This window comes from Pocillopora verrucosa, chromosome 12 (genome assembly GCF_036669915.1).
Source record: "Pocillopora verrucosa isolate sample1 chromosome 12, ASM3666991v2, whole genome shotgun sequence".
Classification (NCBI taxonomy): Eukaryota; Metazoa; Cnidaria; class Anthozoa; order Scleractinia; family Pocilloporidae; genus Pocillopora; species Pocillopora verrucosa.
In genome coordinates, this window is record NC_089323.1 from 5,190,117 (window position 1) to 5,245,116 (window position 55,000).

Consider the following 55,000-nt stretch of genomic DNA (forward strand, 5'->3'; position numbering starts at 1 on the left):
AATGGAGCTGCACCAAAGAAAGCAGAAGAAAAACTTTGGAGAAGATACAAGGTCCGAAGGCCAAATCGCAGCGTATTTTTAAGCCACGTATATTGAATTTGGTAGCATATAATGTCACTATAGCTAGAAGAACTTTTAGTCAGAAATAATGGCACTTGGTTAGAGAACAACGCTCTTGTGAGAGCCAGTAAATCTCTATTCTTTTTATGCTTTTATTCTGGATTCATTGCAAATATATCTGTAACGAAAATATTCTTTGTTTCCTTTGTTAGAGGAGTTTTCGCTCAAGACTCATAAATAAAACCAAAGTAGATAGAGCGCGCGGGAAAAAGTGGGTTATTAGTCGCGATCCCTTTTTTGTCTAACATCAAGCGCGGAAAAACGCGAGTGACTTGATCGGGATTGGTTTTAAAGCCGCAACCGATTGGTTGAGAGGTTGGCACGAGTTTTCCGGGCCAATCACAGCTCCGGGAAAGCAGAACCTATGCAATCATTGATTACTTTTTGAGCCCGGTGGCAGGTTTCCAATCTACTGCAAACCCCGCTCCGTTACGTCCCAGGTTCATACTGCTAATCAACACCCGACAATCTTGTTCACGAAAGTATTCCTCGACAGTGTTCAAAAACCCTCCTCCATCATAACCTCTGACTACACAAAGCTTCTCAAACAAAACAGCAGCACTAAGTGCACTTCTCCTATGTATTAGAGGCGAAACAGTTATCCAGGTATCAGAAGCTGGGCTATAGCGTTCACACGGTTAAATTGCATACCACCATCATATCCACCAATGCTGACTGCGACTTTTCGACTGCCACACTGCTAGTCTTCGTCGGGTCAAGAGATCGACAATTTACTTGTGGCTATTTATAGCAAGGGGTAACTAAGATTACCACTGTTACAACAAGTTTAAAGGCCAGCAGTTTATCTGCAAAGCAGGCTTCAGTCCCCTCGCGTCCGTATACATATATTGAAATTTCGCGCGAAAAGAACAGTAATGTTATGCAGTTTGTCGTGTTGTGATCGTTTCTTTGCTGCATCTCGTGTACTCCTTCTATCCAAACCGTCAGGTACGTTTTGTGATCCTAATTATTGTTGTCGGTAGTTGGCTGTAGTGTAATTTAAGTTAGTCATGTTTCAGAAACCACTGGTTACGAATGAATTGTATGGTTCGATAAACTGTTTAAAAATTTGCCGGTGCGTTTGCTACAACCACGAAGAAAGAATAATGATAATATTGCTTTAAGCATACAATGGTCTGTTTTGTCCTAAAATGAGAGTCGGATATGAAATGGTAAAATCAAACTGAGAACCTCGGACACTTGGGAGACACTTGTTATCAGATTATGTCAAAGCTGTGTTCTATTATATGATGTTTGTATCGTGGCTCTTCAACTAGTGTTGTCAAACTTAAAACTATAACTGAAATATTGTCAAATCCTCAGAGGCAGCGAAAATTCCTTAACTATATAGAATAAACTGAAGTGTTTCAAAAGGATTACCAGGCCAGGAAGCAAAAATCCGTATCTATGTGCACCCATGTGTTATTCTCTATTCGAAATAGAAAAATGAGTATATGTTGTGAGCATACATTGGCTATTGTTTTTGTTTGTTTGTTTGTTTGTTTGTTTTTAATGTGTTTTACATGGTGTTAGAGTAGGACCCAGAACGGCATTTAGACTTAAAAAACAAACCGACAGGAAATTTAAAAGCAATTCCGAATAGCCCATGTAGATAAACTTGAATGCTGCACCTTGCAGCATTCAAGAACTCTTCCAAGATGTTTCTGAGATGCATTCTCATAACACCCGATATTCTCTCTGACAACTTTCATAAACAGAGTTCTAGACTATCAATTCGACTACTTTCTTTCTCCAGAATTGGAACAAAATTTTTGGATTGAGGTGCCCTTAAAATTAAGAAAAGACAATAAAAAGAACACTCTTTGACATTCTCATTTTAGAAGACTCTTCTGTTGACACTCAACAAATCATTCAAAAGGTCAAGCTTATTATATAAGGTGGCTATAGTGTATATAGCCGCCAACATGTTATATCCTTAGCTAGTCCTTAGGATAAACTTGTAGCTTCTCATCCCTCCACGATATTGTAAATCTATTTATTCCGTAAAAGTAAATTTGTCCTATTAACAATATTATTAGATTATACGAATTTGCTAACGCTTATGTCATAGTTTTACGCCCAACATGCGACTCACCTAGAATAGCACTCAAGCTAACTGAGTGCGCATGAAAACCTCCAAATACAAATCCAAGTGATAAAATGTATGTATGTATGTTGGATATGGCTGTACAAAAAGCTAATTCCACGGTTAGTTTTTATGATTCCTTTCAAAACTACAAACTCAGACATTGACGTAAGAATGCTCAGCGAGCCGTGAATAATTTTATCGATTACAGCAAATGTTTGTTGCAATCAACCATAACTATATCTTTCGTAACGTTGACTTTTAAGTTACTTTCCAATAACATGAGCGTCTTTCACGGTGTTTAAAACGATTTAATCTTTAAGTATAGAAAGACCCTCAGACTTATTTCAGGAATATATTTCCTGTCTTTATGTGACGGAAATTGCGTTAGAAATGTGGTCCGAACCATGAGGAAATTAGGAAATGATGTTTACACCAGATTTGAAGTGATCAGTGTTCTTTTACTATACAAATATATGAGCACGTAGAAATCATCTATAAGTCCGTCTTCCATGTAAAAGACCTAAGAAACAGTCAGTGAAAAAATTTAATGTAAGTGCGGCGCGGGGAGCTTTGAAAGTGGGGCTCCTCACTTCCAGAGCTCCCTGTAGCACGCTGACATAAATTTCTTTCTTTCTTTTTTTTTCCCTAATTTATTTTCATTTTTGTTTTAAACTTCGCCGAAAGGGACTGCTCGTAATATATTGTAGCCGCGTCCTATTTGGTGTGGTCACGCAACGTGCCCTTTTCAGAGTGTTATGTGACGAGACCAAGTAAACGTCACGCCAGAGCGCGCGCTGGTCTTATTTCAGTTTTCATTATGACATAGAGATTGACACAATTAGCGCAGAGTGTGGAGAGGAAACATTCACAAGAAAAAATGTCTCAAGTCTCTCGCGGCATGTCTTTCGTGGTGTTCTTTTTCATATCTTTAATCAGTTTTAGTTTGAAGAGAGGCGAGAACGGTGGAGTCAGATTTTTAGTTATTCGTAGAACAAAGGTAAAGAAATTTAAGAAGGTTGACGGAAATGACTTTTTCCCCATCGTGAGTTCAAGCTCAAGCCCAGGTGGCGAGGATCAACTTGGCAATAACTTCACAAAAGAAGAAAAAAACTTCAGCAAGAAGCAGAAAAAGAAGAGGGCAAGATTTAAAACAATCAAGGTCGCGCCGGGTAAAGACGAACATGACTGGCCAAACGGAGAGACTCACCGGAATTCCTCGTTAGTTCTTCCAATAGAAAGTTACAAATCTTCACCTTACGCCTCAGACCTTCCGCTGCCTCCACCCTCGACGGACAGTTACAATGTATTAAATGCTGAAGAAGCATCTGGAGATCAGCCCTACATGGTTGAGAACGATCCTGGTACAAATGATGCTTTTGTTGCTACTCATGTAGCCTTGAATTTGACAGATAAATTTTGCTGGGACCAAACTGCTACAACTACTGAGAAAAAATCTGCTCTGTCAAAATTCTTTGCAAGATTTAAGCGCGATGGACCAAAAAGTTCAAAGGTTCGCAAATTTCGGAAATAATCAAAATGCAACTGACTCTTTTTAGTTTCTTGTATTATCTGTATTGCAAACTTATTTGATTCTTTCTTTTTCTTTTTATTTAAGTTTTGTTGTGGATAATAGACCAAAACATAAGAAGAATAAGGATTGAAACTCTAAATAGCATAAGCTTCTCTTATTTTTCAAAGCGGTGTTCCTAAATCCAACCGAGCATTTTTGGCGTGTTCAATCGAAAGCTATCGAAAATCAAAGAAACTAATGCAAAATTTAAACGGATTCGAAATATTGCGCATCTCGAAACCGGACAAACACTGCAGCAAAGAGATCCGTTGACATAAATTTTTCCTGCATTGGATAAATGGGGAGATAGCTTTTAGCGCTAACAGTTAAAATTTGGCCATTATACAACTACAATTAATCCAAATGACACAAATTAAGTGACACGTTTACGTTTTACGGCTTACAGTTTACCCCAATGAGATCCATGTTTATTGGCAAACATATATTTTATAAAAATCCAAGCCGAATTCATTTTTAAGACCCACTTGAGATATCTTTCTAGCTAGAAAATTCCCGATTCTGGTAACTTTGTCTACTTAAAAGAGCTGTTCCCAAATTCAATTTTTGTGACAGCAAACAAAATACGTTTAGCGAGACCTTTAGGCCTCGATGATCATTTATTAGAATTCACTTCACCGCCAAATATCAAAGAAGAAAGTGGAAAATTTCGGTCAATCTCTGTGTACATAATATAGATGTTCATGTTTTATATATCATTTTGAAAAATCTTCGGAAGAAAGGAAAGCATCCCGGCTGACAAAAAATACTATTTCAAGCCAGGAACTTGTTTCATAAACACTTTTATTTTCATAAGGATATTTCAAAATTCAACTTAAACTTACACTCTCATTTAATGTGGCATTTACTATTTCTAAACTACATCTTTCAATGAAACACCCGAGCTCTGAGGATAAATCATTTTCTGAACTAACTATCTTTTGTATTTTTGCTGGGCAGACTGTGGCATTTCCTTTCAGCCGAGCGGAAGTTGGGTGAAAGAGAGGAGCAAACTCGAGAAAAAATTTAAGTTCAGGGGGAGGGGTGGAAAGGCTTCCCTGTCCGTCAGCAAACTTTGCAATAGAACCAGAAAAACTAAAACACACGAGAAAAACTTTGAGAAGAAATTACCTCCACTACAACCAAAAAAAATTGAACTTAACAGAGTCACAAGAAAAACAAAAACAACAGAGCCACGTATTTGTGAAGTTGACTTATCTTTAATGACGCAAACTTATAGCAAATCACAACATTTTCTTTATTGCTTCCGTATTACTTCCTCCTCATTTTACTTTAACAGCAGCGAGGGAGATTTACTTTGTAGAAGTATTGCAATATTCCGAAGCATAAAAAGCTGTGTTATCGTAATTCCCAGTTTTCTATTTGTGCATTTTCGAGGTTCGTATTCATCAAGACCTGCCATGGAAGAAAAAAAATCAAACATAAGTACTAATGAGGGTTACTCTAAACCCTTAATAAACCAACGTCAGTATATATTCTTCAAACTGTTTATGTTTACATTTCCAAATGAGCTGGTAAGGAGAGTTTGTTTAACAATCAAGAGCTTTTTTAGTTGGTGATCGTTTCCTTTATTCTCATGACTTTGATATGTGATTCAGAGGAATATTTTAAGGGGAATTTAGATGCAAGTCTGAGCTCATTTTAAAGCGACTAAGCGGGTGTCCATGCGGTGACAACTCGAGCTCTGTAAAAGCCTTTCAGCAACTTTTTGTGGCTACTGCCTCCTGTAGGAGGCGAAGCTACATACGTCGTTGAGACACCTAAGTGACTGAGAGAGTGAGTATAAAAATATAATTTCGATCTTGACCCCGGTGCTGCTTATTCAGCTTGTTTCGGAGTATTTTAATAGTTCGACATTTGCACTCGATAAACAGTCTAGTTCTCTCCTTTCGTGATTTATGGCTTTAAGCCACTAACACATTATTTTTCTTTTGTAGCGGGGCATTATAATTCCGTTAACCTCCTAAAAAACCGTTATTTACTCTCGTCACGCAAAGGGCGAATGCGATGTACGCTACCATGATGTTGTCCGTTGAAATTTTTCCCGAGGTGTCCAGTTCGTTACTTATCATCCTCTTAAGTAATACCCTGTTGTATTACATATTTTGTTTTTGAAACGCAATGCAATAACGATGCGATGAAGGCCTCTGTAATTTTTTTAGTTCAGGAGGGATGATAATAAAACGCAGAATGGTTAGCAGGTATATTCCTTTTCAATTCCACTTTACTCGTCGTTTTCAAAGGAACCTTTCAATTAATCTAAACAAGGAAATGGTGAGTAGTTTCAGTAACACAAGCCAGCCTGTAAAAAAAATTTACAGACGCTTTTCGCAGTTTAACTTGTAAATGTTCAGATCATGGGATCATGGAGTAATAACGTGCGTATATGGTCGCTTTGCTCTTCTAACATCACCAAAAGAAAAATAACAAAACAAAATAAGCTGCACGTCCTATTCCTTATTTCTACTCACCCTCACTGAAATGGTTTCCGTCAACCGCGACGAAAACGACGAATTGCACGACGAACACGACGAGTTCTACGGCGAATGCGACGAAGACCACGTCTGATAATTTCCTCGTCGTAATCGTCCATAGAGAAAGGGATCAGCGGATTTTTCTATTGCTATTACGTCATCTTCGTCACTAACTTCGTCTCCATCATCGTCATTGCCGAATGCTCCTTCGTCAAACTCCTCGTTTTCGGTCGCCATACCGTTTTCACTAATTGAAAGAAGAAAGTTTGCAACTTAAAGGTAAACTTGAATGAATTGGTTTTTTGCTAGGGCTGGTTTAAATAGGGGCCTGCATGGTCGGCAACTAGGTCACATCCCAACACCGGGAGCTACGTTCCCTTCTCTTGGCAAGAAGTGGGTGGGTTCTCCTGCTAACCAGTACAAAGAAGATGTAGGAGACGGTTTATCATCTTTATCCGAGAACACTTGGACGTCTAACCATTTGCAGATGCCACAGAAAAGGCAGCAAATTTTCCTCAGTTATTTTAAGATTCTGAGAATTAAATTTCACAAATTTAATCATTTTGCCAAGAGTCCCCACTCTGAACACTTGACCGCGCAAGTTTCCAAAACTATCAGTCTTTCTCTAGTAATAAGAATATCTTCTTTATCTTCTTTAATGTACCTTCTGGGGATTGGTATACCATCGTCCTCTAGGTCTTCCTCATCGAACTCTCCGTCGTTTGCTTTCATGTCGTATCCTCTGAAATATGAAGGAAAAAAAATGAAACCATTTCCACTGCTGCACTTCAGAATTGCCCATAAGTTTAAAGCATAATCCACGTTGAGAAAAATAATTCATATTTGAATTTAACTTTCTATTCCAACTTTTTAACGAAATCTTTCATAAATTTCAATTCCCCCACGCTGGCTCGGTGAATTGTCTTCGGAGAAATTGCCAATTCCCACCGCAGTCTGGTTATTGTTCTTCTTTCTGGGAAAAGAGGAGAAACTCCGTACATTTGGCACCTTTATAAAGTCCATTTTCTTTAATCTAGTCATCATTTGTAGTTAGTTTTCTTTATCCAACTTACTCTCGAAGTTTTTCTGGTTCAAATTCATCTGCTATCTCGTTCAACTCATTTTCAGTTACTGCGACTGAAAAACCAACGGTGAGTACAAAGCCAAACAGAGCTAAAATAACAGATGTCCTCATTTTGTCCTCTCCATTGGAACTTGAGTTCTTAACTTTAGGTAGCCTCAAAGCTCACAGCTTTTATGCACCCCATCCTATATGATATTAAAATCTATTTCGTCCCGATCCTCTTTTAACTCGATATCTGATCATGGAATGTAAACCGTCGAGAATCTGTAAAAAATAGACTAAAGAGTACACTTGAAAGATATTGCGTCCGTCTTTTATTAATTTTACTAGGTAAGCCTTCGTGTAATGATATTATCAGATAAACCTTATAGTTTGATAATATTGCTGTTGAAATTCCAAATTATTTCCATAGCTTTTCCTTAGGGTATGATTTTTTTTATTTTTGCAGATAGTTGCATTTATACTTCCAATTCATATCATTAAAAAAGATATAAATTACACATACCATGCTGATATTAAGGGCCTTGAAGAATTTCTACTAAACCCTGAAAAATCTTCTAAATAAAAAAACATTTAGGGATACTCTTGTTACCCTTTCAGATAAACAATCTCAATGGGTCCTTTTAAATGGTCTTCCGTTCAGTTTGTAATGATGTCATCAGATAAATCACGCAGTTGGATAATACTAGCTCGTTTATAAGTAGTACTAGCATTTATTTATACACGATTAAAAATTACAGCAGTGCTGATGTGATCGTGATTTGAATAAAAATATGAAAATTTTATATAAAAAGTTATTAAAGAAAGGGATCGCCATACATTTTCAATACTGATTAGATAAATATTAAAACTATTTACAATGATCCAAAAACAACTAAGTTATTCATATTTACATTTAAATCAGAAATCTAAATGATTTGCACGAAATAAGTTTTAGTTTGTTTTTAAAACAGTTAACTTTGGATAGCTCTCTTGTTCTGCGCTCGAGCCAAGGGGCTCGGAGCTTATCCCAACTTTTTTAGCATGAAGCGATTAAGAATATTACTACTTCCCCCCTGGATGGGATCCTATTCCATATCAAGGTTCGATTCCTCGTGGGGAACTCAGAATTTTCTCTTTGTCTCACGCTCGTAACAAGACAAAAAGCATCTTAATTCTCTAATTATTGATTGGTGTCAAGCAGAATTGTGATTGAGTTCCATTTTCCAAGGTATTACCTCAGAGATCAGCTTCCAGCGTAAATTGTATAGCCAAAATACTTCTAAAAGTATTTCCGGATAGTGACCGAAGCATTACATAAGGAGATTTATGGGTCAACAGTAGGAAGTTCTAACTGTTTCCATAACTTTTTTTTTTTAAGTTTAATTAAAATTTACCATAAAGATAGCAACATTTACTTCAATTTCATTTCTCCAATGAGTTAAAATGATTTTGAAACCCATACGTATTCATTCATTCATCCATTCACCTTTGATACCTGTTATCTGTCTTTAACTATAGTAAGCGGTACATGAAAGATCGAACAAAAGCTTTTCCTTAAGGTTTGATTTTTTTTATCATTATTAACTTACAGATGGAAACACTTATACATCACTTTCATTTCATTTCAAAAACAATTTGAAAAACACATACCATACCCATATCAGTAGTTTTAAAGACCACGATTGATATTAAGAAATATTATATTTTTCTGTCGGTGTCATTAACACCCACTCGCTGAAGGAGTAGGTCGCTTCAGGAGCCCGATAGGAATTGTAATTTCCCCCACTAAAACGTACACATGAAATTCAAGCGGTAAACCTAACCTTTCCCAGAATTTTTTTTTGTAATAAATTCTATACATTCGACTTCAGAGGCCTTGCGCTCATCTGTGAGGCGTGCTTGAATAAAGTATCGTTGCGGTAAGTGTTTTTGTTGTTGTTGTTTGATGCACTGTGCGAGCGAAAGTTTCACCATGAACTAATGAAAGAAGAGGCAGCGACATCAATTTTAATTCCTGTTTCTATGCCAAAACTATGGGGATATTTACCAACTCATCAACCCAAAATGAGAAAACAGTTGACTTGATTTTTATTTTTCCAATGTCTACAATAAAGTATTGTTGTGGTAGGTGTTCGTTCTGTTGTTGAACGCATCCAATTCACTGTGCGCGCAAAAGTGTTATAAAAAATGTCCAACCATGAAGTGTTCATAAGTGAAAGGACCATCTAGTTTTATTCGGAAAGAAATGTGCTTCCTACTCGCATCCAAATATTGTATGAAAAATGTAGAAGATTGTCATAATTTACAATTTAGATTCATTTAACACTTAAATAGGGTGTCTCCGATGTCTCCCACGCCAATTCCAATTCTGTGCCAAAACTGTAGGGATCAAACCGGTAATGAGGAGATATTTGAGTCTTTTTTACTGTTCTCATTTCCGCAGCATCAATGGGGACACTCTTTTGCATACTTTCTTTTCTAAATCTTACCACTAAAAAGTTGATACAGCTGATTCAAGCAGGGCACACGAGCCCTTGCATGAGTTACCTTCATGTTTTCACAACCTAAATAGTGTTGTGGGTGAGTATCTTCTTTTATTTCTTCTAGTTCTTTCTGCATATTCCAAAGGCTACATCGTCGATACTTATATAGAGAAAATAGCATGGCTTCGTGGCGTGTGCACATAAATTTTTATCTTCTAGTGTTAATGATGTAACTCACATATCTGCCTTCATGAGGAATCTTATTTTTATTCTCGCGGAAGTCCAGACGAAAGAAAAACCCTCGAATAGAAACAGGACACAACCAGAAAAGCAAAATCATAACGAGAAAAAAAAATTCACCAAAAATAAAATTCACCAAAAAAAATAAACTTATCAAAGTCACGAGAAAAACAAACAAAACATAGCCAGGTATTTCTGAACTTGATTTATTTCTGTTCCACATTATATTTTATCAGCAGGTGGGGAGTTTTACTTTCTAGAAGTATTACAATATTCCGAAACGTAAAAACTGTCCTATTAGTTGTTCCAAGTTCTCCACTCATACATTTGCGAGGTTGGTATTCATCAAGACCTGCCAGGGAAGAGAAAAGTCAAACATAAGTACTAATGAGGGTCACTCTTAATCCTTTACACCTTAACATCAGTATGTACATTCTCCAAACTGTTCGCTATAAAATTCCTAAGCGGCTAAAAAGGGGAATTTGTTTAACAATCAACAACTTCTTTGGTTGGTGATCGTTTCCTTTCTTGTCGTGACCTTAAAGTGTGATTAAGGAAGGATATTTTAAGGAGAATTTAGATGCTAGTCACTCTTCGGGGTGGTCAAAAGTCATTTTAGTGCAGCAAACAGCTATCGATATGATGAAAGTTCGAGCCCCTCCAAAGCCTTTAAGCTATTTTTTGTGGCTATTGCCTCCTTCAGGAAGCCGAGTTATATATGTCGTCGAGATGAGTGAGTGAATAAGCTGCAAGTCCCATTTCTCATTTCTACTTACCTTCACAGAAATAGTCTTCCTTGGCCGCCTTAGCCGCGGAAACGACGAAATATACGACGACCACGACGAATTGTACGACGAATTTTTCGACGAACAGAAGGAACACGACGTCTGATCTTACGTCCTATTTTGCGTCCAATACGTCTAAAGCGAATAAAGGGGTCAGCTGACTTTTCCATTGCTGTTACGTCACCTTCGTCACTAACTTCGTCTCTATCATCGTCATTATCGAATGCTCTTTCGTCAAACTCCTCGTCTTCGGCCGCCACTTCGCTTTTACTGAGTGACAGAAAAAAGATTACAAAAGATAAACTTGAACGAATTGGTTATTTATTAGAGCTGTTTTAAATGGGGGCCTATATAACTGATCAACATCGAAGTCACAGCACAACACCAGGAGCTACGTCCCCTACTCTGGCGGGAAGTGCGTGGATTCTCCTGGGTTCCCCTGCTAACCAGTACAGAGGAAATGCAGGAGACGGTTTATCATCCTTTTCCGAGGAGACTAGAACATCTAACCATTTGCAAGTGTTACAGTTAAGGCAACAAATTCTCCACAATTTCTTTAAGACCCTGACTTCATTTTTTGCTGAGACTCGTCACTCAGATCATTTGACCGCGCAGGTTTCCAAAACTATCAAGAATGATTTCATCTTCCGCAACGTACCTTCTGGGGATTGCCATATCATTGTCCTCTAGATCCTCTTCATCGAACTCTCCATCATTCTCTTTCATGTCGTATTCACTGAAATATGAAGAAAAAATAATGAAACCATTTCCAATGCAGCACTTCAGAATTGCCATAAGGCTAAAGCATAATCCACTTTCAGAAAAATAATTCATTCATGAACTTAACTTTGAAACGAAATCGTCAATAAATTTCTGTTCCCTTCCCCCCTTCCGCTGGCTCAATGAATTGTCTTCGGAGGAATTGCCAGTTCCCACCATAATCTAATCTCTATTCTTCTTTGGAACAGGAGAAACTCGGTAGAAGTGGCATCTTTATTTCAGTTTATTTTGTAACTACAGTTATCATTTCCAGTTATTTTTGTGATGCAACCTACCCTCGAAGTTTCTCTGCTTCAAATTCATCTGCTATCTCGGCCAACTCATTTTCAGTAAGTGCGACTGAAAAGCCGACAGCGAGTACAAAGCCAAACAGAGCCAAAATAACGGATGTCTTCATTTTGTCCTCTCCGTCGGAACTTGAGTTCTCAACTGTTGGTAGCCCCAAAGCTCACTGCTTTTATGCTTCCCATTCTGGGTGATATTAAAATCTGTTTCGTTCCGATCCACATTTAACTCGATATCTGATCATGGAGTGTAAATCCTCGAGAATCTGTAAAAATAGACTGAAGAACGCACTTGTAGGTCTTAAAGATATTAATCCGTCGATTAAGGATTTTATCAGATACGCCATATAGTTTGAAAGTATTTGCGATGGTATGGTTCTGGAGAAAACGCATATCAAGATAGAAAAAAACATCCATTCTGCGTTTATTTTCTTTTATTCATCTATTTATCAGAGATACCTGTTTTCTGTATATAGCGAGAATTGGCAGGCCACGTAAGATTGAGCAAGTTTGTTTTGTAATCACTGTTGGAACAACAACAATTTAAACTTCTAGTTAGGGGATGGAGTATAAATTAATTTAAAATAGGAAATACGTATTGTTTTCTCGATTATGCAATGCTTTATTTTATTCATAACCCCATATCACCCGATATCTGTTCATGGAATGTGGACCCTTGAAAATCTGTAAAAAATAGATTGAAGAATTCCTTATTTACCCTAGAGGTAAAAAAAAGTATGGAATGCCCTAAGTGTTCGTTTTTCCTAGAGTTTGCTTGTAATTACTCGTGTAAATCTCGTTATTTTTTCTTTTCTTTCTTTCTTTATTTTCCATAGCATCTCCTTAAGGTTTAAGCTTCTTTTATTTTACAGATTGAAAAACTTTAACTTGAATTTCATTTCATTAAAAAAGATATGATTGACACATACTTTGCCTATATCAGTGACTTTCAAGAATGTAAACCCTCGAAAATCTATAAAAGTTGATGAAAGAATGCAATTGTTACCCCTAAATATAAAAATCTCAATATATCATCTTGAGAGTTCTTCCTTCTTGTCATGATGCATGTTATTAAACAAATTTGACATTATTCCATAGGAATTCTCTAAGATTTGAGTGTTTTTCTTATTTTGTAGATTTTACTACAATTTCAGTTCATTGTAAACACACTCATGGCCAAATAAATGGCTTCAAAGACCACAATTGACATCAAGAAAGATGACAAGACGAAAAAACATCTCAATTTTCTAATTGTTGATTGGTGGCGAGAGGAATTGCGATTGAGTTCCATTTTCTAAAGTGGTGCCTCAGAGATCAGCTTCCAACGTAAATTGTATCTGTCAAAATATTTCAAAAAGTATTTCTGCATGGAGACCGCAGCAGTTACATAAGTACATTTATGGGTCAACAGTAGCAATTTCTAATTATTTCCATTGGTTTTTCGTGAGGTTTAAGTACAATTTACTTTAAAGATAGCAACATTTACTTCAATTTCATTTCTCTGATAAGTTAGAATGATGTGGAAACCCATTTGTTTTCTTTCATTCATCTATTCAACTTTGATACCTGTTTTCTGTTTGTAGCGAAAGTAGGCGGTTCATGAAAGATTGAGCAAATATATTTTGACAACACCAGTTGTACCACAACAACATTAAATTCACACTCGGTTGATGGAGCATAAAACACTTTGAATAGGAAATATGTATTGTTTTCTCGAGTATGCAATGTATATTTTATTCAAATTCCCATATCACCCGATATCTGATCACGGAATGAAGGCTCTCGAAAATCTATTTAAAAAAAAAGGAAATGCATGATTTTCCGTCTCGTAAAATAAAACATCTAGTTTGATAGTAGTTATTCCTTTGAATGCCTTATGATTTCAATTAAAGCTTTTCCTCAAGGTTTAATTTTTTTTTATCATTATTAATTAACAGACAGAAACACTTATACAACAATTTCATTTCAATAAAAACCATTTCAAAAACACATACCATGCCCATAGTAGTAGTTTTAAAGACCACGATTGATATTAAGTAATATTATATTTTTCTGTCGGAGTCATTAACATACACCCATTCACTGAAGGAGCAGTTCGCCTCAGGAGCCTGATGGGAATTATAATTTCCCCCACAATAACGTACACATGAAATTCAAGCAGTTAACCTGACCTCTCCCATTTGTTTTCTAACTATCTGCTGTACATTCGACTTCAGAGGCGTGCTATAATAAAAAAGTATCGTTGCGTAAGTGTTGTTGTTGTTGGACGCAAGACACTGTACGAGCGAAAGTATCACGATAATATGTCGAACCATGAACTATTCACAGGCCAAAGAGGCAGCGATATTAATTTCCATTACTGGTCCTATGCCAAAACTATAGGGATATTTACAAACTGATTAACCAAAAAATGATAAAATATTTGACGTGATTTTCATTCTTCTAATAATAGATTACTGTTGTGGTAATTGTTCGTTTTGTTGTTGTTGTTGTTGCTGTGCAAAAGTTTCATGATCATGATAATTTCCAACCATGAAGTGTTCAAAAGTAAAAGAAGCAGCTAAATTTACTTGGACAGAAATGTGCATCCTGCTCATATCCAAATATTGTTTGAAAAATGTAGAAGTTTCTGATATATTTACCACTCTAATAGGTTTTTTTTGGCCAAAACCGATGTCTCCCTCGCCAATTCCATTACTATGCCAAAATTATAGTGATCAACCCGGTAACGAGGAATATTTGAATTATTTTTTACTGTTCTCATGTCCACAGCATCAATGAGATAAACAGTCGAGTTCTTTCCTTTTGTGATTTATGGCTTTTAGCTACTAGCACATTACTTTTCTTTTGTGATGAGGAATTACAATCCTGTTAGTCCCTCAAAAAGTCGATATTTACTCCTGTAACGCAAAGCACGACAGCAAAGAAGATTATCATAATGTTGTCCTACGAAATTTTCTTCTGATGTTCAGTTTATCATTTATCATCTGCTGAAGTAATACACTGCTGTATTTCATTTTCTATTTATGAAAAAGCAATGCAACAACGATACAAAGATTCTCTTCTTTTTCAGGTCCATTGTAATTTTAGTTTGGGAAGGAATGATATTAAAGCGAAGAATATTTAGCAGGTATATTCCTTTTCAATTTCACTTTACTTGTTTTCAAAGGAACCTTTGCCATTAATTCAAACAAGGAAAACCATTTACAATGATCCAAAAACAGCTAAGTTATACATATTTACATTTAAATCAGAAATCCAGATGATTTGCACAAAATAACTTTCAGTTTGTTTTTAAAATTGTTTACCTTCGATAGCTCTCTTGTTCTGTGTTCGAGCCAGTGGGCTTGGAGCTTATCCCAGCTTCCTTAGCATGAAGCGACTAAGAGTATTACTACTCCCCACTGGATGGGATGCTATTCCATATCAAGGTACCCCCCCCTCCCCCACAGCATTTCATCAGGCTTCCCTGACAATTCGCCGATACTCATTTATACTCCAAAGTAGAGAGACACTCTGAATAAAGTGACTTGCCCAAGAACACAACACATTGATCCTTATCTAAAGAGTCCCAAACAATTATTGATTTGTAAATAGAATATTTAGCTATCCCAGCAGTATGATGGAGGCGTGTCTTCTGAACTTCGTAATAAACCCTACTCACCGTAGAGTCTCTGAAGCTCAGTGGTAGAGCATCGGAGCACGGAATCCGAAGGTTTGAGGTTCGATTCCTCATGGGGACTGAGAACTTTTTCTTTGTCCCACGCTAGTGACAGGACAAAAAAATTTAATTCTCTGATTATTATTGGTGTCAAGCAATTGATTGAGTACTATTTTCTAAAGTATTTTTAAAAGTATTTCTGGATAGAAACCGGAGCAGTTACATAAGTACATTTATGAGTCAACAGTAGCAATTTCCAATTATTTTCATGGGTTTTTCTTGAGGTTTAAGTGCAATTTACTCGCTAGATAGCAAAATTTACTTCAATTTCCTTTAATCTGACAATTTAAAATGATTTTGAAACCCATTTCTTTTCTTTCATTCATCTATTCATCTATTCACCTTTAATACCTGTTTTCTATTTGTAATTAAAGTAAGCGGTTCATGAAAGATTGAGTAAATTTATTTTGTCAACACCAGTTGTACCACCGCAACATTAAATTCACACTTGGTTGATGGAGCGTAAAACACTTTGAAATAGGAAATATGTATTGTTTTCTTGAGTGTGCAATGTCTATTTTGTTCAGATTCCCATATCACCCGGTATCTGATCAAGGAATATAGACCCTTGAAAATCTATAAAAAAACATGCATGATTTTCCGTCTTGTAATCACGTCATCAAGTAAATCACCTCGTTTGATAATAATTATTCCGTTGAATTCCAAATTATTTCCATTATAGCTTTTTCTTAAGGTTTGAGTTTCTTATCATTATTTTACAGATAGAAACACTTATACATCAATTTCATTTCATTAAAAACGATTTGAAAATTCATACCATACCCATATCAATAGTTTTAAAGACCACGATTAATATTGAGAAATATTATATTTTCTGTCGGTATCAATAACATACACCCACTCGCTAAAGGAGTAGTTCGCTTCAGGAGCCAGATAGGAATTTTCATTTCCCGCACTAAAACGTACACATGAAATTCAAGCAGTTAACCTAACCTTTCCCATTTTTTTTTAAATACATGCTGTACATCCGACTTCAGAGGCGTGCTATAAGTTTCATGATAGTATGTCGATGCATGAACTAATCACACGTCGAAGAGGCAGCGACATTAATTTCAATTCCTGTTTCTATTCCAAAACTGTAGGGATATTTGCCAACTGATCAACCCAAAATGAGAAAATATTTGGCGTGATTTTTATTTTTCCAATGCCCACAATAGAGTACTGTTGTGGTAAGTGTTCGTTCTCTTGTTGTTGAACGCATGCAATTCACTGTGCGCGCAAAAGTGTTATGAAAATGTCCAACCATGAGGTGTTCATAAGTGAAAGAAACATCTAATTTTACTCGGAAAGAAATGTGTAAATATTGTGTGAAAAATGTAGAAGAGTCTTAAAATTCACAATTTAGATACATTTAACACTTTAAAAGGTTTATTTTTGGCCAAGCCCGATATCTCCCTCGCCAATTCCATTCCTGTGCCAAAACTATAGGGATCAACCCGGTAATGAGGAAATATTTGAGTCTTTTTTACTGTTGTGGGTGAGTATCCTATTTTATTTTCTTCTAGTTCTTTCTGCATATTCCAAAGGCTACATTGTCGTTACTCATTAAGAGAATAGCATGGCTGCGTGGCGTGTGCGCATAAATTCTCATCTTCGAGTGTTAATTATATAATTCATATATCTGCCCTTCACGAGCAACCTCATTTTGCTCATTTTCATACTCTCCTGGAACTCTAGACGAAAGAAAAACTTTCGAATAGAAACAAGACACAGCCAGAAAAGCTAAGTCATGACGAGAAAAAAAAATTGGAAATAAATTACATCAACTTCACCAAAAAGATATAAACTTATCAAGGTATTTCTGAACTTGATTTATTTCTGTTGACGCAAACTTACAGCAAATCACAACATTTTCTTTAATTACTTTTACATTAATTCTTCCTCATTATATTTTGTCAGCAGGGGGGGAGTTTTACTTTCTAGAAGCTTTACAATATTCCGAAACGTAAAAACTGTCCTATTAGTTGTTCCAAGTTCTCCAGTCATGCATGTTTGAGGTTGGTATTCATCAAGACCTGCCAGGGAAGAGAAAAGTCAAACATAAGTACTAATGAGGGTCACTCTTAATCATTTACACCTTAGCGTCAGTATGTACATTCTCCATACAGTTCTCTATAAAATTCATAAGCGGCTTAAAAGGAGAATTTGTTTAACAATCGACAACTTCTTTAGTTGGTGATCGTTTCCTTTATTCTCGCGACCTTAATGTGTGATTAAGGAAGGATATTTTAAGGAGAATTTAGATGCTAGTCACTCTTCGGGTTGGTCAAAAGTTACCTCATTTTAGTGCAGCAAACAGCTATCGATATGATGAAAGTTCGAGCCCCTCCAAAGCCTTTAAGCTATTTTTTGTGGCTACTGCCTCCTTCAGGAAGGCAAGTTATATATGTCGTCGAGATGAGTGAGAGAATGAGCTGCAAGTCCCATTTCTCATTTCTACTTACTTTCACTGAAATGGTCTTCCTTGGCCGCGTTAGCCGCGAAAACGACGAATTATACGACGACCACGACGTATTGCACGACGAATTGTTCGACGAACAGGACGAACACGACGTCTGATCCTACGTCCTATTCTGCGTCCAATACGTCTAAAGCGAATAAAGGGGTCAGCTGACTTTTCCATTGCTGTTACGTCACCTTCGTCACTAATTTCGTCTCTATCATCGTCATTATCGAATGCTCTTTCATCAAACTCCTCGTCTTCGGCCGCCACTTCGCTTTCACTGAGTGACAGAATAAAGATTGCAAAAGATAAACTTGAACGAATTGGTTATTTATTAGAGCTGGTTTAAATAGGGGCCTATATAACCTATTAACATCGAGGTCACAGCACAACACCAGGATCCACGTCCCCTACTCCTGGCGAGAAGTGCGTGGATTCCCCTAAGTTCCCCTGCTAACCAGTACAGAGGAAATGCAGGAGACGGTTTATCATCCTTTTCCGAGGAAACTAGAACTAACCATTTGCAAGTGTTACAGTTAGGGCAACAAATTCCCCACAATTTCTTTAAGACCCTGACTTCATTTTTTTGCTGAGACTCGTCACTCAGATCATTTGACCGCGCAAGTTTCCAAAACTATCAAAAATGATTTTATCTTCCTCAACGTACCTTCTGGGGATTGCCATATCATTGTCCTCAAGATCCTCTTCATCGAACTCTCCATCGTTCTCTTTCATGTCGTATTCACTGAAATATGAAGAAAAAATAATGAAACCATTTCCACTGCAGCACTTTAGAATTTCCAATAAGTCTAATGCATAATCCACTTCGGTAGAAGTGGCATCTTTATTTCAGTCCATTTTGTAACTACAGTTATCATTTCCAGTTATTTTGTGATGCAACCTACCCTCGAAGTTTTTCTGCTTCATATTCATCTGCTGTCTCGGCCAACTCATTTTCAGTTAGTGCGACTGAAAAGCCGACAGCGAGTACAAATCCAAACAGAGCCAAAATAACGGATGTCTTCATTCTGCCCTCTCCGTTAGAACTTGAGTTCTCAACTGTTGATAGCCCCAAAGCTCACTGCTTTCATGCATCCCATTCTGGGTGATATTAAAATCTGTTTCGTCCCGATCCTCAATTCACTCGATATCTGATCATGGAATGTAAACCCTCGAGAATCTGTAAAAAATAGACTGAAGAATACACTTCTGGGTCTTATAGATATTAATCCATCAATTAATGAATTTATCGGATATGCCATAGAGTTTTAAAGTATTTGCAATCGTAAAGTTTTGGAGAAAGCACATGTCAAGATAAAAGAAATAACAGCCATTCTGCGTTTATTTTCTTTTATTCATCTATTTATCAGAGATACCTGTTTTCTGTATAAAGCGGGAATTAGCAGGCCTCGTAAGATTGAGCAAGTTTGTTTTGTTATCATTGTTGTTCCAACAATGATTACAAAACATTACATAATCGAGTTTTCTCGATTATGTAATGCTTTATTGTATTCATAACCCCATATCACCCGATATCTGTTCATTGAATGTAGAACTTTGAAAATCTGTAATTTCTAATTATTTCCATCGGTTTATTCGTGAGGTTTAAGTATAATTCATTTTAAAGATAGCAACATTTACTTCAATTTCATTTCTCTGATAAGTTAGAATGATGTGGAAACCCATTTGTTTTCTTTCATTCATCCGTTCACCTTTAATACCTGTTTTCTGTTTCTAGCGAAAGTAGGCGGTTCATGGAAGATTGAGCAAATATATTTTGACAACAACAGCTGTACCACAACAACATTGAATTCATACTCGGTTGACGGAGCGTTAAACACTTTGAATAGGAAATACGTATTTCTTTCTTGAGTACGCAACTTCTATTTTATTCAAATTCCCATATCACCGGATATCTGATCACGGAATATAGACCCTCGAAAATCTATAAAAAAAAAAGATGCATTATTTTCCGTCTTTTAATGACGTTATCAAGTAAATCACCTAGTTTGATAGTAATTATTCGTTTGAATGTTTAATGATTTCAATTGAAGCTTTTCCTTTAGGTCTGCTTTTTTTTTATCATTATTAATTTTTAAATAGAAACACTTATACATCAATTTCATTTCAATAAAAACCATTTGAAAAACACATACCATACCCATATCAGTAGTTTTAAAGACCACGATTGATATTAAGTAATATTATATTTTTCTGTCGGAGTCATTAACATACACGTGCACCCACTCGCTGAAGGAGTAGTTCGCCTCAGGAGCCAGATAGGAATTGTAATTTCCCCCATTATAACGTACACATGAAATTCAAGCAGTTAACCTAACCTCTCCCATTTTTTTTTAAATATTCACCGCAACATTAAATTCACACTCACGATACAGCATGAAATAGGAAATATGTATTGTTTTCTTGAGTGTGCAATGTCTATTTTGTTCAGATTCCCATATCACCCGGTATCTGATCAAGGAATATAGACCCTTGAAAATCTATAAAAAAAACATGCATGATTTTCCGTCTTGTAATCACGTCATCAAGTAAATCACCTCGTTTGATAGTAATTATTCCGTTGAATTCCAAATTATTTCCATTATAGCTTTTTCTTAAGGTTTGAGTTTCTTATCATTATTTTACAGATAGAAACACTTATACATCAATTTCATTTCAATAAAAACGATTTGAAAAATTCATACCATACCCATATCAATAGTTTTTAAGACCACGATTAATATTAAGAAATGTTATATTTTCTGTCGGTATCAATAACATGCACCCACTCGCTGAAGGAGTAGTTCGCTTCAGGAGCCAGATAGGAATTTTCATTTCGCGCACTAAAATGTACACATGGAATTCAAGCAGTTAACCTAACCTCTCCCATTTTGTTTTAAATACATGCTGTACATCCGACTTCAGAAGACTTGCGCTCATCTGTGAGGCGTGCTTGAATAAGTTTCATGATAGTATGTCGATGCATAAACTAATCACACGTCAAAGAGGCAGCGACATTAATTTCAATTCCTGTTTCTATTCCAAAACTGTGGGGACATTTACCGACTGATCAACCCAAAATGAGAAAATATTTGGCGTGATTTTTGTTTTTCCAATGCCCACAATAGAGTACTGTTGTGGTAAGTGTTCGTTCTCTTGTTGTTGAACGCATGCAATTCACTGTGCGCGCAAAAGTGTTATGAAAATTTCCAACCATGAGGTGTTCATAAGTGAAAGAACCATCTAATTTTACTTGGAAAGAAATGTGTAAATATTGTGTGAAAAATGTAGAAGATACTTAAAATTCACAATTTAGATACATTTAACACTTTAAAAGGTTTATTTTTGGCCAAGCCCGATATCTCCCTCGCCAATTCCAATCCTGTGCCAAAACTGTAGGGATCAACCCGGTAATGAGGAAATATTTGAATCTTTTTTACTGTTCTCATGTCCGCAGCATCAGTGAGGACAAGCTTTTGCATACTTCCTTTTCTAAATCTTACCACTAAAACGTTGGTCCAGTTGATTCAAGCAGGGCACACGAGCCCTTCTATAAGTTACCTTTATGTTTTCACAACCTAAATAGTTGTTGTGGGTGAATATCCCTTTATATTTTCTTCTAGTTCTTTCTGCATATTCCAAAGGCTACATTGTCGTTACTCATTAAGAGAATAGCATGGCTGCGTGGCGTGTGTGCATAAATTCTTATCTTCGAGTGTTAATAATATAATTCATATCTCTGCCCTTCACGAGCAACCTCATTTTGCTCATTTTCATACTCTCCCGGAACTACACGAAAGAAAAACTCTCGAATAGAAACAAGACACAGCAAGAAAAGCTAAGTCATGACGAGAAAAAAAATTGAAAATAAATTACCTCAACTTCACCAAAAAAATATAAACTTATCAAGGTATATCTGAACTTGATTTATTTCAATTGACGCAAACTTATAGCAAATCACAACATTTTCTTTAACTACTTCTACATTAATGCCTCCTCATTATACTTTATCAGCAGGGGGGGGGGGGGGAATTTTACTTTCTAGAATCATTACAATACTCCGAAACGTAAAAACTGCCCTATTAGTTGTTCCAAGTTCTCCACTCATGCATGTTTGAGGTTGGTATTCATCAAGACCTGCTAGGGAAGAGAGAAGTCAAACATAAGTACTAATAAATGGTTAAGAATATATGAAAGTCATGTATTTGAACTGCGGATAAAGACGTGAATGAAAGTGTTCTTCGCAGTAATGTGCACTACTTAGGCAGTAGTGAAAATAAGGCCTGAAGTATTTTCACTACTGCCTAAGTAGTGCACATTACTGCGAAGAACACTTTCATTCACATAAGTACTAATGAGGGTCAGTCTTAATCCTTTACACCTTAACATCAGTATGTACATTCTCCATACAGTTCTCTATAAGATTCCTAAGCGGCTAAAAAGGAGAATTTGTTTAACAATCAACAACTTCTTTAGTTGGTGATCGTTTCCTTTATTCTCGTGACCTTAAAGTGTGATTAAGGAAGGATATTTTAAGGAGAATTTAGATGCTAGTCACTCTTCGGGTTGGTCAAAAGTTACCTCATTTTAATGCAGCAAACAGCTATCGATATGATGAAAGTTCGAGCCCCTCCAAAGCCTTTAAGCTATTTTTTGTGGCTACTGCCTTTTTCAGGATGGCAAGTTATATATGTCGTCGAGATGAGTGAGAGAATGAGCTGCAAGTCCCATTTCTCATTTCTACTTACTTTCACTGAAATGGTCTTCCTTGGCCGCGTTAGCCGCGAAAACGACGAATTATACGACGACCACGACGTATTGCACGACGAATTGTTCGACGAACAGGACGAACACGACGTCTGATCCTACGTCCTATTCTGCGTCCAATACGTCTAAAGCGAATAAAGGGGTCAGCTGACTTTTCCATTGCTGTTACGTCACCTTCGTCACTAACTTCGTCTCTATCATCGTCATTATCGAATGCTCTTTCATCAAACTCCTCGTCTTCAGCCGCCACTTCGCTTTCACTGAGTGACAGAATAAAGATTGCAAAAGATAAACTTGAACGAATTGGTTATTTATTAGAGCTGGCTTAAATAGGGGCCTATATAACTGATAGCACAACACCAGGATCTACGTCCCCTACTCCTGGCGAGAAGTGCGTGGATTCCCCTGGGTTCCCCTGCTAACCATTATAGAGGAAATGCAGGATACGGTTTATCATCCTTTTCCGAGGAGACTAGAACATCTAACCATTTGCAAGTGTTACAGTTAAGGCAACAAATTCTCCACAATTTCTTAAAGACCCTGACTTCATTTTTTGCTGAGACTTGTCACTCAGATCATTTGACCGCGCAAGTTTCCAAAACTATCAAAAATGATTTTATCTTCCTCAACGTACCTTCTGGGGATTGCCATATCATTGTCCTCAAGATCCTCTTCATCGAACTCTCCATCGTTCTCTTTCATGTCGTATTCGCTGAAATATGAAGAAAAAATAATGAAACCATTTCCACTGCCGCACTTTAGAATTTCCAATAAGTCTAAAGCATAATCCACTTCGGTAGAAGTGGCATCTTTATTTCAGTCCATTTTGTAACTACAGTTATCATTTCCAGTTATTCTTGTGATGCAACCTACCCTCGAAGTTTTCCTGCTTCATATTCATCTGCTATCTCGGCCAACTCATTTTCAGTTAGTGCGACTGAAAAGCCGACAGCGAATACAAAGCTAAACAGAGCCAAAATAACGGATGTCTTCATTTTGCCCTCTCCGTTGGAACTTGAGGTCTCAACTGTTGGTAGCCCCAAAGTTCACTGCTTTTATGCATCCCATTCTGGGTGATATTAAAAATATGCTTCTTCCCGATCCTCAATTCATTCGATATCTGATCATGGAATGTAAACCCTCGAGAATCTGTAAAAAATAGACTGAAGAATACACTTGTAGGTCTTTAAGATATTAATCCATCGATTAATGAATTTATCGGATATCCAATATAGTTTGAAAGTATTTGCAATCGTTAAGTTTTGGAGAAAGCGCATTTCAAGATAAAACAAAAAACACCCATTCTGCGTTTATTTTCTTTTATTCATCTATTTATCAGAGATACCTGTTTTCTGTATAAAGCGAGAATTAGCAGGCCACGTAATCATTGTTGTTCCAACAATGATTACAAAACATTACATAATCGAGTTTTCTCGATTATGTAATGCTTTATTGTATTCATAACCCCATATCACCCGATATCTGTTCATGGAATGTAGACCTTTGAAAATCTGTAAAAAATAGATTGAAGAATTCCTTATTTACTCCTAAGGTAAAAAAAAAAAGTATGGAATGTCCTAAGTGTTCGTTTTTCCCAGAGTTTGCTTATATTTACACGTGCAAATTTCTTTATTGTTTCTTTTCTTTCTTTATTTTCCATAGCCTCTCCTGAAGGTTTTAGCTTCTTTTATTTTACAGATTGAAAAACTTAGACTTGAATTTCATTTCATTTAAAAAAGATTTGATTGACACATACTTTGCATATATTAGTGACTTTCAAGAATGTAAACCCTAGAAAATCTGTAAAAATAGATGAAAGAATACACATGTTACCACTAAATATAAAAGTCTCGATATATCATCCTGAGAGTTCGTCCTTTTTGTCATGATGCATGTTATTAAACAAACTTGACATTATTCCATAAGAATTCCCTAAGGTTTAAGTATTTTTCTTATTTTGTAGATTTTACTACAATTTTAAGTTCATTGCAAAAAAAATAGTAACACACATGACCAAATAAATGGCTTCAAAGACCACGATTCACATCAAGAAGATGACAAGACGAAAAAACATTTTAATTTTATAATTGTTGATTAGTGGGGAGAAGAATTGCGATTGAGTTCTATTTTCTAGAGTGTTACCTCAGAGATCAGCTTCCAACGTAAACTATATCTGTCAAAATATTTCTAAAGTATTTCTGCGTAGAGACCGGAGCAGTTACATAAGGGCATTTATGGATCAACAGTAGCAATTTCTAATTATTTCCATCGGTTTATTCGTGAGGTTTAAGTATAATTTATTTTAAAGATAGCAACATTTACTTCAATTTCATTTCTCTGATAAGTTAGAATGATATGGAAACCCATTTGTTTTCTTTCATTCATCGAGTCACCTTTAATACTTGTTTTCTGTTTATAGCGAAAGTAGGCGGTTCATGGAAGATTAAGCAAATATATTTTGACAACACCAGTTGTACCACAACAACATCGAATTCACACTTGGTTGACGGAGCGTAAAACACTTTGAATAGGAAATACGTATTTTTTTCTTGAGAACGCAACGTCTATTTTATTCAAATTCCCATATCACCGGATATCTGATCACGGAATATAGACCCTCGAAAATCTATATAAAAAAAGATGCATAATTTTCCGTCTTGTAATGACGTTATCAAGTAAATCACCAAGTTTGATAGTAATTATTCGTTTGAATGTTTAATGATTTCAATTAAAGCGTTTCCTTTAGGTCTGATTTTTTTTATCATTATTAATTTACAAATAGATACACTTATACATCAATTTCATTTCAATAAAAACCATTTGAAAAACACATACCATGCCCATATCAGTAGTTTTAAAGACCACGATTGATATTAAGTAATATTATATTTTTCTGTCGGAGTCTTTAACATACACCCACTCGCTGAAGGAGTAGTTCGCCTCAGGAGCCAGATAGGAATTGTAATTTCCCCCACTATAACGTACACATGAAATTCAAGCAGTTAACCTAACCTCTCCCATTTGTTTTCTAAATATACGCTGTACATTCGACTTCAGAAGCCTTGCGCTCATCTGTAAGGCGTGCTTGAATAAAGTATCGTTGCGGTAAGTATTGTTGTTGCTTGACGCAAGACACTGTACGAGCGAAAGTTTCACGATAATATGTCGAACCGTGAACTATTCACAGGTCAAAAGAGCCAGCGAAATTAATTTCAATCACTCAACCAAAAATGATAAAATATTTGACGTGATTTTTATTGTTTTCATGTCCATGTAAAGTACTGTTGTGGTAAGTGTGCGTTTTGTTGTTGTTGTTGCTGTCGTTGTTAAATGCATGCGATTTACTGTGTGTGCAAAAGTTTCATGATCATGATCATGTCCAACCATGAAGTGTTCAAAAGTAAAAGAAGCAGCTAAATTTACTAGTACAGAAATGTGCTTCCTGCTCATATCCAAATATTGTTTAAAAAATGTAGAAGTTTCTGATATTGTACAATATAGATATATTTACCACTTTAATAGGTTTTTTTGGCCAAAACCGATGTCTCCCTCGCCAATTCCATTCCTTGCCAAAATTATGGGGATCAACCCGGTAATGAGGAAATATTTGAATCTTTTTTACTGTTCTCATGTCCGCAGCATCAACGGGGACACTCTTTTGCATACTTTCTTTTCTAAATCTTACCACAAAAACTTTGTTCCAGTTGATTCAAGCAGAGCACACGAGCCCTTCCATAAGTTAAATTTATGTTTTAACAACCTAAATAGTTGTTGTGGGTGAGTATTCCCTTTTCTTTTCTTCTAGCTCTTGCTGCATATTCCAAAGGCTACATCGTCGTTACTCATATAGAGAATATAGCATGGCTTCGTGGCGTGTGCACATAGATTCTTATCGTGGAGTGTTAATAATGTAACTCACATATCTGCCCTTCACGAGGACCCTTATTTTATTCTCGCGGAACTCCAGACGAAAGAAAAACTCTCGAATACAAACAGGACACAGCCAGAAAAGCTAAATAATAACGAGAAAAAAAAATTGAAAATAAATTACCTCAACCTCACCAAAAAAAATAAACTTACAAAGTCACAAGAAAAACAAACACAACATAGCCAGGTATTTCTGAACTTGATTTCTTTCTATCGACGCAAACTTATAGCAAATCACATTTTCTTTAATTACTTCTACATTAATTCCTTCTGATTATATTTTATCAGCAGGTAGGTTGTCTCCCGATCAACCCGGTAATGAGAAAATATTTGAAATCTTTTTTACTGTTCTCATGTCCACAGCATCAATGAGGACAATGTTTTACATTCTTTCTTTTCTAAGTCTTACCACTAAAACTTTGGTCCAGTTGATTCAAGCAGGGCACACGAACCTTTGCAAAAGTTGCTCTTATGTTTTCATCACTGAAACAGTTGTTGGAGGTGAGTATCCCCGCATATTCTTTTCGTTCTTTCTGCATATTTTAATGGCTACTTTGTCGTTAGTGATATAAAGAATATCAAATGGCTGCTTGGCGTGTGCATATGAAATTTTATCTTCGAGTGTTGATGATATCACTAACATCTGTGCCCTTCACGAGCAACATTATATTATTCTAGCGGAACTCCAGACGAAAGAAAAAACTCTCGGATTAAAACAGGACAGAACCAGGAAAGCTAAATCATTTTAAAAAGTCAAAAAGAAATTACCTGAACTACAAACAAAAAGAAAATTAAACTGATCAAAGTACAAGAAAAACAAAAACAACATAGCCAAGTATTTCTGAACTTGATTTATTTCTATTGACGCAAACTTATAGCAAATAACAACACTTTCGTTGACTAATTCTGCATTACTTCCCTCCATTATATTTTGTCGACAGGTGGGGAGTTTTACTTTCAAGGAGTATCACAATATATTGAAGCATAAAAAGCTCTCTTGTTAGTTGTCCCCAGCTCTCCATTTATGCATTTTCGAGGTTGGTATTCATCAAGACAAGCTAGGAAAGAGAAAACTAAAACATAAGCACTATCAGCATATATATTTATCAGGCTTCCCTAAAAATTCGCCGATACTCATTTATACTCCAAAGTAGAGAGAGACACTCTGAATAAAGTGACTTGCCCAAGAACACAACACATTGATCCATATCCAAAAAGTCCCAAACAATTATTAATTTGTAAATAGAATATTTGATCCCAGCAGTATGATGAAGGCGTGTCTTTTGAACTTCGTAATAAACCCTACTCACCGTAAAGGAATCCGAAGGTCTGACGTTCGATTCCTCATGGGGAACTCAGAATTTTTTCTTTGTCCCACACTCGTAACAGGACAAAAAAATCTCAATTCTCTAATTATTGATTGGTGTCAAGCAAAATTGTGATTGAGTTCCATTTTCTAAAGTATTTTAAAGTATTTCTGGATAGAAACCGGAGCAGTTACATATTAAGTACGTTTATGAGTCAACAGTGGCAATTTCCAATTATTTTCATGGGTTTTTCTTGAGGTTTAAATACAATTTACTCTATAGATAGCAACATTTACTTCAATTTCATTTCTCTTACAAGTTAGAATGATTTTGAAACCCATTTATTTTCTTTCATTCATCTATTCACCTTTGATACCTGTTTTCTGTTTGTAACTAAAGTAAGCGGTTCATGAAAGATTGAGTAAATTTATTTTGTCAACACCAGTTGTACCACTACAACATTAAATTCACACTTGGTTTATGGATCGTAAAACACTTTGAAATAGGAAATATGTATTGTTTTCTTGAGTGCGCAAATGTCTATTTTGTTCAGATTCCCATATCACCCGATATCTGATCAAGGAATATAGACCCTTGAAAATCTAAAAAAAAAAAGCATGATTTTCCGTCTTGTAATGATATTATCAAGTAAATCACCTCGTTTGATAGTAATTATTCCGTTGAATTCCAAATTATTTCCATTATAGCTTTTTATTAAGGTTTGAGTTTCTTATCATTATTATTTTACAGATAGAAACACTCATACATCAATTCCATTTCATTAAAAACGATTTAAAAAACTTCATACCATACCCATATCAATAGTTTTAAAGACCACGATTAATATTGAGAAATATTATATTTTCGGTCGGTGTCATTAACATACACCCACTCGCCGAAGGAGTAGTTCGCTTCAGGAGCCAGATAGGAATTTTCATTTCCCGAACTAAAACGTACACACGAAATTCAAGCAGTTAACCTAACCTCTCCCATTTTTTTTTAAATACATGCTGTACGTCCGACTTCAGAAGTCTTGCACTCATCTGTGAGGCGTGCTTGAATAAAGTATCGTTGCGGTAAGTGTTGTTGTTTGACGTAAGACACTGTGCGAGCGAAAGTTTCATGATAGTATGTGGATGCATGAACTAATCACACGTCGAAGAGGCAGCGACATTAATTTCAATTCCTGTTTCTATTCAAAAACTGTGGGGATATTTACCAACTGATCAACCCAAAATGAGAAAATATTTGGCGTGATTTTTATTTTCCAATGCCCACAATAGAGTACTGTTGTGGTAAGTGTTCGTTCTCTTGTTGTTGAACGCATGCAATTCACTGTGCGCGCAAAAGTGTTATGAAAATGTCCAAACATGAAGTGTTCATAAGTGAAAGAATCATCTAATTTTACTTGGAAAGAAATGTGCAAATATTGTGTGAAAAATGTAGAAGATTCTTAAAATTTACAATTTAGATACATATGATTCAAGTAGGGCACCTAAGTTACCTTTATGCTTTCACAACCTGAATAGTTGTTGTGGGTGAGTATCCCCTTTTATTTTCTTTTAGTCTTTCTGCATATTCCAAAGGCTACATTGTCGTTACTCATAAAGAGAATAGCATGGCTGCGTGGCGTGTTATCGAGTGTTAATAATATAATTCATATCTCTGCCCTTCACGAGCAACCTCATTTTACTCTCGCGGAACTCCAGACGAAAGAAAACCTCTCGAATAGAAACAAGACACAGCCAGAAAAGCTAAGTCACGACGAGAAAAAAAAATTGAAAATAAATTACCTCAACTTCACCAAAAAAATATAAACTTATCAAGGTATATCTGAACTTTATTTATTTCAATTGACGCAAACTTACAGCAAATCACAACATTCTCTTTAATAAATTGTACATTAATTCCTCCTCATTATATTTTATCAGCAGGTGGGGAGTCTTACTTTCTAGAAGCATTACAATATTCCGAAACATGAAAACTGTCTTATTAGTTGTTCCAAGTTCTCTACTCATGCATTTTCGAGGTTGGTATTCATCAAGACCTGCTAGGGAAGAGAGAAGTCAAACATAAGTACTAATAAGGGTCAGTCTTAATCCTTTACACCTTAACGTCAGTTTGTACATTCTCCATACTGTTCTCTATACATTTCCTTAGCGGCTGAAAGGAGAATTTGTTTAACAATCAATAACTTTTTTAGTTGGTGGTCTTTTCCTTTATTCTCGTGACCTTAATGTTTGACTCAGGAAGGATATTTTAAGGAGCATTTAGATGCTAGTCACTCTTCGCAGTGGTCAAAAGTCATTTTAGTGCAGCAAACAGCTATCGATACGATGAAAGTTCGAGCCCCTCCAAAGCCTTTAAGCTATTTTTTTGTGGCTACTGCCTCCTTCAGGAAGCCGAGTTATATATGTCGTCGAGATGAGTGAGAGAATGAGCTGCAAGTCCCATTTCTCATTTCTACTTACCTTCACTGAAATGGTCTTCGTTGGCCGCGTTAGCCGCGAAAACGACGAAATATACGACGACCACGACGTATTGCACGACGAATTGTTCGACGAACAGGACGAACACGACGTCTGATCCTACGTCCTATTTTGCGTCCAACACGTCTAAAGCGAATAAAGGGGTCAGCTGACTTTTCCATTGCTGTTACGTCACCTTCGTCACTAACTTCGTCTCTATCATCGTCATTATCGAATGCTCTTTCGTCAAACTCCTCGTCTTCGGCCGCCACTATGCTTTTACTGAGTGACAGAATAAAGATTGCAAAAGATAAACTTGAACGAATTGGTTATTTATTAGAGATTTTTTTAAATGTGGGCCTATATAACTGATCAACATCGAGGTCACAGCACAACACCAGGAGCTACGTCCCCTACTCTGGCGAGAAGAGCGTGGATTCCCCTGGGTTCCCCTGCTAACCATTATAGAGGAAATGCAGGAGACGGTTTATCATCCTTTTTCCGAGGAGATTAGAACATCTAACCATTTGCAGGTGTCACATTTAAGGCAACAAATTCTTCTCAATTACTTTAAGACCCTGACTACATTTTTTGCTGAGAATCGTCACTCAGAACATTTGACCGCGCAGGTTTCCAAAACTATCAAGAATGATTTCATCTTCCGCAACGTACCTTCTGGGGATTGCCATATCATTGTCCTCTAGATCCTCTTCATCAAGCTCTCCATCGTTCTCTTTCATGTCGTATTTGCTGAAATATGAACAAGAAATAATGAAACCATTTCCAATGCAGCACTTCAGAATTGCCCATAAGTCTAAAGCATAATCCACTTTCAGAAAAAATAATTCATTTATGAACTTAACTTTAGATTCCATAATTTGAAACGAAAGCGTCAATAAATTTCTGTTCCCTCCCCCTCTTCCGCTGGCTCAATGGATTGTCTTCGGAGGAATTGCCATTTCCAAATATTTTTTAGATGCAACCTACCCTCGAAGGTTTTCTTCTTCAAATTCATCTGCTATCTCGGCCAACTCATTTTCAGTTAGTGCGACTGAAAAGCCAACAGCGAGTACAAAGCCAAACAGAGCCAAAATAACGGATGTCTTCATTTTGTCCTCTCCGTTGGAACTTGAGTTCTCAACTGTTGGTATCCCCAAAGCTCACTGCTTTTATGGATCCATTCTGGGTGATATTAAAATCTGTTTCGTCCCGATCCTCATTTCACTCGATATCTGATCATGGAATGTAAACCCTCGAGAATCTGTAAAAAATAGACTGAAGAATACACTTGTAGGTCTTAAAGATATTAATCTATCGTTTAATGATTTTATCAGATATGCCATATAGTTTGAAAGTATTTGCAATCGCAAAGTTTTGGAGAAAAGGCATGTCAATATAAGAAAAACACCCATTTTGCGTTTATTTTATGTTTTTCATCTATTTATCAAAGATACCTGTTTTCTATATATAGCGAGAGTTAGCAGGCCACGTAAGATTGAGCAAGTCTGTTCTGTAATCATTGTTGGCACAACAGCAAATTCAAATTTCTAGTTAGGGGATGGAGTGTAAATTAATTTGAAATAGGAAATACGTTATTATTTTCTCGATTATGCAATGCTTTATTGTATTCACATCCCCATATCACCCGATATCTGTTCATGGAATGTAGACCCTTCAAAATCTGTAAAAAAATAGATTGAAGAATTCCTTATTCACCCTTGAGGTAAAAAAAAAAGATGGAATGTCCTAAGCGTTCGTTTTTCCTAGAGTTTACTCATATTAACTCGTGTAAATTTCTTTATTTTCCATAACCTCTCCTGGAGGTTTACGCTTCTTTCATTTACAGATTGGAAAAACTTAAACTTGAATTACATTTCATTTAAAAAAGATTTGATTGACACATACTTTGCCTATATTAGTGACTTTCAAGAATGTAAACCCTAGAAAATCTGTAAAAATAGATGAAATAATACAATTGTTACCACAAAGATATAAAGATAGCAACATTTACTTCAATTTCATTTCTCTGATAAGTTCGAATGATGTGGAAACCCATTTTTTTTCTTTCGTTCATCTATTCACCTTTTATACCTGTTTTCTGTTTGTAGCGAAAGTAAGTGGTTCTATATCACCCGATATCTGATCACAGAATATAGACCCTCAAAAATCTATAAAAAAAAAAAAAAGGAGATGCATGATTTTCCGGTTTCACCTAGTTTGACAGTAATTATTCGTTTGAATGCCTAATGATTTCAATTAAAGCTTTTCCCTAAGGTCTGATTTTTTTTATCATTATTAATTTACAGATAAAAACACTTGTATAACAATTACATTTCAATAAAAACCATTTGGAAAACACATATCACGCCTATATCAGTAGTTTTAAAGACCACGATTGATATTAAGTAATATTATATTTTTTTGTCGGAGTCATTAACATACACCCACTCGCTAAAGGAATAGTTCGTCTCAAGAGCCAGATAGGAATTTTAATTTCCCCCACTTAACGTACACATGAAATTCAAGCAGTTAACCTAACCTCTCTCATTTGTTTTCTAAATATATGCTGTACGTTCGACTAAAGAAGCCTTGCTTTCATCTGTGAGGCGTGCTTGAATAAAGTATCGTTGCGGTAAGTGTTGTTCTTTTTGTTGCAGTTGTTTGACGCAAGACACTGTACGAGCGAAAGCTTCACGATAATATGTCGAACCATGAGCTATTCACAGGTCAAAGAGGCAGCGACATTAATTTCAATCACTGCTTCTGTGCCAAAACTATGGAGATATTTACCAACTGATCAACCAAAAATGAGAAAATATTTGACATGATTTTTATTGTTCTAATGTCCATAATAAAGTACTGTTTTGGTAAGTGTTCGTTTTGTTGTTCTTGTTGCTGTCGTTGTTAAACGCATGCAATTTACTGTGTGTGCAAAAGTTTCATGATCATGATAATTTCCGACCATAAAGTGTTCAAAAGTGAAAGAAGCAGCTAAATTTACTTGGACAGAAATGTGCTTCCAGCTCATATCCAAATATTGTTTGAAAAATGTAGTTTCTGATAATGTACAAAATAGATGTATTTACCACTTTAATAGGTTTCTTTGGCCAAAACCGATGTCTCCCTCGCCAATTCCATTCCTTTGCCAAAATTATGGGGATCAACCCGGTAATGAGGAAATATTTGAATTCTTTTTTACTGTGCTCATGTCCACAGCATCAATGAGGACAGTCTTTTACATTCTTTCTTTTCTAAGTCTTACCACTAAAACTTTGGTCCAGTTGATTCAAGCAGGGCACACGAACCTTTGGAAAAGTTGCTCTTATGTTTTCATCACTTAAACAGTTGTTGTGGGTGAGTATCCCCTCATATTCTTTTCGTTATTTCTGTATATTTCAATGGCTACATTGTCGTTAATCTTATGGAAAATATTAATGGCTCCTTAGCCTGTGCGTATGAAATTTTATCTTCGAGTGTTGATGATATCACAAACATCTGTGCCCTTCAAGAGCAAACTTATTTTATTCTAGCGGAACTCCTGACGAAGGAAAACTCTCGAATAGAAATAGAACACAACCAGGAAAGCTAAATCATTTCAAAAAGTTAAAAAGAAATTACCTCAACTACAAACAAAAAGAAAATGAAACTGATCAAAGTCACAAGAAAAACAAAAACTACATAGCCAGGTATTTCAAAACTTGATTTATTTCCATTGACACAAACTTATGAACAACACTTTCGTTAACTACTTCTGCATTACTTCCTTCCCATTATATTTTGTCGGCAGGTGGGGAGTTTTACTTTCAAGGAGTATTATAATATTGCGAAGCATAAAAAGCTCTCTTATTAGTTGTCCCCAGCTCTCCATTTATGCATTTTCGAGGTTGGTATTCATCATCACTATCAGCATATATATTCTTCATACTGTTCTCTATATATTTCCTAAGGTGCTGACAAGGAGAATTTGTTTAACCATTAAGACCTTCTATAATTGGTGACCGTTTCCTTTATTCTCGTGACGTTAATGTATGATACAGGGTGGGGGGGGGGGGGTATTTGAAGAAGAATTTAGATGCTAGTTAATTTAGACAAAAGTTTAACATGTGGCTTGATAGCTCATTTTAGTGCGGCTAAACCGCTTTCCTTGCGACGAATACTCGAGTCCTTTACGCTATTTTTCGTGGCTACTGTTTCCTATAGGAGGCAGATGTTTCCCATCTGTTTTCCGATACTACTTATTGTTTCTTTCCGAGTATCTTTATAGTTCAATATTTGTATTCGATAAACAGTCGAGTTCTTTCCTTTTGTGTTTTCTGGCTTTTAGCCACTAGCACTTTACTTTTCTTTTGTGATGAGGAATTACAATCCTGTTAGTCTCCCAAAAAGCCGTTTTTTACTCCTGTAACGAAGATTGTCATAATGTTGTCCTACGAAATTTTCTTGTGATGTTCAGTTTATCATTTATCATCCGCCTAAGTAATACGCTGCTGTATTTCATTTTCCACTTATGAAAAAGCAATGCAACAGCGATACAAAGATTCTCTTCTTTTTCAGGTCCATTTTATTTTTAGTTCGGGTAGGAATGATAGTAAAACGAAGAAAAGTTAGCAGGTATATTCCTTTTCAATTCCACTTTACTTGTTTTCAAAGGAACCTTTGCCATTAATTCAAACAAGAAAAAGGTGAAAATTAAATAACGCAAAGAAGCCTGTTGAAAAAAAATTGTAGATGCTTTTTGCAGATTAACTTTTTAAATGTGAAGCATTTTCTAGATACCATTTTCTTATGGGATCATGGTGTATGAAGGTGCGTACGTACTTATGTGGTCGCTTTGCCCTTGCTAACATCCCTGGAAGAGGCAAAGCCAGCTGCACCTCCCATTTCTTATTTCTATTTACCCTCACTGAGATGATCTTCGTTAGCCGCGACGAAAACGACGAACTGTACGAGGAACACGACAAAGACCACGTATGATCCTGCGTCCTAATCGTCTCACGAAGAGATACCTAATTAGATTGATATTAAAACTATTTACAATGATCCAAAAACAACTAAGTTATACATATTTACATTTAAATCAGAAATCTAGATGATTTTCACAAAATAAGTTTCAGTTTGTTTTTAAAACAGTTTATGTTCGAGCCAATGGGCTTGGATTTTATCCCAGCTTCCTCAGCATGAAGCGACCAAGAGTATGACTATTCCCCACTGGATGGGATGCTATTCCATATCAAGGTTACCCCCCCCCCTCCCCCACAGCATTTCATCAGGCTTCCCTAACAATTCGCCGATACTCATTTATACTCAAAAGTAGAGAGAGACACTCTGTGAATAAAGTGACATGCCCAAGAACACAACACATTGATCCATATCCAAAAAGTTCCAAACAATTATTAATTTGTAAAAAGAATATTTAGTTACAAACATGTCGCTATCAACATTGCTGTGTTCCCAGCAGTATGATGGAGGCGTGTCTTCTGAACTTCGTAATAAACCCTACTCACCGTAGAGTCTCTGTGGCTTAGTGGTAGAGCATCGGACCACGGAATCCGAAGGTCTGACGTTCGATTCCTCATGGGGAACTCTGAATTTTTTCTTTGTTCCACGCTCGTAATAAGACAAAAAAAACTTAATTCTCTAATTATTGATTGGTGTCAAGCAAAATTGTGATTGAGTCCCATTTTCTAAAGTATTTCTGGATAGAAACCGGAGCAGTTACATAAGTACAATTATGAGTCAACAGTAGCAATTTCCAACTATTTTCATGGGTTTTTCTTGAAGTTTAAGTACAGTTTACTCTATAGATAGCAACATTTACTTCAATTTCATTTCTCTGACAAGTTAGAATGATTTTGAGACCCATTTGTTTTCATTCATTCATGATACCTGTTTTCTGTTTGTAACTAAAGTAAGCGGCTCATGAAAGATTGAGTAAATTTATTTTGTCAACACCAGTTGTACCACTACAACATTAAATTCGCACTTGGTTGATGGAGCGTAAAACACTTTGAAATAAGAAATATGTATTGTTTTCTTGAGTGCGCAAATGTCTATTTTGTTCAGATTCCCATATCACCCGGTATCTGATCAAGGAATATAGACCCTTAAAAATCTAAAAAAAAAGCATGCATGATTTTCCGTCTTGTAATGACACTATCAAGTAAATCACCTCGTTTGATAATAATTATTCCGTTGAATTCCAAATTATTTCCATTATAGCTTGTTCTTAAGGTTTGAGTTTCTTATCATTATTATTTTACAGATAGAAACACTTATACATCAATTTCATTTCATTAAAAACGATTTGAAAAATTCATACCATACCCATATCAATAGTTTTAAAGACCACGATTAATATTGAGAAATATTATATTTTCTGTCGGTGTCATTAACATACATCCACTCGCTGAAGGAGTAGTTCGCTTCAGGAGCCAGATAGGAATTTTCATTTCTCGCACTAAAACGTACACATGAAATTCAAGCAGTTAACCTAACCTCTCCCATTTTTTTTAAATACATGATGTACATCCGACTTCAGAAGTCTTGCACTCATCTGTGAGGCGTGCTTGAATAAAGTATCGTTGCGGTAAGTGTTGTTGTTGTTGTTTGACGTAAGACACTGTGCGAGCGAAAGTTTCATGATAGTATGTCGATGCATGAACTGATCACACGTCGAAGAGGCAGCGACATTAATTTCAATTCCTGTTTCCAAAACTGTGGGGATATTTACCAACTGATCAACCCAAAATGAGAAAATATTTGGCGTGATTTTTATTTTCCAATGCCCACAATAGAGTACTGTTGTGGTAAGTGTTCGTTCTCTTGTTGTTGAACGCATGCAATTCACTGTGCGCGCAAAAGTGTTATGAAAATGTCCAACCATGAAGTGTTCATAAGTGAAAGAACCATCTAATTTCACTCGGAAAGAAATGTGCAAATATTGTGTGAAAAATGTAGAAGAATCTTAAAATTTACAATTTAGATACATTTAACACTTTAATAGGTTATTTTTTGGCCAAGCCCGATATGTCCCTTGCCGATTCCATTCCTGTGCCAAAACTATAGGGATCAACCCGGTATTGAGGAAATATTTGAATCTTTTCTACCGTTTTCATGTTCGCAGCATCAATGAGGACAAGCCTTTGCATACTTTCTTCTCTAGATCTTACCACTAAAACTTTGGTACAGATGATTCAAGTAGGGCACCTAAGTTACTTTTATGTTTTCACAACCTTAATAGTTGTTGTGGGTGAGTATCCCATTTTATTTTCTTTTAGTTCTTTCTGCATATTCCGAAGGCTACATTGTCGTTACTCATAAAGAGAATAGCATAGCTGCGTGGCGCGTGCGCATAAATTCTTATCGAGTGTTAATAATATAATTCATATCTCTGCCCTTCACGAGCAACCTCATTTTACTCTCGCGGAACTCCAGACGAAAGAAAACCTCTCGAATAGAAACAAGACACAGCCAGAAAAGCAAAGTCATGACGAGAAAAAAAATTAAAAATAAATTACCTTAACTTCACCAAAAAAATATAAACTTATCAAGATATTTCTGAACTTGATTTATTTCTATTGACGCAAACTTACAGCAAATCACAACATTCTCTTTTATAACTTGTACATTAATTCCTCCTCATTATATTTTATCAGCAGGTGGGGATTTTTACTTTCTAGAAGCATTACAATATTCCGAAACATGAAAACTGTCCTATTAGTTGTTCCAAGATCTCTACTCATGCATTTTCGAGGTTGGTATTCATCAAGACCTGCTAGGGAAGAGAAAAGTCAAACATAAGTACTAATGAGGGTCAGTCTTAACCCTTTACACCTTAACATCAGTATGTACATTCTCCATACTGTTCTCTATACATTTCCTTAGCGGCTGACAAGGAGAATTTGTTTAACAATCGATAGCTTTTTTAGTTGGTGATCGTTTCCTTTATTCTCGTGACCTTAATGTTTGACTCAGGAAGGATATTTTAAGGAGAATTTAGATGCTAGACACTCTTCGGGGTGGTCAAAAGTTAGCTCATTTGAGTGCAGCAAACAGCTATCGATATGATGAAAGCTCGAGCCCCTCCAAAGCCTTGAAGCTATTTTTTTGTGGCTACTGCCTCCTATACTCCAGGAAGCCAAGTTAAATAAGTCGTGGAGATGAGTGAGTGAATGAGCTGCAAGTCCCATTTCTCATTTCTACTTACCTTCACTGAAATGGTCTTCGTTAGCCGCATTAACCGCGAAAACGACGAAACATACGACGACCACGACGAATTGCACCGCGAATTCCTCCGCGAACAAAAGGAATACGACGTACAATCCTACGTCCTATTCTGCGTCCAATACGTCTAAAGCGAGTAAAGGAGTCAGCTGACTTTTTTATTGCTGTTACGTCACCGTTACTAACTTCGTCTTTATCATCGTCATTATCGAATGCTCTTTCGTCAAACTCCTCGTCTTCGGCCGCCACTTCGCTTTCACTGGGTGACAGAAAAAAGATTACAAAAGATAAACTTGAACGAATTGGTTATTTGTTAAAGCTGGTTTAAATGGGGGCCTATATAACTGATCAACATCGAGGTTACAGCACAACACCAGGAGCTACGTCCCCTTCTGCTGGTGAGAGGTGCCTGGGTTCCCCTGGGTTCCCCTGCTAACCAATCCAGAAGAAAATGCAGAAGACTAGAACATCTAACCATTTGCAGGTGTCACATTTAAGGCAACAAATTTTTCTTAGTTACTTTAAGATCCTGACTACATTTTTGCTGAGAATCGTCGCTCAGAACATTTGACCACGCAAGTTTCCAAAACTATCAAAAATGATTTTATCTTCCTCAACGTACCTTCTGGGGATTGCCACATCATTGTCCTCTAGGTCTTCTGCATCGAACTCTTCATCGTTCTCTTTCATGTCGTACTCGCTGAAACATGAAGAAAAATAATGAAACCATTTCCACTGCATAACTTCAGAATTGTCCATAAGTCTAAAGCATAATCCACTTTCAGAAAAATAATTCATTTATGAACTTAACTTTAGATTCCATAATTTTAAAAAAAACCTTCAATACATTTCAGTTCGCCCCCGCTAGCTCACTGGATTGTCTTCGGATGAATTGCCATCTCCCACCAGAATCTAGTTTCTGTTCTTCTTCGAAACAGGAGAAAATCCGGATAAACGGCATCTTTGTGAGGTACATTTTTTTACTACAGTTATCATTTATAGTGAATTTGTCACACAACCTACCCTCGAAGTTTTCCTCCTTCAAATTCATTTGTTATCTCGGCCAGCTCATTTTCAGTTACTGCGACTGAAAAGCCGACAGCGAGTACAAAGCCAAACAGAGCTAAAATAACAGATGTCTTCATTTTGTCCTATACGTTAGAACTTGAGTTCTCAACTGTTGGTAGCCCCAAAGCCCACTGCTTTTATGCATCCCATTCTGGGTGATATTAAAATCTGTTTCGTCCTGATCCTCATTTCACTCGATATCTGGATGTAAACCCTCGAGAATCTGTGAAAAACAGACTGAAAAATACACTTGTAGGTCTTAAAGATATTGATCCGTCGATTAATGATGTTATTAAGGCCTACTCTGAGACGTTAAGTCGCCTTAAGTCGCCTAAAGTCGATTAAAGTCACCTTAAGTCGCCTTAAGTTTCCTTAGGTTGGTATTGGTTACGCAATGTTATAAGGGTTCAACCCTTCCCAATTGACCCTATCCACTTCAATCATAAGGATCAGAGGAGGAGGCATGGTGGCCGTATAGTTGTGCACTGGATTCAACATTAAGCGGTCCAGTTTTGGTCTCTAACATTGGAGCATTGCATCTTGTTCTTGGGCGAGAGAGGTAACCCTGCATATGAATTATTGTGAGGATGGTAATGGCTTCCATATACATGGAAACCCCTTGGGAAATATTCATACACCTGTCTAGCCCCTGTGCTAGCATGGGTAATTCCAACACGCAGACAATGCTGTTGTAGGAAATATCACAATCTTCCATTTTCTAAATCAAGCAGCTATCTGTTTCAACTGAATTTCTTTCTTGTATTTCATGATGAAAAAGTGGATCAAAAGGTTGACACTGTGTATTATCATCAGGAAACAATAAATATTGAATCAAATCAAACCTACAGGTACGAATCATCATGATAAAACAAAAAAAAGGTATTCTGGAGAAAGGCCCAATTCTTGCCACTCACCTATACATTGAATAGCAAAAATAATATTATCAAAAGTCAATCGAACTCAGCTGAAGCTAAAGTTTAGCCACTTAACTTACACGGAGTAAAAGAGTGACAAAAGTGCGCCATTTCTCTAGCATAAACCCATTAATCTGTACTAGTTACTTCCACCATCATATTCGACCAACTGAAAACATTTGAACTTTGTAGCTCGACGAACCTTCTAAACTTGTAAACATTCCTCTATCTTGAGACTTTGATAGTCTTTTTGTAAATTTCATTTTCATTTTCATTTTTTAATGAAACTTCAGTAATCTTAAAACGCCCATCACAACTTAGAAGAATTAATTCTAAACGTGAACTTAACAGTTACTGGTTACCTAACTCTGAATAATTAATGTTTACGGCGATACATTGTAAATTTTTGACAACAACCTATATTATAGGATAGGAATATAGACATAAACAAGGAATATTAAACCTTTGAAAAAGCATAACACTGCGTCCCAACATGTACATTTGATTGACTGATCATGTCTTCATACTTGGGCATTGTCAAATAAAACGTTAATAAATATTTATGTCAGTCAGATGGTATAGTGGCACAGCAGTTGTCAAAATCTTCAAGATCTACTATGTTGAAATTAAATATCTTCAAATTAATTGTGTTACAAAGTTTATCAACCGCTCTATAATTATGTCTGCATGCACACTCCGCAGTGGTCAAATGCACTAGTACCTGTAACATCTGTTATTCATGTCTTAATTTTTCTCTAATCTTCCTCATCAAGCTAAATGATAAGACAGTAAATGAAAAGATGAGCTTTGTATGCTGCATGTAAGTTAAGGTACCAGGTAAATGTCAAATTCACTTATTGAATCTGAAGTCATAATAAAATGATGGAAACAATTAATGTCAATTATTTATGTTTCTGTATCTTATTCCGTTTTTCTCGACACTTCTTCCCACAAGTTTAACATAACTTGGCTGCAAATGAGAAAAGTTTAAAAAAAAAAATAAAAACATAGAAATACACTTAAAAGCTCTTACATGTCGCTGTTGATCGCTAAAGTTGTGATAACAGTACGGACGTCATTTACCCACGCGATGCAGCAGATTGCGGCTGATGGAAAAAGTAGTGTGGTTCTCGCATTTCAATGCTGTTTATCAATTTATTAACAGTTTGAGCTACAATTGACCTGGGACAATAGATCGCTTAAATCATCGGTTACCTTGCTTATTAACTATGACGCGTTGGTTCCATTCGCGTATTGAGTGTTTTGGTATTTGCTAATGATGACGTCCAAGTCATCCAACTTCCTCAATGGCCTGGAATTTTATTTCATTACCAAAAAGCCTTACAAAGTTCAGAGATTTGAAGGGACTGTGAGCGACCGATTCAATGAAAACACCACGCTCGCACGTGCTTTTTCCTCGTGGAGTAGATTATCATTCCGGCCTGCATTCTTTCCATTCCACACAGCCATAGAAAAAGTCCGCCTTGTGTCTATTGACTGGTTACCTGCTTGTATTGCGGAAAGAAAATCCTACCAGTGACACAATTCGAGGTAAAGTAAAGGAAATTTTTCGGTAAGATATGGGCGTACTTGGCGAGAGAGGTACGGGCTGAAGGAAGAGAAACCCTCCAAGTGCCCAGCTCCTCACTTCAAAGCATGGAAACTACTTAGCGGCGCAAAGATTACTGGGAGAATCAAAATGGCGGACACTAGAAAATTTGTTACCAGTTTGTAGAATTTCCTTGTGACTCGTTAGTTTCTGGACAGGTTCAAGGTAACAATAAATGCCATTAAACCTATTATTCTGCCACCAGACCAAAAAAAAACTTATCTAACTTTTTTTAGGTGAAACACTGCGGGGTAGAAACAAGTGAATGCTTCTAACTTTTCCTTTAAGTTCGAGTTTTGTATTTTATTTTTTTCGGCAGATGGCACCCTTTACTTTAATTTCATTAAATATATTTGATTGACACATACCACGCCCATATGACCGGTGGTTTTTATAGTTCACGTTTCATATCAATAAAGATTTTATTTATCTGTTGGTAAGAAAAACATACCATATAAAAAACATACGCCTACTCGCTAAAGAAGATGTTCGCTTCAGAAGCCATATAAGGACTTGCACTTCCCCTTCTACAACGTAAACATTAAATTCACGCACTGCACCTGCGTTAAAACTATTATGAAATATTTAGTTCGTTTAGTCAGTCAGATAGTTAGTTCAGTATAGTTAAGTTGTTCTATTATATTTAATTAGAATGCAGTGACTGTGCATGAATTCAAAGTCCGCAGTTATTTTGATTTGAGCTTTCGTGATGAGTTTCCCACTTGTGGCAGTCTTGTCTAACTTACTTAAGAGGAGTGCTTAGTTTTTCTACAGATCTTACTTTGGACCCACGAGAAAGTTCTTCAAGGTTGTGGCTAAAGCAGTCAGAGGCTGAATCAGTTAATCAGAGGCACTAAGTACTTTGTTGTTCATTTCGTGAAATTGTTTGGGTTAGTGTTCTAACGACCAATTTTTAATCTCCCAAAGTCAGCCAGCTGGCATGCCCATATGTATCAATAGTGTATATTTAAGCATGTTTTTAAGAGCAGAAAAAGGCAGCTGGAGAGCCCCTCGGTTCCCGACATTGGATAGCCTTCAAAATTACTCTACGATCTACTGAAGACGTCGCCATTTGAGTCTTAGTAATTCCTCTTTCATTTCTTGGCAATCAGTTTGAGCATTAAGAAGCTAAGCAGAGGCACTTTTGACTAACAAAAAAGACCTTTTTTACAATTGCTGCTGCTGTTTTTGTTCCCTTTAGGTTTACTTCAACGGCTAGGTTATTAAGTTCTCTTCAAAATGGTTGCATCTATGTGCGAATTATTACCACACTTGATAACAATTTTCGAACGGTTAGAATACGTTTGGAATCTCAACACGCTGTTAGTAGGGTTCTATTGCAACAAATATATACTCGCACCAGGGTATTCTAATACAAAGTCAAACTGTCCTTAGCCATAACTTGGTTGGAAAAAGTGCGATTCGAGCAAACGTCGAGTTGTTCAAAATGGCGAATGTGAGTAAAATTTGAGAGCAGCAACTAAGAGGAGTTGCTAACAACACAGCTGTATATTGCGATCCCTTATATAGTACTTGATAAAAGTAATCGAGAGGATTTTTCATCAGGTTGTAGGAAAAAAGTGCACGAAAATAAAAGTGTAAAATTTTGGTTATCTAAGTGGTATACTAAACAACTGTTAACGTATGAATGCCATTAATTTGAACTGCAGATTAATAAATGAAGATGATCATCGCAGTTAAAAACAATTTTAAAGCAGTGATGAAAATTCAGCCGAAAAAGAAAAAAACAGTACGCTATACAGGAATTGAACCCATGACCTCTGCGATAGCGGTATAGTGCTCTACCAACTGAGCTAACAAGCCAACAACTGTGAGATGTTGGTTCGATACTAACTCGTAGTGGAAAAACTGGATTCTCACGAATGAACGAAATCTTGTTTTATTTCAAAGAAGTTTACACTCCATTCCCCAAATGTCAGTTCAACTTGTTCCTTTCCAATCCGTGTATACAAAACAAATTTGCTCAAATCTTTAACAAGCCACTCACTTTAGATGCATAAAGAAAACATTTAGAACTGTTGAATAGACGAATAAAATAAAATCAAAGAGTTTTAAAATCATTTAACCTAACAAAGCTGCACAGTTGAACGGGTAAATGGTTACTTTTTTTCTTAAAATTCTTTTTACACCAAAACCATATGATTGTAAATATTATCAAACTATATGGTTTACCTGAAAAAAATCATTATACGGACCCAAGTGCGTTGTTTAGTCTACTTTTTTTTTAACAGATTCTCGAGATATTGGGTGAATTGAGGATCGGAACGAAAAAATTGAATGAACGACTGTAAACATATGAATATCATATGTAAGTGGAAAACAATTTCGATCTTTCCAAATCCTCTTATACATATTGCATAACTGGTTAACCAGCTAGGCAGAACACAGTAGTGAGTATTATAATTCACATTATTTTAGCTTTTCATTACCATATTGTTATCTAGTTAAAATAATGTATTTTCACGCGCACGTTCAAACGAGCCTAAGCTCATTCGGTGTCGCGTGCTCGAATCAAGTATTGTTGTGGTAATATTGTTGCTGTTGATACACGAGCCATTATTCAAAGAGGCAGCTAAAAATTACTTTTAGATAGATGGGTCTTTCCACCCATATCCGGTTTTGTTGTGGACATCTAGAAAATCCCGAGAGTTTGTTTAGATATATTCTTGGTTCTATGCCAAACCTTTGGGGATATTTACCAACTGATCAAACGTAAATGGAAAACATAACACTTGTTTTTTTTTTACTGCTCTTATTTTTACAATATCAATGGAGAAAATCTTTCTTATCTTCTCTTTTTAAACTCCTACAACTATAAACTTTGGTACATTTGATTCAGACCTAGTTTATTTTTTCCAATCCAAATTGGGGATCTTTAGATCTTTGGGTATCTTGGAGGGTCTTTCAGTATAACTAGAATACATAATTTGGACTGTTCTCATTTAAATTTTGGAAAAACTGTTTCCGCGTTTTCGTTTGAAAAGCTTCAAAACTGAACGAGAAGGACTTTGCTGTTCAAATGTAGGTTAGTGAGTAGAGAGAATTTTTTAACGAGGTTGACATTACCACTGGAGCCATTGCGTTTTTTTTTTATCTGTATCTACACTCAGAGAAAACGATATGGCGACCGAAGACGAGGAATTTGACGAAGGAGTATTCGATAATGACGAAGATGACGTAGGAGCAATAGAAAGGTCAGCTGACCCCCGACGCATTACACGCCGAATTAGACTGCCTAGACGCATTCGTTGTCGTAGAGCTGGCCGCATTCCTCGTTTTCGTCGTAGAGCTCGCCGCGTTCGCGGTAGAATACACGGTTAACGAAGACCATACCAGTGATGGAATGAACAATGGATGGGTAAAGGTGAATGGCCAAAAAAGATAAGAAATAACACTTTCAGCTCCTGGTTGTTCTGCAAATTCTCCTTTTCAGCTTCATGGGAATGCATAAAGAAGAGTATAAGGAAAATACATACTGATGATAGGCGGTAGATGGTTATGAGTGAGCCTCATTAGTACTTATGTTTGATTTTTCTCTTCCCTGGCAGGTCTTGATGAATACTCAGCTTGAAATGACCTGGCAAACTTGGGACTATGATATAACTAAAAACTTTCGATACTTCTAGAAGTAACTTAACTTTCTCAGTGCATTCGACAACTGTTATGAAATCACTTGCAAGCTTCCCGTAAGAAAAATAACTAGGGGTGGGGTGGGGGTCACTTCCTAGAAAGAGGCTGATGGTGACGTGCCACTGGATGGGGTTGCATTTTCACGACTGGATTGATTATAATGGGGTTGCATTTTGAACAGAGTAACTAGAATACGGTCCCTCATTTTCGAGAGTTCGGGGGTAAGAAAATTCTCGTGAGTAGGGATTTAAAAATGGGGTTGCGGCTAAAATGTTGTGACGTTTGCCCAAAAGTGACTTGGCCACAGAACAGGCTGTAACGTTAGTGATCATAGTTACTTTCAACCTTTCGTTCATGGAAAATGAGATGTTCTACCGTTAAGAATTAGCGTGTTTCTTTAATAGTTGCATAATTCAAAGGAAACACGAGAGAAAAATTATGATTGGCATCACTTTAATCTAACTTTCGTTACCGTATTTCCTCAAACAAGTGCACACGCTCTAATAATCGCCCTCCTCCGAATTAACACCCACCCCCTGGACCATAATGTCAAAAAAGTGCCCCCTTTCTCACTTTTCAAACTAGAGGAGATGCAAGGAAAACTTGTTTCTCTTACCACGTTATTTACAATTTTTTACGCATCGGAATCAGTACAGGAGAATAGCATATTTTCCATTGAGTCAGTTCAAGTTATTTCTATCTCCATATGCATGCTGTTCTTTAAATTTTTTTTTGTGACTACTGCCTCCATAAGGAGGCGAAGTTACAGACAAAGTCGAATTTAAGAGTCAGTCTGCGACTGCGAGGGTAAAAATAGATCACCGAACCTTACACGATTTTGACCCGAGGTTACTTATCTTCTGTTTCGGAGTATCTTCGGTGTTTGACATTCACACTAGAGATTATCATTATCATCTAGAGAAAGATGATTGCCTTTTGGGACAAATTATTTTTTAGAAAAATATGTTTTTCGTCTTGTCACGAGCGTGGGACAAACAAAAAATTCTGAGTCCGCAGGAATCAAACCTCAGACTTTTGGATTTCGCGCTCCGATGCTCTACCACTGAGTTACAAAGACTCAAGAGTGAGCGAGGTCTATTACGAAGTTCATATGACACGCGCCCTGCATACTGCTTGGATCAGCAATGTCGATAGCGTCATATTTCTAACTTGAAAATAGAGATGGGAAGTTTAGAGCTCGGTAAAGAAATGGTGTAAGATGTTTTTTCGTCTTGTCACGAGCGTGGGACAAAGAAAAAGTTCTGAGTCCCCATGAGGAATCGAGCCCCAGACCTTCGGATTTTTTTTTTCTTTTCAGGAAAATTAAGGAAAATAGTTTAACCAAAGGGCATTTGTTTGCAAATGCATCCTACTTACACAGTGGATTCCAGTATAATTTTTTACTGAACAACCGAGTCACGAAAGAAAGCAGAAAAAGGCTGTGTCGGAGCCCCTAAGTGCCCGACATTTGATAGCCCAACAAATCGCTTTTGAAATTTGTCTTTAAAAATACTCTACATTCCACCTAAGACGCCGCCATTTGAGTCTTATTACTTCCTCTTTCATTTCTTGGCAATCTTTTTTAGCATTATGTAGTTAAGCAAAAGGGCATTTTTGACTCGCAAAAAGATTTATTTGCGTTAACAAGAATTGTAGCTGTTTTTGTACCGTTTAGGTTTTCGTCAACGGCTAGGTAACTAAGTTCTCTTCAAAATGGCGGCATCTATTTTCGAATTATTACCACATTTAATAACAATTTTTGAACGGTTAGAATACTTTTGGAATCTCGACACGCTGTTAGTAGGGTTCCACTGCAATAAATCTAAACTCGCATCAGGGTCAAAGTCAAACTATCCTTAGTTATAACTTGGTTGGAAAAAGTGCGATTCGTGCAAACATCGAGGAGTTGTTCAAAATGGCGGATATGAGTAAAGTTTGAAAGCAGCAACTAAGAGGAGTTGCTAACAACACAGCTATATATTGTGATCCCTTATATGGTACTTGATAAAAGTATTGGAGGAGATTTTTCATCAAATTGTAGGAAAAAAGTTCACGAAAGTAAAATTGTAAATATTGGTTTTCTAAGTGGTATACTAAACCACTGTAAACGTACGAATGTAATGTACTTGAACTGCAGATAAATATATAAAGATGGTAATCGCAGTTAAGAACACTTTTAAAGCAGTAATGAAAATTCAGCCGAAATAGAAAAAAAAAATTAAGCTATACAGGATTTGAACCCATGACCTCTGCGATACCGTTATAGTGCTTTACCAACTGAGCTAACAAGCCAACATTTTAGTGGTTCGTTACAAACACGTAGTGAAAAAATTGCTTTCTCACGAATGAACGAATTTTTGTTTTATTTCAGAGTAGTTAACACTCCATTCCCCAGCTGTCAATTCAATTTGTTCCTTTCCAATCCGTGTTTACAAAACAAATCTGCTCAAATCTTTAACAAGCCGCTCGCTTTAGATGCCTAAAAAAAAGATGCAGAACTAACGAATAGACGACTAAAATAAAATCAAAGAGTTTTAAAATCATTCAACTTATCAAAGCTGCATAGTTGAACGAACTAAAACGTACATTGCAGAATGGATTCCTTTTTTTCTTAAAAATTATTTTTACACCAAAATTATATGATTGTAAATATTACCAAACTATATGGTTTACCGGAAAAAAATCATTATAGGACGGACCCAAGTGCGTTCTTTAGTCTACTTTTTTTTTTTTACAGATTCTTGAAGGTCAACCTTCCATGATCAGATATCGGATGAATTGAGAATTGAGGATCGGAACGAAAAAACTAGAATGAATGACTGTAAACATATGAATATCTATGTAAGAGGCAGACTAAAACAATTTCGATCTTTCCAAATCCTCTCGTACATATTGCATGACTGGTTATCCAGCTAGGCAGAACACAGTAGTGAGTATTATAATTCACACAGTTATAGCTTTTCATTACCATATTGTTCGCACACGTTCAAACGAGCCCTGAGTCCCTCGATGTCGCGTGCTCGATTCAAGTGTTGTTGTGGTGATATTGTTGCTGTTGATATACGAGCCATTATTCTAAGAGGCAGCTAAAATTACTTGGAGATAGATGGGCCTTTCCACCCGGTTTTGCCTTTGCCTTTTACTGCTCTTATTTTTACAATATCAATGGAGAAAATCTTTCTTATCCTCTCTTTTTAAACTCCTACAACTATAAACTTTGGTACATTTGATTCAGACCTAGTTATTTTTTCAATCGAAATTGGGGATCTTTAGATCTTTGGGTATCTTAGAGGGTCTTTCAGTATAACTAGAATACATAATTTGGACTGTTCTCATTTAAATTTTTGGAAAACCTGTTTAAGCGTTTTTATTTGAAAAGCTTCAAAACTGAACGAGAAGGACTTTGCTGTTGACATATAAGTAAGTGAGTAGGGAGAATTTTTTAACGAGGTTAACATTACCACTGGAGCAATTGAGATTGTTTATCTATATCTAAACTCAAAGGAAACGATGTGGCGACCGAAGACGAGGAGTTTGACGAAGGAGCATTGGATAATGACGAAGATGACGTGGGAGCAGTAGAAAAGTCAGCTGACCCCCGACGCATTACACGCCGAATTAGACTGCCCAGTCGTCGTCGTAGAGCTAGCTGCGTTCCTCGTTTTTGTCGTAGAGCTCGCCGCGTTCGCGGTAGAATACACGGTTAACGAAGACCATATCAGTGATGGAATAAACAATGGTGGGTAAAGTGAGTGGCCAAAAAAAATTAAGAATTAAGACGTGCAGCTCCTGGTTGTTATACAAATTCTCCTTTTCAGGTTGGTGGGAATGCGTAGAGAAGAGTATGAGGAAAATACATACTGATGATAGGCGGTAGATGGTTATGAGTGAGCCTCATTAGTACTTATGTTTGATATTTCTCTTCACTGGCAGGTCTTGATGAACACTCAGCTTGAAATGACATGGCATGAAGTAATGCAGAAATAGTGAAAGAAAAAGTTGATTTGCTTTATCTTCATGTCAATAAAAATTAACCAAAGTTTGCAAAAAAACGTGTTTTTGTTTTTCTTTGGATTTTCCTTCAGTTTGATTTTCTTCTTGGATTGCCGTCGAGGTAGATTTTTCTGTTTTTTCTCATTGTTGATTTGGTTTTCAATGATAACATCCAACCCTGTTTCTAGTCTATCAAAAATTGCTGAACTGGTCATCGATTACAGAAATTTTCGTAAGTAGCTTTTAGAATGAAAACACCGTATTCCTCAACTTTCTCAATTAATACCTTTGGAATCTCAACACGCTGTTAGTAGAGTTCTACTGCAACAAATCTAAACTCGCACCAGGGTATTCTAATACAAAGTCAAACTATCCTTAGCTATTACTTGGTTGGAAAAAGTGCGATTCGAGCAAACATCGAGGAGTTGTTCAAACTGGCGGATGTGAGTAAAGTTTGAGAGCAGCAACTAAGAGGAGTTGCTAACAACACAGCGGTATATTGTGCTCCCTTATATGGTACTTGATAAAAGTAATCGAGAAGATTTTTCATCAGATTGTAGGAAAAAAATGCACGAAAATAAAAGAGTAAATATTGGTTATCTAAGTGGTATACTAAACCACTGTAAACATATGAATGTTATGTATTTGAACTGAAGATTAATAAATGAGGATGATCATCGCAGTTAAGGACACTTTTAAAGCAGGAATGAAAATTCAGCCGAAATAGAAAAAAAAAGCAAGCTATACAGGATTTGAACTCATGACCTTTGCGATACCGGTTTAGTGCTTTACCAACTGAGCTAACAAGCCAACATTATGGTGGTTCGTTACAAACACGTAGTGAAAAAATTGCATTCTCACGAATGAACGAATTGTTGTTTTAATTCAAAGTAGTTAACACTCCATTCCGCAGTTGTCAGTTCAATTTGTTCCTTTCCAATCCGTGTTTAGAAAACAAATTTGTTCAAATCTTTAACAAGCCGCTCGCTTTAGATGCCTAAAGAAAACATGTAGAACTGATGAAGAGACGAATAAAAGAAACTCAAAGAGTTTTAAATCATTCAACTTATCAAAGTTGCATAGTTGAAGGAACAAAAACGTACATTATTTTACACAAAAAAACCATATGATTGTAAATATTATCAAACTATATGGTTTACCTGAAAAAAATCATTATAAGACGGACCCAAGTGCGTTCTTTAGTCTACTTTTTTTTACAGATTCTTGAAGGTCAACCTTCCATGATCAGATATCGGGTGAATTGAGGATCGGAACGAAAAAAATAGAACGAACGACTGTAAACATATGAATATCATTTGTAAGTAGCGGACTAAAACTATTTAGATCTTTTCAAATCCTCTTGTACATATTGCATAACTGGTTATCCAGCTAGGCAGAACACAGTAGTGAGTATTATAATTCACATCATTATAGCTTTTCATTACCATATTGTTATCTGGTTACAATCATTTATTTTCACGCGCACGTTCAAACGAGCCTTGAGTCCCTCGGTGTCGCGTGTTCGAATCAAATATTGTTGTGGTAGTATTGTTGCTGTTGATACACGAATCATTATTCTAAGAGGCAGCTAAAATTACTCTGAGATAGATGGGCCCTTCCACCCATATCCGGTTTTGTCTTGGACACGTAGAAGTTCCCGAGAGTTCACTTAGATATATTCTTGGTTCTATGCCAAACTTTTGGGGATATTACAAACTGATCAAACGTTAATAAGAAAACATAGGACTTGTTTATTTTTTTTACTGCTCTTATTTTTACAGTATCAACGGAGAAAATCTTTCTTATCCTCTCTTTTTAAACTCCTACAACTGTAAACTTTGGTACATTTTATTCAGACCTAGTTTATTTTTTTCAATCGAAATTGGAGATCTTTAGATCTTTAGATCTTTGGGTATCTTAGAGGGTCTTTCAGTATAACTAGAATACATAATTTGGACTGTTTTCCTTTAAATTTTTGGAAAAACTGTTTCAGCGTTTTCATTTGAAAAGCTTTAAAACTGAACGAGAAGGACTTTGCTGTTCAGATGTAGGTGAGTGAGTAAGGAGAATTTTTTAACGAGGTTAACATTACCACTGGAGCCATTGAGATTTTTATTTATGAGGAGAACAAGTGTTTTCGTTTCACAGATTTTCTAGGATTTACATCATCTTTAAAGCCCCTGTTATAGGCAAAATATGTCTTGATGAAATCTAATGAATCTAAATTGAAGTATAATTGTTTCTATCAATACAATGAACTCAAATAAAACATCAAAGAAAAGCTTTGGAAATAATTAGCAATTTAAACTAGTAAATATCCTCAAACTATGTGGTTTATCTGATGCTATCATCACACGACGGACGAACATTTAGGAAGGTCCATTGAGATTTTTATCTTAAAGGATAAATATTATATTCTTTATTCTAATTTTCACAAAGTTTCAAGGGTCTACATTCCATGATCAAATATTGCCGGGTGATTAGGAAAAATGAATTTTAATATCACCCCGAATGGGATGCATAAAAGCAGTGAGCTTTGAGGCTTCCCACAGTTGAGAACTCAAGTTCCAACGGAGAGGTCAAAATGAAGATATCTGTTTTCTTGGCTTTGTTTTGCTTTTTACTCGCTGTTGGCTTTTCAGTGGCGGTAACTAAAATTGACTTGGCCAACATGGCAGATGAATTTGAAGCAGAAAAACTTCCAGGGTAAGTTGGATAAAGAAAAATAACTACAAATGATGACTTAACTAACAAAATAGAGTTTACAAAGGCGCCAAATATGAGGAGTCCATCCTGTTTCTCCGGGATGAAGAAGAGAAAAGTAGACTGTGGCAGGAGCTGGCAGTTCCTCCAATGACACTCCATTGAGCTAGCATCGGGAACTGCAAATTAGAGCCAGGCCCTTTCCATTTTCTAGTTGTCCACTCTGTCCTTCGAAAGCAATGTGACTTGATCTTCAGTATATTAAGACAACTTATTCTATTAAAGCGTGTTAGTTCAAAATCATGAATCAGAAGTTAAATTTATAAATGAATTATTTCTGTGTAAGAGGACTCTGCTTCATACTTATCGGCGATTCTGAAATGTTGCAATGGAAAAAGTGAGAACAGTGCAACTCGATCCTCTGTGTAACCTGGTCAATTTAGCTTATTTAATTTTTAGCTTTTTTGTTAGTGTTACTCGATTCCCTGTTTAACCTGGTCAATTTAGCTTATTTTATTTTTAGCTTTCTTATTAGACTTTTGAAAATGTCTGTTTTTCTTCTAAAATGATTAAATTGTGTCGTAGCAGCAATAGTTTCGTTTCACATTTTATGTTTTTAGTGAAGAATACGTGAAAGAGGGCGATGAAGACCTCGATGAGGAAAACTTAGAGGACAATGATATGACAATCCCCAGAAGGTACGTTGAGGAAATGGTTAGATTTTTAGCTTTCCTCTTAGTGTAACTCGATTCTCTGTTTAACCTGGTCAGTTAAGCTTATTTTATTTTTAGCTTTTTCGCTAGACTTTTGAAAATGTTTTCTTTTTTCCTAAAATGATTGAATTCCGTCGTAGCAGCAATGGTTTCGTTTCACATTTTATATGTTTTTAGTGAAGAATACGTGAAAGAGAGCAATGAAGACCTCAATGAGGAAGACTTCGAGGACAATGATATGGCAATCCCCAGAGGTACGTTGAGGAAATGGTTAGATTTTCTTCTCGGATAAGGACGATAAACCGTTGGCGCCGTCTCCTACGTCTTCGTTGTACTGGATAATAGAGCACGTTAAATAACTTCAAGCACTTCTCGCAAAGGGTAGGAAACGTAGTTCCAGGTTCTTTGATCTGGTCTTGTTACTGTTTGCACAGGTCAACATTTGTCTAAATATCTAAATATCCTGTCTAAATATCACAAGTAAATAAATGAGAGGATAAATATTTAAAGAACTAGTTCGTTTACGATTATCTTCGGCACTTCTTTTTTCCTGCACTCAGAGAAAACGATATGGCGACCGACGACGAGGAGGTTGACGAAGGACCATTTGATAATGACGAAGATGACGAAGATGATGTGGAGGCAGTAGAAAAGTCAGCTGACCCCCAACGCCGAAGTAGACTGCTCAGACGCATTCGTCGTCGTACAGCTCGCCGCTTTCGTCGTATTCCTCGTAGAGCTCGCCGCTTTCGTCGCGGTCGCCGCGTTCCCCCCAGTCGCCGCGGTCGCCGCGTTTCCCCTGGTCGCCGCGTTCGCCGCGGTCGCCGCAGTGGCCGCTCTCGCGGTAGAATACGCGGTTAACGAAGACCATATCAGTAATGGAATGAACAATGGATGGGTAAAGGTGAGTGGCAAAAAGATAAGAAATAAGACTTTTAGCTCCTGATTGTTATACAAATTCTCCTTCAGGTTCTTGAGAATATATAGAGAAGAGGATAAAGAATATACATACTGATGATAGGCGGTAGATGGTTATGAGTGAGCCTCATTAGCACTTATGTTTGATTTTTCTCTTCCCTGGCAGGTCTTGATGAATACTCAGCTTGAAATGAAACTGTAAACTTGGGACTATGATTTAACAACTTTTAACACTTCTAGAATTAAAACTTCTGTAATTAAAACTCCTCGGTTTCCGTTTAAATATAATGGGAGGTAATGCAGTAAGAGTAAGAGAAAAAGCTGTGATTTGCTCTAAAATCACGTCAATAAAAATTAACCAAATTTTGCGAATAAAAGGCTCTATGTTTTGGTTTTTGTTTTCCTGTACTTTTTCTTTTCAGTTTGATTTGCTTCTTGGATTGTAGTGGAGGTAGATTTTTTCTCTTTTTTGTCTTTGTGTATTTGGTTTTCAATCATATCGCTCCAACCCTGTTTCTATTCCATCAAAAATTGCTGAAATGGTCATCGATTACCGAAATTTTTGTGAAGTAGCTTTAAGAATGAAAACACCGTTTTCCTTGACTCTCTCAGTGTATTCCACAACTTTTCTGAAATCACTTAAAG

The 55,000-nt window shown here is 36.4% G+C and overlaps 6 protein-coding genes across 9 annotated transcripts; 1 reads left to right on the plus strand and 5 right to left on the minus strand.

Annotated features, from left to right (window-relative positions):
- Positions 1–10,274: 10,274 nt before the first annotated feature.
- Positions 10,275–12,042, minus strand: LOC131769563 (uncharacterized). The gene is made up of 4 exons (XM_059085292.2): positions 11,901–12,042; positions 11,504–11,581; positions 10,837–11,115; positions 10,275–10,412 (listed from the first exon to the last, which is right to left on the minus strand). The coding sequence occupies exons 1-3, from the start codon at positions 12,020–12,022 to the stop codon at positions 10,866–10,868; spliced, it is 450 nt and encodes a 149-aa protein (XP_058941275.1). The 5' UTR covers positions 12,023–12,042; the 3' UTR covers positions 10,275–10,412; positions 10,837–10,865.
- Positions 12,043–17,607: 5,565 nt separating this feature from the next.
- LOC131769562 (uncharacterized) lies at positions 17,608–19,130 on the minus strand. The gene is made up of 4 exons (XM_059085291.2): positions 19,000–19,130; positions 18,762–18,839; positions 18,096–18,374; positions 17,608–17,666 (listed from the first exon to the last, which is right to left on the minus strand). Exons 1-3 carry the CDS (start codon positions 19,119–19,121, stop codon positions 18,125–18,127), a joined length of 450 nt encoding a protein of 149 aa, XP_058941274.2. The 5' UTR covers positions 19,122–19,130; the 3' UTR covers positions 17,608–17,666; positions 18,096–18,124.
- Positions 19,131–22,094: 2,964 nt separating this feature from the next.
- LOC131769559 (uncharacterized) lies at positions 22,095–23,890 on the minus strand. 2 transcript variants are annotated; one of them, XM_059085283.2, is made up of 4 exons: positions 23,735–23,890; positions 23,496–23,573; positions 22,843–23,121; positions 22,095–22,234 (listed from the first exon to the last, which is right to left on the minus strand). In XM_059085283.2, the coding sequence occupies exons 1-3, from the start codon at positions 23,854–23,856 to the stop codon at positions 22,872–22,874; spliced, it is 450 nt and encodes a 149-aa protein (XP_058941266.2). In that variant the 5' UTR covers positions 23,857–23,890; the 3' UTR covers positions 22,095–22,234; positions 22,843–22,871. The 2 variants fall into 2 exon arrangements, with proteins under 2 accessions (XP_058941266.2, XP_066015568.1); XM_066159471.1 differs by having other exon boundaries at positions 22,118–22,231.
- Positions 23,891–29,958: 6,068 nt separating this feature from the next.
- Positions 29,959–31,692, minus strand: LOC136277429 (uncharacterized). 2 transcript variants are annotated; one of them, XM_066159472.1, is made up of 4 exons: positions 31,551–31,692; positions 31,236–31,313; positions 30,567–30,845; positions 29,959–30,142 (listed from the first exon to the last, which is right to left on the minus strand). In XM_066159472.1, the coding sequence occupies exons 1-3, from the start codon at positions 31,670–31,672 to the stop codon at positions 30,596–30,598; spliced, it is 450 nt and encodes a 149-aa protein (XP_066015569.1). In that variant the 5' UTR covers positions 31,673–31,692; the 3' UTR covers positions 29,959–30,142; positions 30,567–30,595. The 2 variants fall into 2 exon arrangements, with proteins under 2 accessions (XP_066015569.1, XP_066015570.1); XM_066159473.1 differs by having other exon boundaries at positions 29,959–30,145.
- A 6,434-nt stretch (positions 31,693–38,126) lies between these two features.
- LOC136276801 (uncharacterized) lies at positions 38,127–39,992 on the minus strand. Of its 2 annotated transcripts, none has more exons than XM_066159531.1 (4): positions 39,810–39,992; positions 39,409–39,486; positions 38,770–39,045; positions 38,127–38,334 (listed from the first exon to the last, which is right to left on the minus strand). In XM_066159531.1, the coding sequence occupies exons 1-3, from the start codon at positions 39,929–39,931 to the stop codon at positions 38,799–38,801; spliced, it is 447 nt and encodes a 148-aa protein (XP_066015628.1). In that variant the 5' UTR covers positions 39,932–39,992; the 3' UTR covers positions 38,127–38,334; positions 38,770–38,798. The 2 variants fall into 2 exon arrangements, with proteins under 2 accessions (XP_066015628.1, XP_066015626.1); XM_066159529.1 differs by having other exon boundaries at positions 38,127–38,337.
- Positions 39,993–52,605: 12,613 nt separating this feature from the next.
- LOC136277102 (uncharacterized) lies at positions 52,606–54,298 on the plus strand. Its single transcript, XM_066158788.1, has 3 exons — positions 52,606–52,727; positions 53,345–53,422; positions 53,998–54,298. Exons 1-3 carry the CDS (start codon positions 52,606–52,608, stop codon positions 54,296–54,298), a joined length of 501 nt encoding a protein of 166 aa, XP_066014885.1.
- Positions 54,299–55,000: the final 702 nt, after the last annotated feature.

Excerpts from the sequence above, each read along its gene's own strand:
- LOC131769563 (XM_059085292.2), bottom strand. The coding sequence starts at position 12,022 with ATGAAGACATCCGTTATTTTGGCTCTGTTTGGCTTTGTACTCGCTGTC. Across the intron at positions 11,582-11,900 it reads GAAGCAGAGAAACTTCGAGG|TGAATACGACATGAAAGAGA; the intron begins GTAGGTTGCATC and ends TTCATATTTCAG. Across the intron at positions 11,116-11,503 it reads GATATGGCAATCCCCAGAAG|TAAAAGCGAAGTGGCGGCCG; the intron begins GTACGTTGCGGA and ends TCTGTCACTCAG.
- LOC136277102 (XM_066158788.1), top strand. The coding sequence starts at position 52,606 with ATGAAGATATCTGTTTTCTTGGCTTTGTTTTGCTTTTTACTCGCTGTT. Across the intron at positions 52,728-53,344 it reads GAAGCAGAAAAACTTCCAGG|TGAAGAATACGTGAAAGAGG; the intron begins GTAAGTTGGATA and ends TTATGTTTTTAG. Across the intron at positions 53,423-53,997 it reads GATATGACAATCCCCAGAAG|AGAAAACGATATGGCGACCG; the intron begins GTACGTTGAGGA and ends TCCTGCACTCAG.
- LOC136277429 (XM_066159472.1), bottom strand. The coding sequence starts at position 31,672 with ATGAAGACATCCGTTATTTTGGCTCTGTTTGGCTTTGTACTCGCTGTT. Across the intron at positions 31,314-31,550 it reads GAAGAAGAAAACCTTCGAGG|CAAATACGACATGAAAGAGA; the intron begins GTAGGTTGCATC and ends TTCATATTTCAG. Across the intron at positions 30,846-31,235 it reads GATATGGCAATCCCCAGAAG|TAAAAGCATAGTGGCGGCCG; the intron begins GTACGTTGCGGA and ends TCTGTCACTCAG.
- LOC136276801 (XM_066159531.1), bottom strand. The coding sequence starts at position 39,931 with ATGAAGACATCTGTTATTTTAGCTCTGTTTGGCTTTGTACTCGCTGTC. Across the intron at positions 39,487-39,809 it reads GAAGGAGGAAAACTTCGAGG|CGAGTACGACATGAAAGAGA; the intron begins GTAGGTTGTGTG and ends TTCATGTTTCAG. Across the intron at positions 39,046-39,408 it reads GATGTGGCAATCCCCAGAAG|TGAAAGCGAAGTGGCGGCCG; the intron begins GTACGTTGAGGA and ends TCTGTCACCCAG.
- LOC131769562 (XM_059085291.2), bottom strand. The coding sequence starts at position 19,121 with ATGAAGACATCCGTTATTTTGGCTCTGTTTGGATTTGTACTCGCTGTC. Across the intron at positions 18,840-18,999 it reads GAAGCAGAAAAACTTCGAGG|TGAATACGACATGAAAGAGA; the intron begins GTAGGTTGCATC and ends TTCATATTTCAG. Across the intron at positions 18,375-18,761 it reads GATATGGCAATCCCCAGAAG|TGAAAGCGAAGTGGCGGCCG; the intron begins GTACGTTGAGGA and ends TCTGTCACTCAG.
- LOC131769559 (XM_059085283.2), bottom strand. The coding sequence starts at position 23,856 with ATGAAGACATCCGTTATTTTGGCTCTGTTTAGCTTTGTATTCGCTGTC. Across the intron at positions 23,574-23,734 it reads GAAGCAGGAAAACTTCGAGG|CGAATACGACATGAAAGAGA; the intron begins GTAGGTTGCATC and ends TTCATATTTCAG. Across the intron at positions 23,122-23,495 it reads GATATGGCAATCCCCAGAAG|TGAAAGCGAAGTGGCGGCTG; the intron begins GTACGTTGAGGA and ends TCTGTCACTCAG.